The 68788-nt window shown below is 39.4% G+C and overlaps 7 protein-coding genes across 7 annotated transcripts; 5 read left to right on the forward strand and 2 right to left on the reverse strand.

Moving 5' to 3' along the window:
* Positions 1–6610: 6610 nt before the first annotated feature.
* Positions 6611–12069, reverse strand: LOC311503729 (sialic acid-binding Ig-like lectin 14; the record flags this gene model as incomplete). Its single annotated transcript, XM_084566603.1, has 9 exons — positions 6611–6856; positions 7036–7075; positions 7242–7317; positions 7560–7820; positions 7926–8240; positions 8491–8868; positions 11211–11333; positions 11419–11488; positions 12061–12069. The coding sequence occupies 9 exons, from the start codon at positions 12067–12069 to the stop codon at positions 6611–6613; spliced, it is 1518 nt and encodes a 505-aa protein (XP_084422729.1).
* A 1722-nt stretch (positions 12070–13791) lies between these two features.
* On the reverse strand, positions 13792–15330 carry LOC311503730 (sialoadhesin-like; the record flags this gene model as incomplete). The annotated part of the gene is made up of 4 exons (XM_084566604.1): positions 13792–14264; positions 14370–14684; positions 14854–15207; positions 15312–15330. 4 exons carry the CDS (start codon positions 15328–15330, stop codon positions 13891–13893), a joined length of 1062 nt encoding a protein of 353 aa, XP_084422730.1. The 3' UTR covers positions 13792–13890.
* A 12418-nt stretch (positions 15331–27748) lies between these two features.
* Positions 27749–29477, forward strand: LOC311503832 (sialic acid-binding Ig-like lectin 10). Its single transcript, XM_084566723.1, has 4 exons — positions 27749–27782; positions 27977–28357; positions 28623–28928; positions 29034–29477. The coding sequence occupies exons 1-4, from the start codon at positions 27755–27757 to the stop codon at positions 29309–29311; spliced, it is 993 nt and encodes a 330-aa protein (XP_084422849.1). The 5' UTR covers positions 27749–27754; the 3' UTR covers positions 29312–29477.
* Positions 29478–31210: 1733 nt separating this feature from the next.
* On the forward strand, positions 31211–40182 carry LOC311503731 (sialic acid-binding Ig-like lectin 13; the record flags this gene model as incomplete). The annotated part of the gene is made up of 7 exons (XM_084566605.1): positions 31211–31218; positions 31264–31444; positions 38122–38518; positions 38688–39002; positions 39108–39368; positions 39476–39522; positions 39937–40182. The coding sequence occupies 7 exons, from the start codon at positions 31211–31213 to the stop codon at positions 40180–40182; spliced, it is 1455 nt and encodes a 484-aa protein (XP_084422731.1).
* A 2210-nt stretch (positions 40183–42392) lies between these two features.
* On the forward strand, positions 42393–44575 carry LOC311503732 (cell adhesion molecule 3-like; the record flags this gene model as incomplete). Its single annotated transcript, XM_084566606.1, has 6 exons — positions 42393–42756; positions 42928–43242; positions 43348–43608; positions 43869–43944; positions 44111–44150; positions 44330–44575. 6 exons carry the CDS (start codon positions 42393–42395, stop codon positions 44573–44575), a joined length of 1302 nt encoding a protein of 433 aa, XP_084422732.1.
* Positions 44576–49433: 4858 nt separating this feature from the next.
* LOC311503733 (sialic acid-binding Ig-like lectin 10) lies at positions 49434–51689 on the forward strand (the record flags this gene model as incomplete). Its single annotated transcript, XM_084566607.1, has 7 exons — positions 49434–49466; positions 49688–50087; positions 50353–50658; positions 50764–51024; positions 51281–51359; positions 51471–51507; positions 51636–51689. The coding sequence occupies 7 exons, from the start codon at positions 49434–49436 to the stop codon at positions 51687–51689; spliced, it is 1170 nt and encodes a 389-aa protein (XP_084422733.1).
* Positions 51690–55837: 4148 nt separating this feature from the next.
* LOC311503734 (cell adhesion molecule 3-like) lies at positions 55838–59257 on the forward strand (the record flags this gene model as incomplete). The annotated part of the gene is made up of 7 exons (XM_084566608.1): positions 55838–55853; positions 56909–57265; positions 57531–57836; positions 57942–58202; positions 58551–58626; positions 58793–58832; positions 59012–59257. The coding sequence occupies 7 exons, from the start codon at positions 55838–55840 to the stop codon at positions 59255–59257; spliced, it is 1302 nt and encodes a 433-aa protein (XP_084422734.1).
* Positions 59258–68788: the final 9531 nt, after the last annotated feature.

Here is a 68788-nt window from a genome sequence, read left to right on the forward strand (position 1 = left end):
TGCGGCGATCCTGTGTTCAGGACCAGTGTTGATGATGTGCCGTCCCCAATTCTCACCACCGAGTAGAGATTGATGCTTTAGAGGAAGTTTTCTGTTCTATAAAACACAGTCTGTCAAATGTAAATGTTCACATACGAATCTGTCAGTACATGTGGACGCAGCTCATCTGAGGTCAACAGGTGAAACGTTTTAAGGACATAAACCTGAGGAAAAAGCAAAAGATTTTTAGTGAAATAATGTCAAATAATATTGTTTCTGCAGGTTGTGTGTTCTTTGGACTGCACAGAAGGTTACATACCTGAAATAGCTGGTTATTTTTACATGATCAGGTTTTGTCTGTTTTAGAATAGGTGTGTGTGCAAGGGTTTAATGTTAGATCCTCAGATTAAACCAAACATGCAGTCATTTCTGAATATCAGTTGATCAGCAGCAGATCAAATAACCAACTTCTCTCTGTCTAGTCGTTTTCTTAAGAAGTCTTCATCCTTCCTGCTTTAATCCTGAGAAAGAGAAAGAAAATCTTTCGTGGCACCTTGACCTTATCAGGGTGTGAATGACTCATTTGTTCAAGTGAATCAATCCCATGCACCACTCAAAGACACCTGCACTGTCACTGCAAGACCAGTGGGGGTGCATCTATTCTCTGTAAGCAGAGCATGACACCAATTTATGCAACTATTTTAAATTTTTGCCAAATGTTTCCCGTAAACAAGATAAGTAAACAGACACACTTAATTCTTCCCTTCATCCTGGTTCAGGTTGATCTGATCACCTCAAATTAAAACTGAGAATCTCCACTTTAAGCCTGTATTCATTATACAACTGTACTGTGAATATGTTTTGATAAAATGCTAAAATAAAGACTTTATGATGAACATATGAACACCAGAAGTGCAACCAAATCTGATCAAGCATCCGTTCAATCCATTAAAGAACCCTCCATACAACTTCTCAGGATCTGCTGCTAATGTCTCAGGGCCTATAATTTCATAGGTCACCTTCAGATGAGTTCATTTCACACGTCTGATATATAAATAACAGTGAAACTGCAAACACGAGGTTAGCACATAAATGGAAACATGCTGTTGACCTGACGACCCAGAGTATCTCTATTCTGCAGCAAAGATTTGTTGTGTTTGTTTGTGTAAAGGCTCCGATGACATGTGTGTAAGAGTCACAATAAATATTCTAACAAAAAAAGAGAAGCTTGGACAGGAAAATATCACTTCACTTCAATATCACTATCTTATACTTTTACATCTTAGAGTTCAGTGAAGAAAAACTCAAAGGCTCCTCCTGCAACTTTAACATTTCAGTTGTTACCACTGGAAACATCTCAGGATCTGATGCCAACGTCTTGGGGCCTAATTTCACAGGACAAATTCAGTGCATAAATATGAACATGCTGAAAACTGTGTGATATATCGATTTGTTTTGCTGTTTCCTCCAAAGACAAGGTCAAAATTTGTTCCCACAGTGTCACACACACTGTGGGAACGCCCCCGTTACAGGCCTCGGTTTCCCCCTCTGCTGGTCAAGGGCCGTAAAGACTGGTTAAACGTGATGTCTTGTGTTCTCTCCCTGAGGTGAAGCCGATCTGCGGTAATCTGAAGGATCTGATCAATAGGGGGAGGAACCATGTCTCTTTCTCTTTCTCACACCTTCTTCTTCCGTATGCTTGTACCAGAAGCTGACTTTAGTCCTCAGTTTAGGCCTGACTTCAACAACAGTGTCACCATCTTTGATTCATTTCCTCCTCTGAGTGTTGAACATTGCGTTGTAGATTTCTATGTGGCAAAGATTCACTTGAAGCCTTTGACACAGAGATCCTCAACCATGTCTGCTTCTGATAATTTAATACACAGTCATGGCATTTGGCATATGTCATAGCACTAGTACCAACATCTAACATGGAAAAAAGGTACTGTCTGGTGAGTCTAACTCTGAGGCCTATTTTATGTCTTGGAACCAAGTCAATGAATTAAAATGTCATGATTCATCCATTTATTTTCAACAAGTATCCCAAACTAATAAAACAGCAGTGGGACTTTATATTCCATTTGAAATAGGTGACAGAAAATGAGCAGAGCAATGTGACTGAGAGAGGTGAAATAAAAGTGAAATATGAAGGAAAGCAGAGATAATCCATCAGTAAGTCTTGTCTGAGCTGCAGGTGGATTCAAGATGGAGTCTAAAGGAGTTATGTCGCCCTCTGGTGGTGGTTTACGTTCAAAGCCCAGTGAGAGAATGAGAGTAGATGTCCACAGTGAAGTTTAATGTTACTGTTTCAGTGTTTATAATACTTTGAGTGAATCAATCTGAATATGAATCGATATGATTCCAGGTGATGTTTACACACAATATGTGAAATGTCGGACACAGTGCAATATGAATATAAATACTAGACAATTCCCCTGCGGGAAATCGCGAGAGTGATGCAGTGGCCGCAGCAGTCTGCGATACCATGCTATATTGCTGTGATAGTACGATGCTACGATGCTATGATGATGCTACTATGCCAAGATGCTACAATGCTATGATGCTAAGATACTAAGATGCTATGATACTAAGATGCTACAAAGCTAAGATACTATGTTGCTACGATGCTAAGATGCTACAATGCAATTATACTAAGATGCTATGATGCTAAGATACTACAATGCATCACAGCATTGTAGCATCATTAAAGCATCATAGCATGGTAGCATCATTAAAGCATCTTAGCATCATAGCATTCAAATAGTCATTTAAGGCCTGGTTCCTACTGACTGGATGGGTGTGAGTTTGATGTCATGCAGGGTACAACAAACCAAACAGGATGAGGAGGATGCAGTAGGCCTGGCTGAGAGAGAGAGACACTGAGAAGGGTCGTCCTTTATGCTTCGCCTTCTACAAACTGAAGGGCAGGTACAGGCAGCAGACCCCTCCCAGCTCCACCTGAAAGCCAGCATCAAATAAGGAAGAGAGTGGGTGAGAGGGGTTGACCCAGACAAAGAACGAGCAAATCGTAACAATTGATTGTTAATCATAATAATTTTAACAATAAAACTCATTACTCCTACCTGAGCAATAGTTTAACAGTTTACGGCACAGTCTTACAGTTAGAAAAACATCAATATTAAACTTAACACATCCAGGCTGTAACAAGGAATCAGCGATGAAGTGAAGACCTTCAAATTGTCCTGCGAGTCCAGCTCTTCGTCTCATGTTGGACGTCACTGCAGTCTGTCTGGATCAGCTGGAGGAAAACTATAGGCAGACAAATAGACATGTCAAATAATGTTATGTAACATACTTAATATAACTCTTATGAGTGTTCAACAGCTCATTATTTATTTAATTAAAAACATCATATTATATTAAATTACTCCAATTATATATATACTGTCATTAATGTTGTTGCAAGCCATAAATGTTTCCTACTTTATGTGGTGGAATAATATATTTTTCAGTTTGACACAGTTTTAGTGGCTAACCCCACTAGCCTCCGCGTTAGCTCGCGGCTAACTCCCGCGGCTAACTCGCGGTTAAGTCCCGCGGGTCCGCGGTTAAATCCCGGTTAGCTCGCGGTTAAGTCCCGGTTAGCTCGTGGTTAAATCTCGGTTAGCTTGCGGTTAGCTCGAGGCTAGCTCGCGGTTAGCTCGAGGCTAACTCCGCGGTTTAGTCCGCGGCGGTTAGCTAGCTGCTAGCTCCGCTAGCTCGCTAACATACATGAGCTATGTTGGAAGGCTAGCCTAAGGCTAAAACATTGGGCGGCGAGTAGTTAACTTCTATTAACAGTTCAGCTATGTTGGGCACAAACACTTAACATATTAATAATTCTAGAAATTCACTTACCTAATAAAGTGATAGCACCAACAGAGGAGGGAGGGAGAGAGAGAGGGAAGGAGGGACAGAGAGGGGGGGGGGGGGTCATGGAGTATTCTGTCTCCCCATTGTAACAGTCTGAGAGTCCCTAATGTTTTGTCAGTCTGTGTCTGTAATGCTATAGTGGGAGGGGAGGTGGGGGGGTTGGAGTGGGGGGGTCATAGTGTCAGGTTCTGGCTCCCTACTATAGTCCTGTAATGGGTTAAGTGGTCATAATGTTTTGGCAGTCTCTTACTGTAATGGTTAAATGGAGTGGGGGGGGGGGGGGGGGTCATAGTGTCAGATTCTGCCACCCTACTATAGTCCTGTAATGGGTTGAGGGGTCATAATGTTTTGGCAGTCTGTGTCTGTAATGCTATAGTGGGAGGGGGGGTGGGGGGGGGTTGGAGTGGGGGGGGTCATAATGTCAGGTTCTGGCCCCCTACAGTACTGCAGTAATGGTTTGAGGGGTTTTAATGTTTTGGCAGATACTGTTATCCACTGAGAACTGTTTTCCCGCCTCTGGTCTGGTTGTCATGGCTACCAGGGTCAACTGCTGCTCCTTCTCCTTCTCCCTCTCACCTCTGCCTGAGTCAGAGGGAAAGTGCAAACTAGGATTTGCCCTCCGAACAAATGCTTGTATCTCAAAAACTACAAGTGCTATCGAGAAAACAAACACATCGTGAGCGTCAGCCAAGGGTTTTCTACAATTTAGTGTTGTCGCCACGCGCGTACTGCCAAAATTGTGGCCGTAGTCGTTTTGGAAAGAAAGTATGCGACACGAAAATCGTCGAGAAATCCCTCTCGATTTCCACATACACACACATGGGGAAAAATTCGAAAAGCTGGCGCCGCACTCCTCGCTCAGAGGAGCCTCCAGTCCAAACCGTACGTCCCACACAAATCAAACCAACACCATCTTAAAGCCAACAAAAATCCCTACGTTTTTATGTATTTTTTATCTCTGTACCTCAAAAACTGTGGCCACCAGATGAGATTGAACCTTTTTTTTTCAGAATATCACCGAAACTCTGAAGTTAGAGTGAGGCTCAGAGGGAGGGATTTTTAATTTTTTTCCCCAAATTTCACCAAACGTAAACTGCGACCCTGACCAAACCGTAAAAGGTATCGAAACGCCGTTTTCAGGAAGAGAAAGCTACACTTCCCGTGCCTCGTACAAACTTCCAAGCAAGTTTCTACTACAAAGCATGGCCGAGTAATCGCTCGACAAAGCCAAGCTGTAAATTTTGGAATGTTGCCGCTTTTTTCGGGCTTCTCCATTCATTTCAATGGGAAATTTATCGCGTTTTTTTCGCGACTACGTCGCGAAAAAAACTTCTTTGAAAGAACTGTATAGAAGCACACCGAGTCCGATCGAGACGCACGTTTTGATGTATTTTGTGTCTGTGTGCGACGAACGGTATTTGAGTTGAAAAGTTTCGAAAATCCGTAGGAAAAAGTTTAATAATAAGAAGAAAAAACGTAGTGAAGAACAATAGTTTGCAGTGCGAAGCACTTTTTTTTTTAAATTTTTTTCCCCAAATTTCACCAAACATAAACTGCGACCCTGACCAAACCGTAAAAGGTATCGAAACGCCGTTTTCAGGAAGAGAAAGCTACACTTCCCGTGCCTCGTACAAACTTCCAAGCAAGTTTCTACTACAAAGCATGGCCGAGTAATCGCTCGACAAAGCCAAGCTGTAAATTTTGGAATGTTGCCGCTTTTTTCGGGCTTCTCCATTCATTTCAATGGGAAATGTATCGCGTTTTTTTCGCGACTATGTCGCGAAAAAAACTTGTTTGAAAGAACTGTATAGAAGCACACCGAGTCCGATCGAGACGCACGTTTTGATGTATTTTGTGTCTGTGTGCGACGAACGGTATTTGAGTTGAAAAGTTTCGAAAATCCGTAGGAAAAAGTTTAATAATAAGAAGAAAAAACAGATTCATTCAGCCCTCCTCCACCTCACTGATGTCTCAGCATCCACACCTCCTCGTTCTTCACTCCTCCTCCACTACTACCAGGGTCTACACTCTATCAGTTAAGTTTATGTTTCTGTACAGCTTGTTGAATGAACTTTAACTACATCAGCTGATCTTAGCTCTGTTCCTGCTCCATGTTTTATTATTTATTATGGTTTAGGTTAGTTGGTTAGTCAGAGCTCTCACACAGGAAGTAGATGCATTCACACAGAAATGAACCAGACATAATCTCAACACTATTTTAATGAATGCAGACATGCTGGTTAACACAGTAAGAGGCTGTATTCATCTGTATGTGCAGAAATGGACTACAGAGGACTTGTAGTTCAACTTGGAAATACCTCAACTTCCCTTTTTTTTGTTACTGCTGGTTCACACACTTTGCACTTTGCAGGACGTTACCTCTAATATGAAAAAAAAAGTACAAAATATGTCCATGAAGATTAGAGTTAAATGCATCACAGAATAAAACTGAGCAATAGGAAGAAAAGATGAATCCTAACATGTTATCAGAAACAGGAGTGAATTAAAGCGAGAAGCTGGAAATATATGAACAACAATCAGGAAGGCAAAATAAAATAAGACACAATGTTTTATGTTATCAATCACAAAACAACATCTGCTGTATGTGAGGTCAGCACATAGATATGGACGTGGTGATAACTGAAACAGAAATGAATAATGACATCAACCTGTCTGTTTCGTTTTTTGTTAAATGAGTTGCATGGATAAAACTTGCAGCACATTAAATCTGAGTCTCCACACAAACAAAACACACTTCTCATTTTTTCTTGACTTCCGCATAGAGATAATCTGTGTCGTTAGCAGTCTGTGTTAATCTCTTTGCTGGTTTGTTGATGTTGACCTGTGCGTACGCCGTGTCCTGCTGCTGTCCACTGTCCTGCACTGAGACAAAGGACCTGTCACGTCTCTGCTTGGAGAAGTTGATCTCTCCATAATGGATGTTTTCTTCTTCTTCTGTTTCACCTGCAGGTTCTTCAACAACCAGATCTTCACCTCTTTGACTCTATAAGAAATGAACCACATGTGATGTTTAGTGAGGAAGATCTTCACCTGAATCCTTCCTGATTAAATCATTACTTTTACTTTTTGAATACGTTGAGTAGACTGCTCTGATAGAGGTAATATATAAAGTAACTAAACACTGAGTCAGGTAGACTACAGAGAAGTTTAGTCATTACAAACCTGAGTCTGTTGTTGAGTTTGATGCCTTGACTTTAACCACCTGGAAAACATCAGAGGCTGTTAGATTAACTATACTGTGTTTTAGGGTCAATATATTTGACAGTAAAATGTTAAGACTGATGGGAAACAGATGTTTTTGGATGTGCAGCTAAAATGTCAGCGACAGTAACTGAGTCATGTTTGCTGCTTTGATATGTGATAATTACCAAACAAAGATGATCAAGCAGATGAGTACGATGATCCCAATGATTCCTCCAAGAACTGGTTCCCAGTGTGAGGAGCCTAAAACAAGACATGATTTAATGTGGACGTATTGATATAATGAAACCAGATATAACTCTTACTGTGTTTGAGTAGATTCAGAAAAATTACCTTCAACATTCAGATGAATCTCAGGAACTGAAGTCTGATAGCTCTCTGTTCATAGAAAATTAAACCAAGTGAAACTAAAGTAGACAGAGAACATCAAAAAACGAAACAAGAGAAATAAGACGAGAGCAGACTCAGTTCACTTCTGCATTTACCTTCAACATTCAGATGAATCCATGGTGACGTCTGGTTACCAAGTTGATTTGAGGCCACACAGTAATAAACTCCTCCATCAGTCACATTGAAGCTGTAGAAGTGTACTTCAGATACGATCATGGGTCCATCTTTGCTGTTCTTGAACCAGGTGAAGCGTCTGACGGGAGGCTTGGCTCTGCTGGAGCAGGTCAGGTTCACCCAGCTACCTGCTGACACCAAACCTGATGGACTGATGGATGCTGAGGTGTCTTTAGGAGCATCTGAGGAAAATGTGACAGAGATTGACTTTATTCATCACAAACAGCTGACATCCCATGAATCATCATGTGCTGACAGGATCCAACAACAAACTCTGGTTGTCTCACATGAAACATTGAGAGTCTCTTGTGTCTCTCCTGTCTTAACGTCTTTTCCTTCATTCACAGGATATCTGACAGAACAGATGATGTTGTATCCATCATGTGTGTCTGACAGAGTGATGGTCTCCTGGATTTTAGTTGTAAAGGTCCCATCTGTGTTTTCCTCTATTTTGTTGTAAGGGTCTTGTTGAAGATTCCAGGTGAGTTGAGGAGGGGAGTGTGGACAGGGAGTGAAAGCTGAGCAGGTTATAGTGACAGACTCCTTGTCCTTCACATCACCTGAGATAGTAATACTGGGTCTCGAAGGTCTCAGAGGAGAATCTGTGGTTTAACATGAAACACACATTATTGTATTGAATAATTGTTGTGACAAAATTGATTGTTAGTACAGCTCAGTTTTTTACTGTTTTATTGAATCTTTCCACTTTTATGTCATGTAGATTACATGTTTTACAGAGGTTAGGGTTGCAGAGTTGGTTTACTGAAGCAGAAACAGACTTCACATCATATTTTAAATAATCTTAAAAAATTTAATTGAATTAAAAATAAGAAATAACAAAACCTGTCTTACCTTTGACTGTTATTTGAAGAGGATCACAAACAGCTGTTGCCTTGAACGGCCCGTTCTCTATTCTGAAGTAGTATGTGTCTGAATGACTTGTCTTTAAATTAGAAAACAGAGTGGTGCAGTTTTTCTGATTCAAGTCTCCAGTAATATTCATTGGATAGATGTTTACTGACTTACTACTGTTGAAGACTATATTATTTGCATTAGGAACAAAATATGAGTAACTTTTAATCCACACTCCAAAGGTTTTTCTTCTGCTGTCAAAGCCTTTTTCTGTTCTCTCACTATAGTTACATGGGATTTTCAAACAAGATCCACTCAGTGCTTCCATCTTCTTTGGTGTAGTAATCAACAACTGTGAACCGCATTGAGTCCAAGCACCTGTAAGACACCCTAAGACTAATGATGAACATCATGTGGATCATAATTGCCTGAATAGAAAGTTAATGAGACACAAACTCCAGTTCATCTGCAGCATGTTACATGTGGACCCTTTGAACAAAGTCAGTAGAAAATATTTCAGACTAGAAATGATTCAAGTAATGTCTCCAAATAAAAGAGACTGAACAAACAGCTGACCTGAAAGAAAGAAGACACTCAGTAACATGTTGACTGTCACCACGTTCACACACAGGGCTGCCATGACACTCATCTCCTAGACTGGAAACAAAGACAAAAACTACCGTATGTTGGTTTTACATATTTGAATGAAAACAGACTTTTGAGCAAAGTATACTTTTTTAAAACCACTTTAAATTCATACAGTCAACCCAGGAATTCTATAATACCAACCATATTTAATAAAATAGAGAAGCACTTTGAATGCATGTTGAAGGTAAAATCTAAATAATCCAACATGACTTCATGTTCAAAATGTTGCTGAAGCAACTTCTCATTTCTTTGTGACTGGTTCCATCAAAACCAACTAATAAAACATGTCATGTGTTTTCTCTCTGGTTAAAAAGTTAAAAAGTTAAAATATATAAAAGAACAAACATTGATCTTACCAAATTAATCTGCAACAGAGAAAAAATATATTTTTTAAATCCAGTAAATTGTGATTTTCAGTTGATCATCAGCAGATCAAATAACCAGCGTCTCTGTTCAGTAGCTGTTTTAAAAAGACTTCATCCTTCCTGCTTTGACCTGCGAAAGAGGAATAAAGTCTTAGCAGCTTAACCTCATGAGGGCGTGACTCCGTTGAGCAGTAGTTTGAATATTTACACGTTTTATAAGTCGAGAATATTTTAATAAGAGTGGCTGTGTGAGAACTTTTGTTCGCGACTATTCTGAACATCTCAATAAATGTCAGTCATCAAACAGATAACAGACTTTCACATAAATAAAATAAATAGACTCAACATCACAGGTTATGTGGAGCTACAGTCGTCACATTATTCAACTTCCTCTATTTAAAGTTCTCAGTCTTTCCTCAGCACATCTTTTGAGATCACACCACTACTCTCTGTTCTCACTCCATCAGACACAAACATATATTAAAATTAAAACCATATTAAAATTACTGATAGAGCAAAGTGGACAGTATTGATTATATTATCGGTGCCTGTCCAAGGTTGGGACGGTACGTTTTTTAATCAGAAGTGAGCAAGTCCCACCTCTGATCTGGTGCCAGTGTCTTGGTGCTTAGTGAAAACCTGAGGATTCATGTTTACAGCAAATACTGAAACAGCACATGCTGCAAAACAGCATTAGTGTTAATAATGGTTAAGTTGTATGCAGAGGTTTTTATTTCACTGCACATGTTTGTATGAAGTGAGTAAAAGTATAAACTACCATTAAATCAAACTCAAATTTAATACAACATTAGTTCTACGCTGGTAATGTGGATGTAGATTTGTTTAATTTAAACTATAGTTCTCTCTTTACAGCGTTGGGGTCTTTATTTACTGTACATTGTTATATGCAGATAATATACCACACCTAAACAGAGGGACAGATATGAAGCCAGACCACAAATAGGAACTATGATTTTAGCAGAGCAAACTATGAGAGCTGCAGGCAGTTTCCTGTCAGTAAACACCACATACAATATTTTTGTCCAGGCCTCTGTGTCTTTTAACATGAACTTTCATGTTGTATGAGCACACAGTGAAGGTGTGAACTCATTGTTTCTTCACTTTAGTGTCCTGTCAGCAGTCTGTGTGAAGCTGTTTTCTGGCTAAGACTCTTTGACCTGTGACTAAACCATTTCTCTCTGCTGTCTGCAATGACACTATCAGGACTTTTAGACAACATTACAACACCTCAACAGCAACAATTCAGGTCAGACATATCAAGTGCGTTTCGTTAGGGATTGTAGAAATTCAACTTTCAACAATCTCTCTTCTAAGATGAGTCCACTTTTTAATAGCTTGGTGGTAATCACCGCTGGGGAAATCAGACCACAATCTGATCCTGCTAAAACTTCACTACAAGCTATTGGTTGCACGGTAACCCACCACAAAATGCTCCTTCAGGAAATGGTCGCAGAGACTGCTTCCAGTCCACGGACTCGGGAGTCTTAGAAAGGATCACTGGATGCACCACCGACTACATCAATTTCTGTATGGATGTTGTTGTTCCCACCAGAACTGTCCACTGCTTCCCCAACAATAAGCCATGGATCATCAGGAACATCAAGGTCCTTCTTAACTAGAAGAAGAGGGCTTTTAAGGACGGTGACCTGGAGGAGCTGAAGCACGTGCAGTAGGAACTCAAGGTACAGCTGAGAGAGGTGAAGGAGAAATACAGATCTAAGGTGGAGCAGAAGTTGAAGGATGACTGCACTAAAGAGGTGTGGGACAGCATGAAGACCATCACCGGCTGTAGCTCCAAGAAGAAGAGCACTGTGGAGGGGGATAAGGAGAGGGTGAACCAGTTCAATTACTTTTTTGCACTGCCCCCTTCGCTGCTCTTATAGGCGGTTTAGACGTCTGATGTCCAGGCAGATGACAACGATGACAACGATCACTGCAGTACCCGAAGTCCACAGCTGACAGCTCTGTGTTCACAGAAAATAAAATCAAGAATCAAGTGAGAAAAAAGACGAGAGCAGACTCAGTTCACTTCTGCATTTACCTTCAACATTCAGATGACATCAAATTTGTAGAATAATCAAAGAAATAAAAAGAAGACATGTGAGGTAAAACCCTCTGAGGAACATAAATACATGACTGTAGGATGTTTGAGCAGCACCTTAGCACTGTCTGTCTGTGCTGCACCTTCTCTCACCACAAGGGGGAGCTCACCGTCCTGAAATATACATCACACTATTTACATGTACAGTATGGTGTTCCTTCCTCACTTTAACCAATCACAACCTCTGTCTGTGGGCCAATCATTTTGTCTGCTGTCATTTTAAAAACTCCTCCTTTCTCTGCTGCTCTCAGTTCTCATTTCACTGTCAGATCCTTTCAGCCCTCCTCCACCTCACTGATGTCTCAGCATCCACACCTCCTCGTTCTTCACTCCTCCTCCACTACTACCAGGGTCTACACTCTATCAGTTAAGTTTATGTTTCTGTACAGCTTGTTGAATGAACTTTAACTACATCAGCTGATCTAAGCTCTGTACCTGCTCCATGTTTTATTATTTATTATGGTTTAGGTTAGTTGGTTAGTCAGAGCTCTCACACAGGAAGTAGATGCATTCACACAGAAATGAACCAGACATAATCTCAACACTATTTTAATGAATGCAGACATGCTGGTTAACACAGTAAGAGGCTGTATTCATCTGTATGTGTAGAAATGGACTACAGAGGACTTGTAGTCAAACTTGGAAATACCTCAACTTCCTTTTATTTATTGACTGCAGGTTCACACACTTTGAACTTTCCAAGATGTTACCTCCATAATGAAAAAAACTCAAACAACAAAATATGTCCATGAAGATTAGAGCCAAATGCATCAAAGAATAAAACTGAGCAATAAGAAGAGAAGATGAATCCTAACATGTTATCAGAAACAGGAGTGAATTAAAGCGAGAAGCTGGAAATATATGAACAACAATCAGCAAGGAAAAGGACATTTTCCTGTCTTTTTTTCTTTGTTAAATGAGTTGCATGAACAAAACTTGCAGCACATTAAATCTGAGTCTCTACACAAACAAAACACACTTCTCATTTCTTCTTGACTTCGGCATAGAGATAATCTGTATCGTTAGCAGTCTGTGTTAATCTCTTTGCTGGTTTCTTGATGTTGACCTGTGCGTACACCGTGTCCTGTTGCTGTCCACTGTCCTGCACTGAGACAGAGGACGGGTCACGTCTCTGCTTGGAGAAGTTGATCTCTCCATAATGGATGTTTTCTCCTTCTTGTGTTTCACCTGCAGGTTCTTCAACAACCAGATCTTCACCTCTTTGACTCTATAAGAAATGAACCACATGTGATGTTTAGTGAGGAAGATCTTCACCTGAATCCTTCCTGATTAAATCATTACTTTTACTTTTTGAATAAGTTGAGTAGACTGCTCTGATAGAGGTAATATATAAAGTAACTAAACACTGAGTCAGGTAGACTACAGAGAAGTTTAGTCATTACAAACCTGAGTCTGTTGTTGAGTTTGATGCCTTGACTTTAACCACCTGGAAAACATCAGAGGCTGTTAGATGAACTATACTGTGTTTTAGGGTCAATATATTTGACAGTAAAATGTTAAGACTGATGGGAAAGCGATGTTTTTGGATGTGCAGCTAAAATGTCAGCGACAGTAACTGAGTCATGTTTGCTGCTTTGATATGTGATACTTACCAAACAAAGATGATCAAGCAGATGAGTACGATGATCCCAATGATTCCTCCAAGAACTGGTTCCCAGTGTGAGGAGCCTAAAACAAGACGTGATTTAATGTGGACGTACTGATATAATGAAACCAGATATAACTCTTACTGTGTGTTACGGCCCTAGTGCCTCTATGGTTGTTTTGGTGTGTTTGTGCCTCTCTCTCTCCCACTCTCCTCCTCCTCCAGGTGATCGCCCCTCCTCCGACCAGCAGCAGTTTCCACTCAGGTAATCAGCTGATCCTGGTTAAAGAGTGGAGGAGAGGTGCGGCCCGGAGAGAGAGAGAGATGGTGGACCACAGTGGTGGAAGCGTGAGGTTGACTTTGCTTGTTGGAACTCTGAATGGTGAAGTACTGACTAATCTTTTCTGTGGAAAAGACAGTAATCTTTCTTGGTCTTTTGCCTGTGTTCTTTTTTCCCCCCAGGTGTGGTGGCGCTTTTGGTTCGTTTTGTCTTTTTTCCCCCCCAGGTGTGGTGGTGCCTTTAGTTTGTTTGTGGCTGTCAGTTCTGGTCTGTTGTGTTTAGTTTCGTGACCAGCTTTCTTAGTTATCATTGGTATTTTGTTTTTGAATAAAGAACCATTCTTTTACACACAGTTATCGGTCTCTGTGTCGCTTTCCTTTTACCCGGAAACAATTTTCTTTTGTTTTCCTCCCTTCATCCCCCGGCTACATACTCGGGAGGTAACACTGTGTTTGAGTGGATTCAGAAAAATAAATACTGAATGATATTTACCTTCAACATTCAGATGAATCCATGGTGACGTCTGGTTACCAAGTTGATTTGAGGCCACACAGTAATAACCTCCTCCATCAGTCACGTTGAAGCTGTAGAAGTGTCCTTCAGATACGTTCATGGGTCCATCTGTGCTCTTCTTGAACCAGGTGAAGTGTCTGATGGGAGGCTTGGCTCTGCTGGAGCAGGTCAGGTTCACCCAGCTACCTGCTGACACCAAACCTGATGGACTGATGGATGCTGAGGTGTCTTTAGGAGCATCTGAGGAAAATGTGACAGAGATTGACTTTATTCATCACAAACAGCTGACATCCCATGAATCATCATGTGCTGACAGGATCCAACAACAAACTCTGGTTGTCTCACATGAAACATTGAGAGTCTCTAGTGTCTCTGCTGTCTTGACGTCTTTTCCTTCATTCACAGGATATCTGACAGAACAGATGATGTTGTTTCCATCATGTGTGTCTGACAGAGTGATGGTCTCCTGGATTTTAGTTGTAAAGGTCCCATCTGTGTTTTCCTCTATTTTGTTGTGAGGGTCTTGTTGGAGATTCCAGGTGAGTTGAGGAGGGGAGTGTGGACAGGGAGTGAAAACCGAGCAGGTTATATTGACAGACTCCTTCTCCTTCACATCACCTGAGATATTAATATTGGGTCCTGGAGGTCTCCAAGGAGAATCTGTGGTTTTGTGCAAAATTTCACATCAGTTTTAGTTGTTTTCGTTTTTCCTCCTACATACTGAGCATAACAAATTTACTGAGAATGTTTAGCATTAGAGTTTAAGGAACAAGGTAGAACTGCTTTCACATTTCATTCAAGGAAAGTGAAATTATAAAACCTGTCTTACCTTTAACTGTTATTTGAAGAGGATCACAATCAGCTGTTGCCTTGAACGGTCCGTTCTCAATTCTGAAGTAGTATGTGTCTGAATGACTTGTGTTTAAATTAAAAAACAGAGTGGTGCAGTTCTTCTGTCTCAGGTCTCCAGTAATATTCATTGGATAGATGTTAACTGACCCACTACTGTTGAAGATTACATTATTTGGATTTAGGCCAAATCTCGAGTCATTTTTAATCCACACTCCGAAGGTTTTTCTGCCGCTGTTAAACCCTTTATCTGCTTTCTCACTATAGTTACATGGGATTTTCAAACAAGATCCACTCAGTGCTTCCATCTTCTTTGGTGCAGTAATGAAGAGGGCTGAATTTTCACGACAATCAGCCCAAACACCTGTAAAACCAGACTAATGATGAACATCATGTGGATGAAAATCTGCCTGAAGAGAGAGTTGACGAGACACAAACTCCAGTTCATCTGCAGCATGTTAGATGTAGACCCTTTGAACAATGTCAGTAGAAAATATTTCAGACTAGAAATGATTCAAGTAATGTCTCCAAATAAAAGAGACTGAACAAACAGCTGACCTGAAAGAAAGAAGACACTCAGTAACATGTTGACTGTCACCATGTTCACACACAGGGCTGCCATGACACTCATCTCCTAGACTGGAAACAAAGACAAAAAACAAAATATATCATGTGATTCCTCTCATGTTAAAATATTTAAATTTAAAAAACAGTAACATTTTTTTTTTTTTTACCAAATAAATCTGCAGTTAAAAGAAAGAAACAATATGGTTTTAATATTCAGTAATTTGTGAATTTCAGTTGATCAGCAGCAGATCAAATAACCAACTTCTCTGTTTAGTTGTCGTGGTGTAAAAGGAAACACCCAGACTTGACTTATTTTTTTCATTACCTCTGCTAGTTATCACTGAATAAATGCAAAAATACAAGAAGTCTTCATCCTTCCTGCTTCATCACTGTGAATGAGGAAGTCACCTTTTATGGTCATTTTGAGCTGATCAGGGTGTGAATGGTTTATTAATTTCCGATTACGTTCACTGTCGCATAACTGTCACTTACTGTCGATCACAGCTTTTCAATATTTATATCTACTGTAGAAGCAATGATATACTGATAAGGCAGAACACAAAGAAGAACTTTGATAACATCATGGCTGAGAAAAAACATATGAGCTGCAGGATGTGGAGAATTAAGTTTCCTGTCATTGAACTGTGACCAGTAAAAGCAACATATTCTCGTCCAGGCCTCTGTGTCTTTTAACATGAACTAACATCTTGTATGAGCTCACAGTAAAGGTGTGAAAAGTGTTTCTTTACTTGAGTGTAGGACCATCAACAGTCTGTGTGAAGCTGTTTTCTGTCCTGCACTGAGACAGGGCAAGGTTCAGGTCTCTGTTGAGAGAAGTGGACGTCTTCATGCAGGACGTCTTCGTCTGATAATTCAAGATCTCTTCGCCTGTTTGACTCTGTGAACAGACCTGTAGTTATTTGTAGTTTCTTGAAATTGCACAATACATTAACAACAGCAATTATGGCAAGTTACACTGTTGTTTGTTTTTTTGATATATGTTGAGGGGAGGGACCTCTGTGGATCATCCCAGATACTTGATCAGTATGGAATCTAGTGAATTTGGAGGCCAGGTTGACATCTTGTGTTGTTCTTCGTATTTTTTTTTTTTTTAGTTGTTCCTAAACTGTTTTTGTGTGTGTGTCTGTGTCAGGCTGCATCCTGCTGGGGATGGCTGCTGCCATCAAGGAGTGTCATTGCTATGGGTTTGGGGTGCCTGGTCTGGTCTAGGTGGGTGCTACATGTCTAAGTAACATCCACACATTTGAATACCAAGTCCAAATGTTTCCCAGCAGAATATTCCATTCTCACAACATCCACACATTTGAATACCTGTCATAATATTTTGGCTGATCGGTACATGTTCTATTATTTTAATTTTTATTTGTATTATCCTTATGCTTTTACAAAGCATTATATCTATTTGCCAGTCCATCATAACATTTTAGTTTCCTGTATATTTAGCTGAAGTCATGTTGGAACAGCAGCGACTGAGGGCAGCTATATGTGGAGAAGTAAACTGTGTTCAACTTCCCTTCAGTCAGTGTCGTCACACACGGAGACATTTTCTGTAAATTATTCTTGGATTTCCTCTTTTGATTGGCGCCTTTCAGTCTCATCCTGCCACCACCACAGTCTCCCTTTCACTGGCAGACACACATGTGGAGATTATTATTGTCTTAGTCAGAGTTTATGGACACAGGAGTTCCCTCATGAAGGTATGCTTTAACGCTGACCTTATTTTAAAGATGAGGAGGAGGATTTTAAAGATATTTATTGGGTTGTAAGAAACAGATTGTTCAGGAAACATGACTTGCACTATTTATTGTAAAGAAGTTGTGCAAACTGTTCACCACAGGGTGGCTTACAGATGGGTAGCTTCTTCTTCCTGCAGCTGTTGATGGTCAGAAAGTGTTCTGCAGAGGAGATAATGAGCAGCACCAAGCTCCTAACCATTTTAATTAAATCTCTCACTCATAGATGTTTATAAATTTAGTGACTTTTTCTGTTTTCTTTGCAGTGCCAGCCGAGACTTAAAGATGACACTTGCGCCTAAATACAACAAAATACTTTTCTTATCTGTGTTTTCAGAGGTGATTCTGGAGTTAATTGGTTCATTTCTCCTCCAGACTTGATCAACGGACAACAGAGCTGGACTCACTGCTCTGCTAGCAAACATAAACTAATGTGATTCTAGTGGAAGTTATTTTACGTAATAGTTGTAGGAGACCCCCCAGGGGACCCCCACCTGTCACTGAAAACATATCAAAGCAAAGCCAACATATATAAGACTATCCTCTTGTCAGCTTTGTCAGCCTCAGACTAAAAGTGTGTGTACATGTATCTCAATCAGGGACAAAAGGCTAAAATGGATAAAGACGCTTCCATAAAGGCATCATTTAGGGGCTTTCATTTAAGTTGAAAGGTTGTTTAATGTTGTTTAAAAAGAACAAAGAGGTTCCAGAAATTTGCATGTTCAACTCTTCATGAACAACCAGACTGTCCTACATCATTAATTGTATCTGACAACATCAGCAGAGTTGCAGTTAAATAGAAATTGACATAATTACGTGATGATTTACACTATATTTGAAATAAAATGTTGGCTTACGCAATCTGAACCAACCACAGCACACGTTTACAAGAGTTGCAGAAAAGCGTTAAAATAACAAACCTGTAGGTTAAAACATTAAAATATAAAAAGCAGTGACATGTTTCTTACCAGATGAGTCTGCAGGTGAAACAAAGACTGTAGAACGTTTTGATATCAGTGGTTTTGAGCTTGAGCAGATCAGAAAGAGACCAAGTAACAACTTCCCTGTTAAACCTACTTTGAAAGAAGGCGGACGTTATATATTAGGACTGTGAGAACAGTTGGTTTGGTTGTACAGCGACAACATCTCACATGACTTCCTGCTTATCTTGTGTTAATCAGGACATGTGAATTTGTGGTTTCTTAAGCTCATGAGGTGTCAATGACTAATTCAAACTTTTAGACCTGGCATTCATTCGTGTGGATGTTACTTAGACATGTAGCACCCACCTAGACCAGACCAGGCACCCCCACCCCATAGCAATGACACTCCTTGATGGCAGCAGCCATCCCCAGCAGGATGCAGCCTGACACAGACACACACACAAAAACGCTTTAGGAAATAAAATAAAAATGATTGATTTCCGCGACCTTTCACAGGACAAGCGGCGACAGAAGATAAATGAATGAATGAATGATTTCACAGCTCTGTGGAGGAAGCTGTCTCTCAGTCTGTTCTGATGTTTCTGTACCTTTTCCTTGAAGGAAGAGGTACAAACAGTCCATGGCCCAAATCTGGGAGAGGATCCCCACAATCCCCTGTGCAGTTCTTAACACCCAATCTAAGTCCCTCCTGTCCTGTGCTGTGCAGCTCCCATACCACACGGTCACACCGAGACAGAGGATGGGTTCTATTGTGGTCCTGTAGAAGTTTGTCAGTAGTCGACAGGAGAGTCCAGCCCTCTTCAGCTTCCTGGGGAAGAAAAGCCTCTGTTGGGCCTTCTTCACTATGTGTGGAGTGTTCACAGACCAGACCAGGTCAGGTATAGTCAAATGTGATGTGGTTGCCCAGGAATTTGCTTCCACTTATATGAGGAGAGGAGCGTGCTCTGTCCTTGACCACCTGTAGTCCATAGTGACCTCCTTGGTCTTTCTGGTGTTCAGAACAAGGTTGTTGTCTGAGCTGGGATGGATGGCAGAACAGTCATGTGTGAAGAGTGTGAAGAGAGCTGGGCTGAGCACACAGCCTTGCAGCGTTCCTGTGTTCAGGACCAGTGTGGATGATGTGCAGTCTCCAATTCTCACCACCGAGTAGAGATTGTTGCTTTAGAGGAAGTTTTCTGTTCTATAAAACACAGTCTGGCAAATGTAAATGTTCACATATGACTCTGTCAGTACATGTAGACCCAGCTCCTCTGAGGTCAACAGGATCTATAGCACATCAGGTGTTGATGTCGATGTCTAAACACGGTCTGTTAAATATATGAGTGACCCATGTATTTAAAGTGGAGCAGCTGGAGGACAGTTGATCCTGACATCAGACTGAGCGGTCAGGTGATGATGTTGTGTAGATGTACTTTACGTCACTGAAATCGTCTTCAGATGACGTGATGCCTGAGGTCAACAGGTGAAATGTTTTAAGGACATAAACTTGAGGAAAAAGCAAAAGATTTTAAGTGAAATAATGTGAAATAATATTGTTTCTGCAGGTTGTGTTCTTTGGACTGCACAGAAGGTTACATACCTGAAATAGCTGGTTATTTTTTACGTGATCAGGTTTTGTCTGATTTAGAATAGGTGTGTGTGCAAGGGTTCAATGTTAGATCCTCAGATTAAACCAAACATGCAGCCATTTCTGAATATCAGTTGATCAGCAGCAGATCAAATAACCAACTTCTCTCTGTTTAGTCATTCTCTTAAGAAGTCTTCATCCTTCCTGCTTTAATCCTGAGAAAGAGAAAGAAAATCTTTCGTGGCACCTTGACCTCATCAGGGTGTGAATGACTCATTTGTTCAAGCGAATCAATCCTATGCACCACTCAAAGACACCTGCACTGTCACTGCAAGACCAGTGGGGGTGGATCTGTTCTCTGTATGCAGTGCATGACACCAATTTATGCAATTATTTCAATTTTTTGCCAAATGTTTCCCGTAAATAAGATAAGTAAACAGACACACTTAAGCCTGTATTCATTATCCAACTGTACTGTGAATATGTTTTGATAAAATGCTAAAATAAAGACTTTATGATGAACATGTGAGCACCAGAAGTGGAACCAAATCTGATCAAGCATCTGTTCAATCCTTGGAAGAACCCTCCATACAACTTCTCAGGATCTGCTGCAAACCTCTTGGGGCCTATAATTTCACAGAACACCTTCAGATGAGTTCATTTCACACGTCTGATATATAAATAACAGCGAAACTACAAACACGAGGTTAGCACATAAATGGAAACATCCTGATGAGCTGACGACCCAGAGTATCTCTGTTCTGCAGCAAAGATTTATTGTGTTTGTGTAAAGGCTCCGATTACATATGTAAGATTCACAATAAATATTCTAACAAAAAAAGAAGCTTGGACAGGAAAATATCACTTCACTTCAATATCACTTATACTTTTACATCTTAGATTTCAGTGAAGAAAAACTCAAAGGCTCCTCCTGCAACTTTAATATTTCAGTTGTTACCACTAGAAACATCTCAGGATCTGCTGCCAACGTCTTGGGGCCTAATTTCACAGGAAAACTTCACATGAGTTCATTTCACACGTCTGATGTATAAATAAATATAAATAACAATCACCATGACATCATGACAGACACCATGTGAGGTCAGTGCATAAATATGAACATGCTGAAAACTCTGTGATATTTCGATTTGTTTTGCTGTTTCCTCCAAAGACAAGGTAAAAATTTGTTCCCACAGTGTCACACACACTGTGGGAACGCCCCCGTTACAGGCCTCGGTTTCCCCCTCTGCTGGTCAAGGGCCGTAAAGACTGGTTAAACGTGATGTCTTGTGTTCTCTCCCTTAGGTGAAGCCAATCTGCGGTAATCTGATGGATCTGATCAATAGGGGGAGGAACCATGTCTCTCTCTCTTTCTGACACCTTCTTCTTCTGTATGCTTATACCAGAAGCTGACTTTAGACCTCAGTTTAGCCCCGACTTCAACAACAGTGTCACCATCTTTGATTCATTTCCTCCTCTGAGTGTTGAAGATTGCACTGTAGCTTTCTATGTGGCAAAGATTCACTTGAAGCCTTTGACACAGAGATCCTCAACCATGTCTGCTTCTGTTAATTTAATACACAGTCATGGCATTTGGCACATGTCATAGCACTTGTACCAAAATCTAATGTGGAACAAAGGTACTGTCTGCTGAGTCTAACTCTGAGGCCTATTTCATGTCTTGGAACCAACCAGTCAATGAATTAAAATGTCATGATTCATCCATTTATTTTCAACAAGTATCCCAAACTAATAAAACAGCAGTGGTTCTTTATATTTCATTTGAAATAGGTGACAGAAAATGAGCAGAGCAATGTGATTGAGAGAGGTGAAATAAAAGTGTTATATGAAGGAAAGCAGAAATAATACATCAGTAACTCTTGTCTGAGCTGCAGGTGGATTCAAGATGGAGTCTAAAGGAGTTATGTCTCCCTCTGGTGGTGGTTTACATTCAAAACCCAGTGAGAGAATGAGTGTCGATGTCCACAGTGAAGTTTAATGTTACTGTTTCAGTGTTTATAATACTTTGAGTGAATCAATCTGAATATGAATCGATATGATTCCAGGTGATGTTTACACACAATATGTGAAATGTCGGACACAGTGTAATATAAATATAAATCCACAAACTGGGATTCTTTCATTTTTCGCAGTAACTTGTAAGAAAATAATGGACACACAGTAGAACAGTAGCAAATGGAAAGAAACAAATGAACTAAAAATCACAGATGGGTGCAGATAAGTGTCCTTTATAATTAGCAGTGTGTGATATGTCGACAACTTTTGACATAACAAAGAACACATGAAGAGGAACTATGATAAGTGACAAAATCATTTTCCGGTCTTGAACTGTTGTCAGTAAACAACATATTCTCGTCCAGGCCTCTGTGTCTTTTAGCATGAACTAACACCTTGAATGAGCTCACAGTGAAGGTGTGAACTCAGTGTTTTTTTACTTGAGTGTAGAGATCCTCTGGACCATCAGCAGTCTGTATGAAGCTGTTTTCTGTCTGAAACACTTTGACCTGTGTGTACACCGTGTCCTGCTGCTGTCCACTGTCCTGCACTGAGATAGAGGAAGGTTCAGGTCTCTGCTGGGCGAAGTGGACATCTTCATAATGGATGTCAAGCTCTTCACTGGTTTGAAAAAAATGAGAGAAAAAAGACAAGACCAGACTCACTTCTGCATTTACCTTCAACATTCAGATGACGTGAAATTTGTAGAATAATCAAAGAAATAAAAAGAAGACATGTGAGGTAAAACCCTCTGAGGAACATAAATACATGACTGTAGGATGTTTGAGCAGCACCTTAGCACTGTCTGTCTGTGCTGCACCTTCTCTCACCACAAGTGGGAGCTCACCGTCCTGAAATATACATCACACTATTTACATGTACAGTATGGTGTTCCTTCCTCACTTTAACCAATCACAACCTCTGTCTGTGGGCCAATCATTTTGTCTGCTGTCATTTTAAAAACTCCTCCTTTCTCTGCTGCTCTCAGTTCTCATTTCGCTGTCAGATCCATTCAGCCCTCCTCCACCTCACTGATGTCTCAGCATCCACACCTCCTCGTTCTTCACTCCTCCTCCACTACTACCAGGGTCTACACTCTATCAGTTAAGTTTATGTTTCTGTACAGCTTGTTGAATGAACTTTAACTACATCAGCTGATCTAAGCTCTGTTCCTGCTCCATGTTTTATTATTTATTATGGTTTAGGTTAGTTGGTTAGTCAGAGCTCTCACACAGGAAGTAGATGCATTCACACAGAAATGAACCAGACATAATCTCGACAGTGGACAGCAACAGGACACGATGTACGCACAGGTCAACATCAAGAAACCAGCAAAGAGATTAACACAGACTGCTAACGATACAGATTATCTCTATGCCGAAGTCAAGAAGAAATGAGAAGTGTGTTTTGTTTGTGTAGAGACTCAGATTTAATGTGCTGCAAGTTTTGTTCATGCAACTCATTTAACAAAGAAAAAAAGACAGGAAAATGTCCTTTTCCTTGCTGATTGTTGTTCATATATTTCCAGCTTCTCGCTTTAATTCACTCCTGTTTCTGATAACATGTTAGGATTCATCTTCTCTTCTTATTGCTCAGTTTTATTCTTTGATGCATTTGGCTCTAATCTTCATGGACATATTTTGTTGTTTGAGTTTTTTTCATTATGGAGGTAACATCTTGGAAAGTTCAAAGTGTGTGAACCTGCAGTCAATAAATAAAAGGAAGTTGAGGTATTTCCAAGTTTGACTACAAGTCCTCTGTAGTCCATTTCTACACATACAGATGAATACAGCCTCTTACTGTGTTAACCAGCATGTCTGCATTCATTAAAATAGTGTTGAGATTATGTCTGGTTCATTTCTGTGTGAATGCATCTACTTACTGTGTGAGAGTTCTGACTAACCAACTAACCTAAACCATAATAAATAATAAAACATGGAGCAGGAACAGAGCTTAGATCAGATGATGTAGTTAAAGTTCATTCAACAAGCTGTACAGAAATATAAACTTAACTGATAGAGAGTAGACCCTGGTAGTAGTGGAGGAGGAGTGAAGAACGAGGAGGTGTGGATGCTGAGACATCAGTGAGGTGGAGGAGGGCTGAATGGATCTGACAGTGAAATGAAAACTGAGAGCAGCAGAGAAAGGAGGAGTTTTTAAAATGACAGCAGACAAAATGATTGGCCCACAGACAGAGGTTGTGATTGGTTAAAGTGAGGAAGGAACACCATACTGTACATGTAAATAGTGTGATGTATATTTCAGGACGGTGAGCTCCCCCTTGTGGTGAGAGAAGGTGCAGCACAGACAGACAGTGCTAAGGTGCTGCTCAAACATCCTACAGTCATGTATTTATGTTCCTCAGAGGGTTTTACCTCACATGTCTTCTTTTTATTTCTTTGCTTTTCTACAAATCACACTGATTCAGAAAAGAAGGAATTTCAGTCTCCACACACTTAATCAATTTGAATCAAATTTTTCCAGGAAGCTTAATAATAATAGTCGATCAGTTATAAACAACTACTCAACATGAGTGTGGCAGAAAAGCCACAGTGAAGTTTCCAGAAAGCAGTGGTGTGAGGTGAACGGAGAAAATGAAGTAAACTTTGTTCAAACAACAGAGAAAGAGGGAAGGACGTCAAACAAGTGACAGACTTCCTTTATGTTTTCAGTTAGTTTGAGTCAGTCTGGTGTCAGGATGATCTCAAATCATCCTTCTCTGTCTCGTTACTTTTAATAATTGAGGTGGACAAAAATAAAACATAATATGTGCAAAACATGAAACATGTGCATTCTGAGGGTGTCCTGTAATGTCTGGCAACAGAATATTGTTAGTGGGGGCGTTTGAGGGGAGGGTCCTCTGTGGATCATCCCACAGATACTTGATCAGTTTGGGATCTTGTGAATTTGGAGGCCAGGTCAACACCTTGTGCTGTTCTTCATGATTTTTTAGTTGTTCCTAAACTGTATTTGTGTGTGTGTGTCAGGCTGCATCCTGCTGGGGATGGCTGCTGCCATCAAGGAGTGTCATTGCTATGGGGTGGGGGTGCCTGGTCTGGTCTAGGTGGGTGCTACATGTCTAAGTAACATCCACATGAATGAATGCCAGGTCCAAAAGTTTGAATTCGTCATTAACGCCTGATGAGCTTAAGTGTCCACAAATTAATATGTCCTGAATAACACAAGATAAGCAGGAAGTCATGTGATATGTTGTGGCTGTACAACCAAACCAACTGTGCTCACAGTCTTAATGTATAACGTCCGCCTTCTTTCAAAGTAGGTTTAACAGGGAAGTTGTTACTTGGTCTCTTTCTGATCTGCTCAAGTTCAAAACCACTGATATCAAAACGTTCTACAGTCTTTGTTTCACCTGCAGACTCATCTGGTAAGAAACATGTCACTACTTTTTATATTTTAATGTTTTAACCAACATGTTTGTTATTTTACTGCTTTTCTGCAACTCTTGGAAACGCGTGTTGTGGTTGGTTCGGATTGCGTAAGCCAACGCTTTATTTCAAATACAGTGTAAATCATCACGTAATTATGTCAATTTCATATTTAAATTCAACTCTACTGATGTTGTCAGATACTATTAATGATGTAGGACAGTCTGGTTGTTCATGAAGAGTTGAACATGTGAATTTAAGGAACCTCTTTGTTCTTTTAAAACGATATTAAACATCCTTTCAACTTAAATGAAAGCTCTAAATGATGCCTTTATGGAAAATGTAAAAATAAAAAAAGCTTCTTTATCTAGTTTAGCCTTTTAAACCTCTGTTCCTTATAGAGATACATGTACACACACATTTAGTCTGAGGCAGACAAAGTCAACAAGAGGATAGTCATAGATATGTTGGATTTGCTTTGATATGTTTTCAGTGACAGGTGGGGGTCCCCTGTGGGGTCTCCTACAACTATTAACTAAAGTAAATTCCACTAGAATCACATTAATTTATGTTTGCTAGCAGAGCAGTGAGTCCAGCTCTGTTGTCTGCTGATCAAGTTTAGAGGAGAAATGAACCAATTAACTCCAGAATCACCTCTGAAAACACAGATAAGAAAAGTATTTTGTTGTATTTAGGCGTGAGTGTCATCTTTAAGTCTCGGCTGGCACTGCAAAGAAAACAGAAAAAGTCACTAAATTAATAAACATCTATGAGTGAGAGATTTAATTAAAATGGTTAGGAGCTTGGTGCTACTCAGTCTCTCCTCTGCAGAACACTTTCTGACCATCAACAGCTGCAGGAAGAAGAAGCTACCCATCTGTAAGCCACCCTGTGGTGAACAGTTTGCACAAGTTCTTTACAATAAATAGTGCAAGTCATGTTTCCTGAACATTCTGTTAGTTACAATCCAATAAATATCTTTAAAATCCTCCTCATCATGTTTAAAATAAGGTCAGTGTTAAAGCGTACCTTCATGAGGGAACTCCTGTGTCCATAAACTCTGACTAAGACAATAATAATCTCCACATGTGTGTCTGCCAGTGAGAGGGAGACTGTGGTGGTGGCATGATGAAACTGAAAGGCTGCCAGTCAAAAGAGGAAATCCAAAAATTATTTACAGAAAATGTCTCCGTGTGTGACGACACTGACTGAAGGGAAGCTGAACACAGTTTACATCTCCACATATAGCTGCCCTCAGTCGCTTCTGTTCCAACATGACTTCAGCTAAATATACAGGAAACTAAAATGTTATGATGGACTGGCAAATAGATATAATGCTTTGTAAAAGCATAAGGATCAGAGATAATACAAATAAAAATTAAAATAATAGAACATGTACCGATCAGCCAAAATATTATGACAGGTATTCAAATGTGTGGATGTTGTGAGAATGGAATATTCTGCTGGGAAACATTTGGACTTGGTATTCAAATGTGTGGATGTTACTTAGACATGTAGCACCCACCTAGACCAGACCAGGCACCCCAAGCCCATAGCAATGACACTCCTTGAAGGCAGCAGCCATCCCCAGCAGGATGCAGCCTGACACAGGCACACACACAAAAACGCTTTAGGAACAACTAAAAAAAAAAAAAACCATGAAGAACAGCACAAGCTGTTGACCTGGCCTCCAAATTCACTAGATCCCAAACTGATCAAGTATCTGGGATGATCCACAGAGGACTCTCCCCTCAACATATATCAATATAACAAACAACAGTGTAACTTGCCATAATTGTTGTTGTTCATGTTGACGGTCCAGAGGATCTCTACACTCAAGTAAAGAAACACTGAGTTCACACCTTCACTGTGAGCTCATACAAGATGTTAGTTCATGTTAAAGGACACAGAGGCCTGGACGAGAATATGTTGCATTTACTGATCACAGTTCAAAACAGGAAACTTAATTCTCCACAGCCTGCAGCTCATATGTTTTTTCTCAGCCATGATGTTATCAAAGTTCCTCTTTGTGTTCTGCCTTATAAGTATATCATTGCATCTACAGTAGATATAAATATTGAAAAGCTGTGATCGACAGTAAGTGACAGTTGTGAGACAGTGAACGTAACTGGAAATTAATAAACCATTCACACCCTGATCAGCTCAACATGACCATGAATTGCTTATTGTTTATTGTTTATTTGGATCCCCATTAGCTGCAGCAGAACTGCAGCTATTCTTCCTGGGGTACTATTGGTGACTTCCTCGTTCACAGAGATGAAGCAGCAAGGATGAAGACTTCTTGTATTTTTGCATTTATTCAGTGATAACTTGCAGAAGTAATAATAAAAAAAAAAATAAGTCAAGTCTGGATGTTTCCCTTTACACCACGACAACTAAACAGAGAAGTTGGTTATTTGATCTGCTGCTGATCAACTGAAATTCACAAATAACTGGATATTAAAACCATATTGTTTGTTTCTTTTTAACTGAAGATTTATTTGGTAAGAAAACTATTACTATTCTTTTAAATGTAATTTTTTTAACCTGAGAGAAAACAAATGATATTTTTTAATTTTTGTCTTTGTTTCCAGTTTAGGAGATGAGTGTGATGGCAGCCCTGTGTGTGAACGTGGTGACAGTCAACATGTTACTGAGTGTCTTCTTTCTTTCAGGTCAGCTGTTTGTTCAGTCTCTTTTATTTGGAGACATTACTTGAATCATTTCTAGTTTGAAATATTTTCTACTGACTTTGTTCAAAGGGTCTACATGTAACATGCTGCAGATGAACTGGAGTTTGTGTCTCATCAACTTTCTGTTCAGGCACATTTTGATCCACATGATGTTCATCATTAGTCTGGTTTTACAGGTGTTTGGGCTGATTGTGATTCAGGCCTCTTCATTACTGCACCAAAGAAGATGAAAGCACTGAGTGGATCTTGTTTGAAAATCCCATGTAACTTTAGTGAGAAACCAGGAAAAGAGGAATTTAACAGCAGGAGAGAAACCTTCGGAGTGTGGATTAAAAATAACTCAAATTTTTGGAGTTATCCACATAATGTAGTCTTCAACAGTAGTGGGTCAGTTAACATCTCTCCGATGAATATTACTGGAGACCTGAGTAAGAAAAACTGCGCCACTCTGTTTTCTAATATAAACACAAGTCATTCAGACACATACTACTTCAGGATTGAGAACTGGCCGTTCAGGTCAACAGCTGTTTGTGATCCTCTTCAAATAACAGTTAAAGGTAAGGCAGGTTTTATTAATTTCAATTGATTTTTAACATAATGTGAAATATGTTTCATCTTCAGTCAATACATTCTGTAACCCTTAGATATCAACAGTAAAAATAAGTGGAATGATTAAAAAAAATTAAAAGGTGAGCTTTACTAACAATAAAATAAATTTTTTCACAACTCAAAATAAAATAATGAAATTTAGGGAAAATACTGGTACAACTCTAATTAATAAATAGTTCAATACAATAATACGTGTTTGATGTGAAACCACAGATTCTCCTTGGAGACCCACAATTAATATCTCAGGTGATGTGAAGGAGAAGGAGTCTGTCACTATAACCTGCTCAGCTTTCACTCCCTGTCCACACTCCCCTCCTCAACTCACCTGGAATCTCCAACAAGACCCTCACTACAAAATAGAGGAAAACACAGATGGGACCTTTACAACTAAAATCCAGGAGACCATCACTCTGTCAGACACACATGATGGATACAACATCAACTGTTCTGTCAGATATCCTGTGAATGAAGGAAAAGACGTCAAGACAGCAGAGACACAAGAGACTCTCAGTGTTTCATGTAAGACAACCAGAGTTTGTTGTTGGATCCTGTCAGCACATGATGATTCATGTGATGTCAGCTGTTTGTGATGAATAAAGTCAATCTCTGTCACATTTTCCTCAGATGCTCCTAAAGACACCTCAGCATCCATCAGTCCATCAGGTTTGGTGTCAGCAGGTAGCTGGGTGAAGCTGACCTGCTCCAGCAGAGCCAAGCCTCCCGTCAGACGCTTCACCTGGTTCAAGAACAGCAAAGATGGACCCATGATCGTATCTGAAGTACACTTCTACAACTTCAGTGTGACTGAGGGAGGAGGTTATTACTGTGTGGCCTCAAATCAACTTGGTAACCAGACGTCACCATGGATTCATCTGAATGTTGAAGGTAAATATCATTGCTGAAAACATTTCAACTGACTCAGTTTGACTCTTGATGTTCCTTGTTTCACATTTCATTTTGGTTTGAGCAGATTTACTGAAGTGCTTAAGACTGTGGTTCATAATATACAAGTTTCATCAGGAGATCAGTTTAAATTTGTCAAGTCTGCAAAGAGCTGGAATGAAAGTTGATGATGATTTAGAGTCAAATAATCTTCTACTAAGGAGAAGGTAACCATGCTGTGTTATTTCTGATGATCCAGGGTTTGGGGTTGATGTCCATGTTCCAGTTACAATCCTGGGAATTGTAATTCTCTACAGTACAATCATCATCTTTGAGTGGTGAGACAAACTTTTCTCTGATATGATTCTGGAGATCGTTTGTTTTTAAATGTTCAGTGTTTAACATCTGTTAATATTTATTCATCTTCTCTTTTTCTTTCAGCTGGTTTAGATCAAGATTCTCCAACAAACCAGAGAAGGTAAGATAGCTGAGATTGTTGTTGTTATTATTATAATAATTATCTAAACAACTGTACTACCTGTGAAGTTAAGCCATAAATCATCATCACATATTGAACTGACCTCTCCCTCTGTTGTTCCTTTACCACAGGACACAGAAGAAGAAGACGATGTCAACAGAGTGATTGAGATTCAATCTTCATGAGCCACAAGGAGAGGAGCAAGATATCAAGTTCATTGTCAGTGGAATGATTTATTATTTCTGATTCCTTGTTTATACCTGCACATGTGTTACTTATTTAGTGAAATGTGGGGTTTTGTTTAGTGGATCACAGCATCATCCAGGTCTGTACATGTGAAATAATGTTGTTTTGTAGAAGATCAAGAACTGAATATGAAATTGTATTCAGATGATCTTCAGTGTTGATGATTTTTTTTTTCTTTTATGGAGAAAACGCTGAATCAAATACAGCTTCATCAATAATCTCTATAAGATGAATGTACAGTAATTTTATTTTGCCTTCCTGATTGTTGTTCATATGTTTCCAGCTTCTCGCTTTAATTCACTCCTGTTTCTGATAACATGTTAGGATTCATCTTTTCTTCATATTGCTCAGTTTTATTCTGTGATGCATTTCGCTCTAATCTTCATGGACATAATTTGTTGTTTGAGCTTTTTTCATAATAGAGGTAATGTCCTGCAAAGTGCAAAGTGTGTGAACCTGCAGCAAAGAAAAGGGAAGTTGAGGTATTTCCAAGTTTAACTACAAGTCCTCTGTAGTCCATTTCTGCACATACAGATGAATACAGCCTCTTACTGTGTTAACCAGCATGTCTGCATTCATTAAAATAGTGTTGAGATTATGTCTGGTTCATTTCTGTGTGAATGCATCTACTTCCTGTGTGAGAGCTCTGACTGACCAACTAACCTAAACCATAATAAATAATAAAACATGGAGCAGGAACAGAGCTTAGATCAGATGATGTAGTTAAAGTTCATTCAACAAGCTGTACAGAAACATAAACTTAACTGATACAGTGTAGACCCTGGTAGTAGTGGAGGAGGAGTGAAGAACGAGGAGGTGTGGATGCTGAGACATCAGTGAGGTGGAGGAGGGCTGAATGGATCTGACAGTGAAATGAGAACTGAGAGCAGCAGAGAAAGGAGGAGGTTTTAAAATGACAGCAGACAAAATGATTGTCCCACAGACAGTGGTTGTGATTGGTTAAAGTGAGGAAGGAACACCATACTGTACATGTAAATAGTGTGATGTATATTTCAGGACGGTGAGCTCCCCCTTGTGGTGAGAGAAGGTGCAGCACAGACAGACAGTGCTAAGGTGCTGCTCAAACATCCTACAGTCATGTATTTATGTTCCTCAGAGGGTTTTACCTCACATGTCTTCTTTTTATTTCTTTGATTATTCTACAAATTTCACGTCATCTGAATGTTGAAGGTAAATGCAGAAGTGAGTCTGGTCTTGTCTTTTTTCTCTCATTTCTTTTCAAACCAGTGAAGAGCTTGACATCCATTATGAAGATGTCCACTTCGCCCAGCAGAGACCTGAACCTTCCTCTATCTCAGTGCCGGACAGTGGACAGCAGCAGGACACGGTGTACACACAGGTCAAAGTGTTTCAGACAGAAAACAGCTTCATACAGACTGCTGATGGTCCAGAGGATCTCTACACTCAAGTAAAAAAACACTGAGTTCACACCTTCACTGTGAGCTCATACAAGATGTTAGGTCATGCTAAAAGACACAGAGGCCTGGACGAGAATATTTTGTTGACTGACAACAGTTCAAGACCGGAAAATGATTTTGTCACTTATCATAGTTCCTCTTCATGTGTTCTTTGTTATGTCAAAAGTTGTCGACATATCACACACTGCTAATTATAAAGGACACTTATCTGCACCCATCTGTGATTTTTAGTTCATTTGTTTCTTTCCATTTGCTACTGTTCTACTGTGTGTCCATTATTTTCTTACAAGTTACTGCGAAAAATGAAAGAATCCCTGTTTGTGGATTTATATTTATATTACACTGTGTCCGACATTTCACATATTGTGTGTAAACATCACCTGGAATCATATCGATTCATATTCAGATTGATTCACTCAAAGTATTATAAACACTGAAACAGTAACATTAAACTTCACTGTGGACATCGACACTCATTCTCTCACTGGGCTTTGAATGTAAACCACCACCAGAGTGCGACATAACTCCTTTAGACTCCATCTTGAATCCACCTGCAGCTCAGACAAGAGTTACTGATGTATTATCTCTGCTTTCCTTCATATTTCACCTCTCTCAATCACATTGCTCTGCTCATTTTCTGTCACCTATTTCAAATGAAATATAAAGTCCCACTGCTGTTTTATTAGTTTGGGATACTTGTTGAAAATAAATGGATGAATCATGACATTTTAATTCATTGACTTGGTTCCAAGACATAAAATAGGCCTCAGAGTTAGACTCACCAGACAGTACCTTTTTTCCATGTTAGATGTTGGTACAAGTTCTATGACATATGCCAAATGCCATGACTGTGTGTTAAATTAACAGAAGAAGACATGGTTGAGGATCTCTGTGTCAAAGGCTTCAAGTGAATCTTTGCCACATAGAAAGTTGCAGTGCAATGCTCAACACTCAGAGGAGGAAATGAATCAAAGATGGTGACACTGTTGTTGAAGTCGGGGCTAAACTGAGGTCTAAAGTCAGCTTCTGGTATAAGCATATGGAAGAAGAAGGTGTGAGAAAGAAAGAGAGACATGGTTCCTCCCCCTACTGATCAGATCCTTCCGATTACCGCAGATCAGCTTCACCTAAGGGAGAGAACACAAGACATCACGTTTAACCAGTCTTTACAGCCCTTGACCAGCAGAGGGGAAAACCGAGGCCTGTAACGGGGGCGTTCCCACAGTGTGTGTGATGCTGTGGGAACAAGTTTTGACCTTGTCTTTGGAGGAAACAGCAAAACAAATCGAGATATCACACAGTTTTCAGCATGTTCATATTTATGCACTGACATCACATGGTGTCTGTCATGATGTCATGGTGATTGTTCAGATGTGTGAAATGAACTCATCTGAAGTTGTCCTGTGAAATTATGCCCCAAGACGTTGGCAGCAGATCCTGAGATGTTTCTAGTGGTAACAACTGAAATATTAAAATTTTAGGAGGATCCTTTGAGTTTTTCTTCGCTGAACTCTAAGATGTAAAAGTATAAGATAGTGATATTGAAGTGAAGTGATATTTTTCTATCCAAGTTCTTGTTACAATATTTATTGTGAATCTTACATATGTAATCGGAGCATTTACACAAACACAATAAATCTTTGCTGCAGAACAGAGATACAGAGATACTCTGGGTTGCCAGGTCATCAGCATGTTTTCATTTATGTGCTAACCTCGTGTTTGTAGTTTCGCTGTTATTTATATATCAGACGTGTGAAATGAACTCATCTGAACGTGTTCTGTGAAATTAGGCCCCAAGACGTTAGCAGCAGATCCTGAGAAGTTGTATGGAGGGTTCTTCCATGGATTGAACGGATGCTTGATCAGATTTGGTTCCACTTCTGGTGCTCATATGTTCATCATAAAGTCTTTATTTTAGCATTTTATCAAAACATATTCACAGTACAGTTGGATAATGAATACAGGCTTAAAGTGGAGATTCTCAGTTGTAATTTGAGGTGATCAGATCAACCTGAACCAGAATGAAGGGAAGAATTAAGTGTGTCTGTCCATTTATCTTATTTACAGGAAACATTTGGCAAAAAATTAAAAATAATTGCATACATTGGTGTCATGCACTGCATACAGAGAATAGATGCACACCCACTGGTCTTGCAGTGACAGTGCAGGTGTCTTTGAGTGGTGCATGGGATTGATTCACTTCAATAAATGAGTCATTCACACCCTGATGAGGTCAAGGTGCCACAAAAGATTTTCTTTCTCTTTCTCAGGATTGAAGCAGGAAGGATGAAGACTTCTATTATTTGATCTGCTGCTGATCAACTGATATTCAGAAATGACTGCATGTTTGGTTTAATCTGAGGATCTATCACGTAAAAAATAACCAGCTATTTCAGGTATGTAACCTTCTGTGCAGTCCAAAGAACACACAACCTGCAGAAACAATATTATTTCACATTATTTCACTTAAAATCTTTTGCTTTTTCCTCAGGTTTATGTCCTTAAAACATTTCACCTGTTGACCTCAGATGAGCCTACATGTACTGACAGATTCGTATGTGAACATTTACATTTGACAGACTGTGTTTTATAGAACAGAAAACTTCCTCTAAAGCAACAAACTCTACTCGGTGGTGAGAATTGGAGACTGCACATCATCCACACTGGTCCTGAACACAGGAACGCTGCAAGGCTGTGTGCTCAGCCCAGCTCTCTTCACACTCTTCACACATGACTGTTCTACCATCCATCCCAGCTCAGACAACAACCTTGTTCTGAACACCAGAAAGACCAAGGAGGTCACTATGGACTACAGGTGGTCAAGGACAGAGCATGCTCCTCTCCTCATATAAGGGGAGGTGGTCGAGCGGGTCAATGACATCAAATTCCTGGGCAATCACATCACATCTGACCTGACCTGACCTCGTCTGTGAACACTCCACACATAGTGAAGAAGGCCCAACAGAGGCTTTTCTTCCCCAGGAAGCTGAAGAGGGCTGGACTCTCCTGTCGACTACTGACAAACTTCTACAGGACCACAATAGAACCCATCCTCTGTCTCGGTGTGACCGTGTGGTATGGGAGCTGCACAGCACAGGACAGGAGGGACTTAGATTGGGTGTTAAGAACTGCACAGGGGATTGTGGGGGTCCTCTCCCAGATTTGGGCCATGGACTGTTTGTACCTCTTCCTTCAAGGAAAAGGTACAGAAACATCAGAACAGACTGAGAGACAGCTTCCTCCACAGAGCTGTGAAATCATTCATTCATTCATTTATCTTCTGTCACTGCTTGTCCTGTGAAGGGTCGCGGAAATCATTCACTTTTATTTTATTTCCTAAAGCGTTTTTGTGTGTGTGTCTGTGTCAGGCTGCATCCTGCTGGGGATGGCTGCTGCCATCAAGGAGTGTCATTGCTATGGGGTGGGGGTGCCTGGTCTGGTCTCGGTGGGTGCTACATGTCTAAGTAACATCCACATGAATGAATGCCAGGTCTAAAAGTTTGAATTAGTCATTGACACCTCATGAGCTTAAGAAACCACAAATTCACATGTCCTGATTAACACAAGATAAGCAGGAAGTCATGTGAGATGTTGTCGCTGTACAACCAAACCAACTGTTCTCACAGTCTTAATATATAACGTCCGCCTTCTTTCAAAGTAGGTTTAACAGGGAAGTTGTTACTTGGTCTCTTTCCGATCTGCTCAAGCTCAAAACCACTGATATCAAAACGTTCTACAGTCTTTGTTTCACCTGCAGACTCATCTGGTAAGAAACATGTCACTGCTTTTTATATTTTAATGTTTAAACCTACAGGTTTGTTATTTTAACGCTTTTCTGCAACTATTGTAAACGTGCGCTGTTGTTGGTTCAGATTGCGTAAGCCAACATTTTATTTCAAATATAGTGTAAATCATCACGTAATTATGTCAATTTCTATTTAACTGCAACTCTGCTGATGTTGTCAGATACAATTAATGATGTAGGACAGTCTGGTTGTTCATGAAGAGTTGAACATGCAAATTTCTGGAACCTCTTTGTTCTTTTTAAACAACATTAAACAACCGTTCAACTTAAATGAAAGCCCCTAAATGATGCCTTTATGGAAGCGTCTTTATCCATTTTAGCCTTTTGTCCCTGATTGAGATACATGTACACACACTTTTAGTCTGAGGCTGACAAAGCTGACAAGAGGATAGTCTTATATATGTTGGCTTTGCTTTGATATGTTTTCAGTGACAGGTGGGGGTCCCCTGGGGGGTCTCCTACAACTATTACGTAAAATAGCTTCCACTAGAATCACATTAGTTTATGTTTGCTAGCAGAGCAGTGAGCCCAGCTCTGTTGTCCGTTGATCAAGTCTGGAGGAGAAATGAACCAATTAACTCCAGAATCACCTCTGAAAACACAGTTAAGAAAAGTATTTTGTTGTATTTAGGCGCAAGTGTCATCTTTAAGTCTCGGCTGGCACTGCAAAGAAAACAGAAAAAGTCACTAAATTAATAAACATCTATGAGTGAGAGATTTAATTAAAATGGTTAGGAGCTTGGTGCTGCTCATTATCTCCTCTGCAGAACACTTTCTGACCATCAACAGCTGCAGGAAGAAGAAGCTACCCATCTGTAAGCCACCCTGTGGTGAACAGTTTGCACAACTTCTTTACAATAAATAGTGCAAGTCATGTTTCCTGAACAATCTGTTTCTTACAACCCAATAAATATCTTTAAAATCCTCCTCCTCATCTTTAAAATAAGGTCAGTGTTAAAGCGTACCTTCATGAGGGAACTCCTGTGTCCATAAACTCTGACTAAGACAATAATAATCTCCACATGTGTCTGCCAGTGAAAGGGAGACTGTGGTGGTGGCAGGATGAGACTGAAAGGCGCCAATCAAAAGAGGAAATCCAAAAATTATTTACAGAAAATGTCTCTATGTGTGACGACACTGACTGAAGGGAAGTTGAACACAGTTTACATCTCCACATATAGCTGCCCTCAGTCGCTGCTGTTCCAACATGACTTCAGCTAAATATACAGGAAACTAAAATGTTATGATGGACTGGCAAATAGATATAATGCTTTGTAAAAGCATAAGGATAATACAAATAAAAATTAAAATAATAGAACATGTACCGATCAGCCAAAATATTATGACAGGTATTCAAATGTGTGGATGTTGTGAGAATGGAATATTCTGCTGGGAAACATTTGGACTTGGTATTCAAATGTGTGGATGTTACTTAGACATGTAGCACCCACCTAGACCAGACCAGGCACCCCAAGCCCATAGCAATGACACTCCTTGATGGCAGCAGCCATCCCCAGCAGGATGCAGCCTGACACAGACACACACACAAAAACATTTTAGGAACAACTAAAAAAAAAAAAATACGAAGAACAACACAAGATGTCAACCTGGCCTCCAAATTCACTAGATTCCATACTGATCAAGTATCTGGGATGATGGACAGAGGCCCCTCCCCTCAACATATATCAAAAAAACAAACAACAGTGTAACTTGCCATAATTGCTGTTGTTAATGTATTGTGCAATTTCAAGAAACTACAAATAACTACAGGTCTGTTCACAGAGTCAAACAGGTGAAGAGATCTTGAATTATCAGACGAAGACGTCCTGCATGAAGACGTCCACTTCTCTCAACAGAGACCTGAACCTTGCCCTGTCTCAGTGCAGGACAGAAAACAGCTTCACACAGACTGTTGATGGTCCTACACTCAAGTAAAGAAACACTTTTCACACCTTTAGTGTGAGCTCATACAAGATGTTAGTTCATGTTAAAAGACACAGAGGCCTGGACGAGAATATGTTGCTTTTACTGATCACAGTTCAATGACAGGAAACTTAATTCTCCACATCCTGCAGCTCATATGTTTGTTCTCAGCCATGATGTTATCAAAGTTCTTCTTTGTGTTCTGCCTTATCAGTATATCATTGCTTCTACAGTAGATATAAATATTGAAAAGCTGTGATCGACAGTAAGTGACAGTTATGCGACAGTGAACGTAATCGGAAATTAATAAACCATTCACACCCTCATCAGCTCAAAATGACCATAAAAGGTGACTTCCTCATTCACAGTGATGAAGCAGGAAGGATGAAGACTTCTTGTATCTTTGCATTTATTCAGTGATAACTAGCAGAAGTACAAAAAACTAAGTCAAGTCTGGGTGTTTCCTTTTACACCACGACAACTAAACAGAGAAGTTGGTTATTTGATCTGCTGCTGATCAACTGAAATTCACAAATTACTGAATATTAAAACCATATTGTTTCTTTCTTTTAACTGCAGATTTGGTAAAAAAAAAAAATGTTACTGTTTTTTAAATTTAAATATTTTAATATGAAAGGAAGCACATGATATATTTTAATAATCGTCTTTGCTTCCAGTCCAGGAGATGAGTGTCATGGCAGCTCTGTGTGTGAACGTGGTGACAGTCAACATGTTACTGAGTGTCTTCTTTCTTTCAGGTCAGCTGTTTGTTCAGTCTCTTTTATTTGGAGACATTACTTGAATCATTTCTTGTCTGAAATATTTTCTACTGACATTGTTCAAAGGGTCTACATGTAACATGCTGCAGATGAACTGGAGTTTGTGTCTCGTCAACTTTCTCTTCAGGCAGATTTTCATCCACATGATGTTCATCATTAGTCTGGTTTTACAGGTGTTTGGGCTGATTGTCGTGAAAATTCAGCCCTCTTCATTACTGCACCAAAGAAGATGGAAGCACTGAGTGGATCTTGTTTGAAAATCCCATGTAACTATAGTGAGAAACCAGATAAAGGGTTTAACAGCAGCAGAGAAACCTTCGGAGTGTGGATTAAACATGACTCGAGATTTGGCCTAAATCCAAATAATGTAATCTTCAACAGTAGTGGGTCAGTTAACATCTATCCAATGAATATTACTGGAGACCTGAGACAGAAAAACTGCACCACTCTGTTTTTTAATTTAAACACAAGTCATTCAGACACATACTACTTCAGAATTGAGAACGGGCCGTTCCGGGCGACAGCTGATTGTGATCCTCTTCAAATAACAGTTAAAGGTAAGACAAGTTTTATAATTTCACTTTCCTTGAATGAAATGTGAAAGCAGTTCTACCTTGTTCCTTAAACTCTAATGCTCAACATTCTCAGTAAATTTGTTATGCTCAGTATGTAGGAGGAAAAACGAAAACAACTAAAACTGATGTGAAATTTTGCACAAAACCACAGATTCTCCTTGGAGACCTCCAGGACCCTATATTAATATCTCAGGTGATGTGAAGGAGAAGGAGTCTGTCACTATAACCTGCTCGGTTTTCACTCCCTGTCCACACTCCCCTCCTCAACTCACCTGGAATCTCCAACAAGACCCTCACAACAAAATAGAGGAAAACACAGATGGGACCTTTACAACTAAAATCCAGGAGACCATCACTCTGTCAGACACACATGATGGATACAACATCAACTGTTCTGTCAGATATCCTGTGAATGAAGGAAAAGACGTCAAGACAGCAGAGACACTAGAGACTCTCAATGTTTCATGTGAGACAACCAGAGTTTGTTGTTGGATCCTGTCAGCACATGATGATTCATGGGATGTCAGCTGTTTGTAATGAATAAAGTCAATCTCTGTCACATTTTCCTCAGATGCTCCTAAAGACACCTCAGCATCCATCAGTCCATCAGGTTTGGTGTCAGCAGGTAGCTGGGTGAACCTGACCTGCTCCAGCAGAGCCAAGCCTCCCGTCAGACGCTTCACCTGGTTCAAGAACAGCACAGATGGACCCATGAACGTATCTGAAGGACACTTCTACAGCTTCAATGTGACTGATAGAGGAGTTTATTACTGTGTGGCCTCAAATCAACTTGGTAACCAGACGTCACCATGGATTTATCTGAATGTTGAAGGTAAATATCATTCAGTATTCATTTTTCTGAACCCACTCAAACACAGTAAGAGTTATATCTGGTTTCATTATATCAATACGTCCACATTAAATCATGTCTTGTTTTAGGCTTCTCACACTGGGAACCAGTTCTTGGAGGAATCATTGGGATCATCGTACTCATCTGCTTGATCATCTTTGTTTGGTCAGTATCACATATCAAAGCAGCAAACATGACTCAGTTACTGTCGCTGACATTTTAGCTGCACATCCAAAAACATCTCTTTCCCATCAGTCTTAACATTTTACTGTCAAATATATTGACCCTAAAACACAGTATAGTTCATCTAACAGCCTCTGATGTTTTCCAGGTGGTTAAAGTCAAGGCATCAAACTCAACAACAGACTCAGGTTTGTAATGACTAAACTTCTCTGTAGTCTACCTGACTCAGTGTTTAGTTACTTTATATATTATCTCTATCAGAGCAGTCTACTCAACGTATTCAAAAAGTAAAAGTAATTACTTAATAAGGAAGGATTCAGGTGAAGATCTTCCTCACTAAACATCACATGTGGTTCATTTCTTATAGAGTCAAAGAGGTGAAGATCTGGTTATTGAAGAACCTGCAGGTGAAACAGAAGAAGAAGAAAACATCCATTATGGAGAGATCAACTTCTCCCAGCAGAGACGTGACCCGTCCTCTGTCTCAGTGCAGGACAGTGGACAGCAGCAGGACACGTTGTACGCACAGGTCAACATCAACAAACCAGCAAAGAGATTAACACAGACTGGTAACGACGCAGATTATCTCTATGCTGAAGTCAAGAAGAAATGACAAGTGTGTTTTGTTTGCGTAGAGACTCAGATTTAATGTGCTGCAAGTTTTATTCATGCAACTCATTTACAAAGAAAAAAACAGACAGGAAAATGTCTTTTGCCTTCCTGATTGTTGTTCATATATTTCCAGCTTCTCTCTTTAATTCAATCCTGTTTCTGATAACATGTTAAGACTCATCTTTTCTTCTTATTGCTCAGTTTTTTTCTTTGATGCGTTTGGCTCTAATCTTCATGGACATATTTTGTTGTTTTTATTTTGTTTTTTTCATAATACAGGTAATATCTTGCAAAGTTCAAAGTGCGTGAACCTGCAGTCAATAAAAAAAAGGAAGATGAGGTATTTCTAAGTTGAACTACAATTCCTCTGTCGTCCATTTCTGCACATACAGATGAATACAGCCTCTTACTGTGTTAACCAGCATGTCTGCATTCATTAAAATAGTGTTGAGATTATGTCTGGTTCATTTCTATGTGAATGCATCTACTTCCTCTGTGAGAGCTCTGACTAACCAACTAACCTAAACCATAATAAATAATAAAACATGGAGCAGGAACAGAGCTTAGATCAACTGATGTAGTTAACGTTCATTCAACAAGCTGTACAGAAACATAAACTGAACTGATAGAGTGTAGACCCTGGTAGTAGTGGAGGAGGAGTGAAGAAGGAGGAGGTGTGGATGCTGAGACATCAGTGAGGTGGAGGAGGGCTGAATGGATCTGACAGTGAAATGAGAACTGAGAGCAGCAGAGAAAGGAGGAGTTTTTAACATGACAGCAGACAAAATGATTGGCCCACAGACAGAGGTTGTGATTGGTTAAAGTGAGGAAGGAAGACCATACTGTACATGTAAATAGTGTGATGTATATTTCAGGATGGTGAGCTCCCCCTTGTGGTGAGAGAAGGTGCAGCACAGACAGATGTTTCACCAATAACTCCGAAAAGGGATTTAGACAACACTTGCACCCTTAACCAGTTTGAATCAGATGTTTCCGGGAAGCTTAATATACGAATAATAGTTGATCAGTAGATTGATGACCACTGATTTCAGATCTAAACTTTCTTGTAGAGTCCAAAGAACACGACCTACATTTGCTTTATCTTCAGGTTTATGTCCAAGATAAGCAGGAAGTCATGTGATATGTTGTGGCTGTACAACCAAACCAACTGTGCTCTCAGTCTTAATATATAACGTCCGCCTTCTTTCAAAGTAGGTTTAACAGGGAAGTTGTTACTTGGTCTCTTTCTGATCTGCTCAAGTTCAAAACCACTGATATCAAAATACTCTACAGTCTTGGTTTCACCTGCAGACTCATCTGGTAAGAAACATGTCACTGCTTTTTATATTTTAATGTTTTAACCTACAGGTTTGTCATTTAACTTCTGTTCTGCAACTTTTGGAAATGTGTGTTGTTGTTGGTTCGGACTGCGACAGTCAGCATTTTATTTCCAATAAGGTGTAACCCATCACATAATTATGTCAATTTCATATTTAAATACAACTCTGCTGATGTTGTCAGATACTATTTATGATGTAGGACAGTCGTTCATGAAGAGTTGAACATGTGAATTTAAGGAACAACTGTTCTTTTAAAACAACATTAAGCATCCTTTCAACTTAAATGAAAGCTCTAAATGACGGCTTTATGGAAAAGGTAAAAACGAAAGCTTCTTTATCCATTTTAGCCTTTTAAACCTCTGTCCCCTATAGAGATGCATGTACACACACGTTTAGTGTGAGGCTGACAAAGCTGACAAGAGGATAGTCATAGATATGTTGGCTTTGCTTTGATATGTCTAGAGGAGAAAAGAAACAATTAACTCCAGAATCATCTCTGAAAACACAGATAAAGATCTTTAAAGCAAAGATTTGATTAAAATATGTTACTGTCACATAGTTTTTGTCTTTGTTTCCAGTCTAGGATGAGTGTCATGGCAGCCCCGTGTGTGAACGTGGTGACAGTCAACATGTTACTGACTGTCTTCTTTCTTTCAGGTCAGCTGTTTGTTCAGTATCTTTTATTTGGAGACATTACTTGAATCATTTCCAGTCTGAAATATTTTCTACTGACATTGTTCAAAGGGTCTACATGTAACATGCTGCAGATGAACTGGAGTTTGTGTCTCATCAACTTTCTCTTCAGGCAGATTTTGATGCACATGATGTTCGTCATTAGTCTGGTTTTACAGGTGTTTGGGCTCAATGTGATATGGATTCAGCCCTCTTCATTACTGCACCAAAGAAGATGGAAGCAATGAGTGGATCTTGTTTGAAAATCCCATGTAACTATAGAGAGAAACCAGGAAAAGAGTTTGACAGCAGCAGAGAAACCTTCGGAGTGTGGATTAAAAATAACCCATATTTCGGCCCAAATCCAAATAATGTAGTCTTTAACAATAGTAAGTCAGTTAACATCTATCAAATGAATATTACTGGAGACCTGAGTCAGAAAAACTGCACCACTCTGTTTTCTAATTTAAAGACAAGTCATTCAGACACATACTACTTCAGAATTGAGAACTGGCCGTTCAAGGCAACAGCTGTTTGTGATCCTCTTCAAATAACAGTTAAAGGTGAGACAGGTTTTATAATTTCACTTTACTTGAATAAAATGTAAAAGCAGTTCTACCTTAGTCCATAAACTCTGTAATGCTAAACCATCTCAACAGTTTTTCTTATGGTCAGTACAAAGGAGGAAAAATGAAAACAACTAAACCTGATGTTAAATTTGCTCAAAGCCCCAGATTCTCCTTGGAGACCTTCAAAACCCAGCATTAATATCTCAGGTGATGTGAAAGAGAAGGAGTCTGTCACTATAACCTGCTCAGCTTTCACTCCCTGTCCACACTCCCCTCCTCAACTCACCTGGAATCTCCAACAAGACCCTCACTACAAAATAGAGGAAAACACAGATGGGACCTTTACAACTAAAATCCAGGAGACCATCACTCTGTCAGACACACATGATGGATACAACATCATCTGTTCTGTCAGATATCCTGAGAATGAAGGAAAAGACGTCAAGACAGCAGAGACACTAGAGACTCTCAGTGTTTCATGTAAGACAAATAGAGTTTGTTGTTGGATCCTGTCAGCACATGATGATTCATGGGATGTCAGCTGTTTGTGATGAATAAAGTGAATCTCTGTCACATTTTCCTCAGATGCTCCTAAAGACACCTCAGCATCCATCAGTCCATCAGGTTTGGTGTCAGCAGGTAGCTGGGTGAACCTGACCTGCTCCAGCAGAGCCAAGCCTCCCGTCAGACGCTTCACCTGGTTCAAGAACAGCAAAGATGGACCCATGAATGTATCTGAAGGACACTTCTACAGCTTCAATGTGACTGATGGAGGAGGTTATTACTGTGTGGCCTCAAATCAACTTGGTAACCAGACGTCACCATGGATTCATCTGAATGTTGAAGGTAAATGAAGAAATGAAGTCAGTCTGCTGTCGTCTTTTTTCCCTCTTGTTTCTTTTCTGATGTTCTATGTCTACTTTAGTTTCACTTGGTTTTATTTTCTATGAACAGAGAGCTCGCAGACTTCAGTTACTGGGATTAATCTGACTGTTGAAGGTAAATATCATTCAGTATTTATTTTTCTGAATCCACTCAAACACAGTAAGAGTTATTTCTGGTTTCATTATATCAATACGTCCACATCAAATCATGTCTTGTTTTAGGCTCCTCACACTGGAAACCAGTTCTTGGAGGAATCATTGGGATCATCGTACTCATCTGCTTGATCATCTTTGTTTGGTAAGTATCACATATCAAAGCAGCAAACATGACTCAGTTACTGTCGCTGACATTTTAGCTGCACATCCAAAAATATCTGTTTCCCATCAGTCTCAACATTTTACTGTCAAATATATTGACCCTAAAACACAGTATAGTTCATCTAACAGCCTCTGATGTTTTCCAGGTGGTTAAAGTCAAGGCATCAAACTCAACAACAGACTCAGGTTTGTAATGACTAAACTTCTCTGTAGTCTACCTGACTCAGTGTTTAGTTACTTTATATATTACCTCTATCAGAGCAGTCTACTCAACGTATTCAAAAAGTAAAAGTAATGATTTAATAAGGAAGGATTCAGGTGAAGATCTTCCTCACGAAACATCACATGTGGTTCATTTCTTGTAGAGTCAAAGAGGTGAAGATCTGGTTGTTGAAGAACCTGCAGGTGAAACAGAAGAAGAAGAAAACATCCATTATGGAGAGATCAACTTCTCCAAGCAGAGACGTGACCCGTCCTCTGTCTCAGTGCAGGACAGTGGACAGCAGCAGGACACGGTGTACGCACAGGTCAACATCAACAAACCAGCAAAGAGATTAACACAGACTGCTAACGACACAGAATGTCTCTATGCTGAAGTCAAGAAAAAATGAAAAGTGTGTTTTGTTTGTGTAGAGACTCAGATTTAATGTGCTGCAAGTTTTATTCATGCAATTCATTTAACAAAGAAAAAAACAGACTGGATGATGTCATTATTCATTTGTGTTTCATTTATCACCATGTCCATATCTATGTGCTGACCTCACATACAGCAGATGTTGTTGTGTGATTTATAACATAAAACATTGTGTCTTATTTTCTTTTTCCTTCCTGATTGTTGTTCATATATTTCCAGCTTCTCGCTTTAATTCACTCCTGTTTCTGATAACATGTGAGGATTCATCTTTTCTTATTATTACTCAGTTTTATTCTGTGATGCATTTCACTCTAATCTTCATGGACATATTTTGTACTTTTTTTTTTCACAATAGGTAACGTCCTGCAAAGTACAAAGTGTGTGAACCTACAGAAAAAAAAAAAAGGAAGTTGAGGTATTTCCAAGTTTAACTACAAGTCCTCTGTAGTCCATTTCTGCACATACAGATGAATACAGCCTCTTACTGTGTTAACCAGCATGTCTGCATTCATTAAAATAGTGTTGAGATTATGTCTGGTTCATTTCTGTGTGAATGCATTTACTTCCTGTGTGAGAGCTCTGACTAACCAACTAACCTAAACCATAATAAATAATAAAACATGGAGCAGGAACAGAGCTTAGATCAGATGATGTAGTTAAAGTTCATTCAACAAGCTGTACAGAAACATAAACTTAACTGATAGAGTGTAGACCCTGGTAGTAGTGGAGGAGGAGTGAAGAACGAGGAGGTGTGGATGCTGAGACATCAGTGAGGTGGAGGAGGGCTGAATGGATCTGACAGTGAAATGAGAACTGAGAGCAGCAGAGAAAGGAGGAGTTTTAAAATGACAGCAGACAAAATGATTGGCCCACAGACAGAGGTTGTGATTGGTTAAAGTGTGGAAGGAACACCATACTGTACATGTAAATAGTGTGATGTATATTTCAGGACGGTGAGCTCCCCCTTGTGGTGAGAGAAGGTGCAGCACAGACAGACAGTGCAAAGGTGCTGCTCAAACATCCTACAGTCATGTATTTATGTTCCTCAGAGGGTTTTACCTCACATGTCTTCTTTTTATTTCTTTGCTTTTCTACAAATCACACTGATTCAGAAAAGAAGGGATTTCAGTCTCTACACACTGAATCAATTTGAATTAGATGTTTCCAGGAAGCTTAATAATAATAGTTGATCAGTTATAAACAACTACTCAACATGAGTGTGGCAGAAAAGCCACAGTGAAGTTTCCAGAAAGCAGTGGTGTGAGGTGAACGGAGAAAATGAAGTAAACTTTGTTCAAACAACAGAGAAAGAGGGAAGGACGTCAAACAAGTGACAGACTTCCTTTATGTTTTCAGTTAGTTTGAGTCAGTCTGGTGTCAGGATGATCTCAAATCATCCTTCACTGTCTCGTTACTTTTAATAATTGAGGTGGACAAAAATAAAACATAATATGTGCAAAACATGAAACATGGGCCTTCTGAGGGTGTCCTGTGGTGTCTGGCAACAGAATATTGTTAGTGGGGGCCTTTGAGGGGAGGGTCCTCTGTGGATCATCCCACAGATACTTGATCAGTTTGGGATCTTGTGAATTTGGAGGCCAGGTCAACACCTTGTGCTGTTCTTCATGATTTTTTAGTTGTTCCTAAACTGTTTTTGTGTGTGTGTGTGTGTCAGGCTGCATCCTGCTGGGGATGGCTGCTGCCATCAAGGAGTGTCATTGCTATGGGGTGGGGGTGTCTGGTCTGGTCTAGGTGGGTGCTACATGTCTAAGTAACATCCACATGAATGAATGCCAGGTCCAAAAGTTTGAATTAGTCATTAACGCCTGATGAACTTAAGTGTCCACAAATTAATATGTCCTGAATAACACAAGATAAGCAGGAAGTCATGTGATATGTTGTGGCTGTACAACCAAACCAACTGTGCTCACAGTCTTAATGTATAACGTCCGCCTTCTTTCAAAGTAGGTTTAACAGGGAAGTTGTTACTTGGTCTCTTTCTGATCTGCTCAAGTTCAAAACCACTGATATCAAAACGTTCTACAGTCTTTGTTTCACCTGCAGACTCATCTGGTAAGAAACATGTCACTGCTTTTTATATTTTAATGTTTTAACCTACAAGTTTGTTATTTTACTGCTTTTCTGCAACTCTTGGAAACGCGTGTTGTGGTTGGTTCGGATTGCGTAAGCCAACGCTTTATTTCAAATATAGTGTAAATCATCACGTTTTATGTCAATTTCATATTTAAATTCAACTCTACTGATGTTGTCAGATACTATTAATGATGTATGACAGTCTGGTTGTTCATGAAGAGTTGAACATGTGAATTTAAGGAACCTCTTTGTTCTTTTAAAACAATATTAAACATCCTTTCAACTTAAATGAAAGCTCTAAATGATGCCTTTATGGAAAATGTAAAAATAAAAAAAGCTTCTTTATCTATTTTAGCCTTTTAAACCTCTGTTCCCTATAGAGATACATGTACACACACATTTAGTCTGAGGCTGACAAAGTCAACAAGAGGATAGTCATAGATATGTTGGATTTGCTTTGATATGTTTTCAGTGACAGGTGGGGGTCCCCTGTGGGGTCTCCTACAACTATTAACTAAAGTAACTTCCACTAGAATCACATTAGTTTATGTTTGCTAGCAGAGCAGTGAGTCCAGCTCTGTTGTCCGTTGATCAAGTCTAGAGGAGAAATGAACCAATTTACTCCAGAATCACTTCTGAAAACACAGATAAGAAAAGTATTTTGTTGTATTTAGGCGCAAGTGTCATCTTTAAGTCTCGGCTGGCACTGCAAAGAAAACAGAAAAAGTCACTAAATTAATAAACATCTATGAGTGAGAGATTTAATTAAAATGGTTAGGAGCTTGGTGCTGCTCAATCTCTCCTCTGCAGAACACTTTCTGACCATCAACAGCTGCAGGAAGAAGAAGCTAGCCATCTGTAAGCCACCCTGTGGTGAACAGTTTGCACAAGTTCTTTACAATAAATAGTGCAAGTCATGTTTCCTGAACATTCTGTTAGTTACAATCCAATAAATATCTTTCAAATCCTCCTCATGATGTTTAAAATAAGGTCAGTGTTAAAGCATACCTTCATGAGGGAACTATGTATCCATAAACTCTTAATAAGACAATAATAATCTCCACGTGTGTCTGCCAGTGAGAGGGAGACTGTGGTGGTGGCATGATGAAACTGAAAGGCTGCCAATCAAAAGAGGAAATCCAAAAATTATTTACAGAAAATGTCTCCGTGTGTGACGACACTGACTGAAAGGAAGTTGAACACAGTTTACATCTCCACATATAGCTGCCCTCAGTCGCTTCTGTTCCAACATGACTTCAGCTAAATATACAGGAAACTAAAATGTTATGATGGACTGGCAAATAGATATAATGCTTTGTAAAAGCATAAGGATCAGAGATAATACAAATAAAAATTAAAATAATAGAACATGTACCGATCAGCCAAAATATTATGACAGGTATTCAAATGTGTGGATCTTGTGAGAATGGAATATTCTGCTGGGAAACATTTGGACTTGGAATTCAAATGTGTGGATGTTACTTAGACATGTAGCACCCACCTAGACCAGACCAGGCACCCCAAGCCCATAGCAATGACACTCCTTGAAGGCAGCAGCCATCCCCAGCAGGATGCAGCCTGACACAGGCACACACACAAAAACGCTTTAGGAACAACTAAAAAAAAAAAACATGAAGAACAGCACAAGCTGTTGATCTGGCCTCCAAATTCACTAGATCCCAAACTGATCAAGTATCTGTGGGATGATCCACAGAGGACCCTAGCCTCAACATATATCAATATAACAAACAACAGTGTAACTTGCCATAATTGTTGTTGTTCATGAATTGTGCAATTTCAACAAACTATAAATAACTACAGGTCTGTTCACAGAGTCAAACAGGTGAAGAGATCTTCAAATACCAGAGGAAGACGTCCACTTCTCTCATCAGAGATCTGAACCTTCCTCTGTCTCAGTGCAGGACAGAAAACAGCTTCACACAGACTGTTGACGGTCCAGAGGATCTCTACACTCAAGTAAAGAAACACTGAGTTCACACCTTCACTGTGAGCTCATACAAGACGTTAGTTCATGTTAAAAGACACAGAGGCCTGGCCGAGAATATGTTGCATTTACTGATCACAGTTCAAAACAGGAAACTTAATTCTCCACATCCTGCAGCTCATATGTTTTTTCTCAGCCATGATGTTATCAAAGTTCCTCTTTGTGTTCTGCCTTATAAGTATATCATTGCATCTGCAGTAGATGTAAATATTGAAAAGCTGTGATCGACTGTAAGTGACAGTTGTGAGACAGTGAACGTATCTGGAAATTAATAAACCATTCACACCCTGATCAGCTCAAAATGACCATGAATTGTTTATTGTTTATTGTTTATTTGGATCCCCATTAGCTGCAGCAGAACTGCAGCTATTCTTCCTGGGGTCCTATTGGTGACTTCCTCGTTCACAGAGATGAAGCAGGAAGGATGAAGACTTCTTGTATTTTTGCATTTATTCAGTGATAACTAGCAGAAGTAATAATAATAAAAAAAAATAAGTCAAGTCTGGATGTTTCCTTTTACACAACGACAACTAAACAGACAAGTTGGTTATTTGATCTGCTGCTGATCAACTGAAATTCACAAATAACTGGATATTAAAACCATATTGTTTGTTTCTTTTTAACTGAAGATTTATTTGGTAAGAAAACTATTACTATTCTTTTAAATGTATTTTTTTTAACCTGAGAGAAAACAAATGATATTTTTTAATTTTTGTCTTTGTTTCCAGTCTAGGAGATGAGTGTCATGGCAGCCCTGTGTGTGAACGTGGTGACAGTCAACATGTTACTGAGTGTCTTCTTTCTTTCAGGTCAGCTGTTTGTTCAGTCTCTTTTATTTGGAGACATTACTTGAATCATTTCTAGTCTGAAATATTTTCTACTGACATTGTTCAAAGGGTCTACATGTAACATGCTGCAGATGAACTGGAGTTTGTGTCTCATCAACTTTCTCTTTAGGCAGATTTTCATCCACATGATGTTTATCATTAGTCTGGTTTTACAGGTGTTTGGGCTGATTGTAAACTAACACCAGACCTCTTCATTACTGCACCAAAGAAGATGGAAGCACTGAGTGGATCTTGTTTGAAAATCCCATGTAACTTTAGTGAGAAACCAGGAAAAGAGGAATTTAACAGCAGGAGAGAAACCTTCGGAGTGTGGATTAAAAATAACTCAAATTTTTGGAGTTATCCACATAATGTAGTCTTCAACAGTAGTGGGTCAGTTAACATCTCTCCGATGAATATTACTGGAGACCTGAGTCATAAAAACTGCACCACTCTGTTTTCTAATATAAACACAAGTCATTCAGACACATACTACTTCAGAATTGAGAACTGGCCATTCAGAGCAACAGCTGTTTGTGATCCTCTTCAAATAACAGTTAAAGGTAAGGCAGGTTTTATTAATTACAATTGATTTTTAACATAATGTGAAATATGTTTCATCTTCAGTCAATACACTCTGTAACCTTTCGATATCAACAGTAAAAATAAGTGGAATGATAAAAAAAAATTAAAAGCTGAGCTTTACTAACAATAAAATACATTTTTTCACAACTCAAAATAAAATAATGAAATTTAGGGAAAATACTGGTACAACTCTAATTAATAAATAGTTCAATACAATAATATGTGTTTGATGTGAAACCACAGATTCTCCTTGGAGACCCAGAATTAATATCTCAGGTGATGTGAAGGAGAAGGAGTCTGTCACTGTAACCTGCTCAGCTTTCACTCCCTGTCCACACTCCCCTCCTCAACTCACCTGGAATCTCCAACAAGACCCTCGCAACAAAATAGAGGAAAACACAGATGGGACCTTTACAACTAAAATCCACGAGACCATCACTCTGTCAGACACACATGATGGAAACAACATCACCTGTTCTGTCAGATATCCTGTGAATGAAGGAAAAGTCTTCAAGACAGCAGAGACACAAGAGACTCTCAATGTTTCATGTAAGACAACCAGAGTTTGTTGTTGGATCCTGTCAGCACATGATGATTCATGGGATGTCAGCTGTTTGTGATGAATAAAGTGAATCTCTGTCACATTTTCCTCAGATGCTCCTAAAAACACCTCAGCATCCATCAGTCCATCAGGTTTGGTGTCAGCAGGTAGCTGGGTGAAACTGACCTGCTCCAGCAGAGCCAAGCCTCCCGTCAGACGCTTCACCTGGTTCAAGAACAGCAAAGATGGACCCATGATCGTATCTGAAGGACACTTCTACAGCTTCAATGTGACTGATGGAAGAGTTTATTACTGTGTGGCCTCAAATCAACTTGGTAACCAGACGTCACCATGGATTCATCTGAATGTTGAAGGTAAATATCATTGCTGAAAACATTTCAACTTAGTCAGTTTGACTCTTGATATTCCTTGTTTCACATTTCATTTTGGTTTGAGCAGATTTACTGAAGTGCTTAAGATTGTGGTTCATAATATACAAGTTTCATCAGGAGATCAGTTTAAATTTGTCAAGTCTGCAAAGAGCTGGAATGAAAGTTGATGATGATTTAGAGTCAAATAATCTTCTACTAAGGAGAAGGTAACCATGCTGTGTTATTTCTGATGATCCAGGGTTTGGGGTTGATGTCCACGTTCCAGTTACAATCCTGGGAATTGTAATTCTCTACAGTACAATCATCATCTTTGAGTGGTGAGACAAACTTTTCTCTGATATGATTCTTTGCAGCTGGAGATCGTTTGTTTTTAAATGTTCAGTGTTTAACATCTGTTAATATTTATTCATCTTCTCTTTTTCTTTCAGCTGGTTTCGATCAAGATTCTCCAACAAACCAGAGAAGGTGAGATAGCTGAGATTGTTGTTGTTATTATAATAATTATCTAAACAACTGTACTACCTGTGAAGTTAAGCCATAAATCGTCATCACATATTGAGCTGACCTCTCCCTCTGTTGTTCCTTTTAAACAGGACACAGAAGAAGAAGACGATGTCAACAGAGTGATTGAGATTCAATCTTCATGAGCCACAAGGAGAGGAGCAAGATATCAAGTTCATTGTCAGTGGAATGATTTCTTATTTCTGATTCCTTGTTTATACCTGCACATGTGTTACTTATTTAGTGAAATGTGGGTTTTTTTTTAGTGGATCACAGCATCATCCAGGTCTGTACATGTGAAATAATGTTGTTTTGTATAAGATCAAGAATTGAATATGAAATTGTATTCAGATGATCTTCAGTGTTGATGATTTTTTTTTCTTTTATGGAGAAAACGCTGAATCAAATACAGCTTCATCAATAATCTCTATAAGATGAATGTACAGTAATTTTATTTTGCCTTCCTGATTATTGTTCATATATTTCCAGCTTCTCGCTTTAATTCACTCCTGTTTCTGATAACATGTTAGGATTCATATTTTCTTCATATTGCTCAGTTTTATTCTGTGATGCATTTGGCTCTAATCTTCATGGACATAATTTGTTGTTTGAGCTTTTTTCATAATAGAGGTAATGTCCTGCAAAGTGCGAAGTGTGTGAACCTGCAGTAAAGAAAAGGGAAGTTGAGGTATTACCAAGTGTAACTACAAGTCCTCTGTCATCCATTTCTACACATACAGATGAATACAACCTCTAACTGTGTTAACCAGCATGTCTGCATATATTAAAATAGTGTTGAGATTATGTCTGGGTCATTTCTGTGTGAATGCATCTACTTCCTGTGTGAGAGCTATGACTAACCAACTAACCTAAACCATAATAAATAATAAAACATGGAGCAGGAACAGAGCTAAGATCAGCTAATGTAGGTAAAGTTCATTCAACAAGCTGTACAGAAACATAAACTTAACTGATAGAGTGTAGACCCTGGTAGTAGTGGAGGAGGAGTGAAGAACGAGGAGGTGTGGATGCTGAGACATCAGTGAGGTGGAGGAGGGCTGAATGGATCTGACAGTGAAATGAGAACTGAGAGCAGCAGAGAAAGGAGGAGTTTTAAAAATGACAGCAGACAAAATGATTGGCCCACAGACAGAGGTTGTGATTGGTTAAAGTGAGGAAGGAACACCATACTGTACATTTAAATAGTGTGATGTATATTTCAGGACGGTGAGCTCCCCCTTGTGGTGAGAGAAGGTGCAGCACAGACAGACAGTGCTAAGGTGCTGCTCAAACATCCTACAGTCATGTATTTATGTTCCTCAGAGGGTTTTACCTCACATGTCTTCTTTTTATTTCTTTGCTTTTCTACAAATCACACTGATTCAGAAAAGAAGGAATTTCAGTCTCTACACACTTAATCAATTTGAATTAGATGTTTCCAGGAAGCTTAATAATAATAGTTGATCAGTTATAAACAACTACTCAACATGAGTGTGGCAGAAAAACCATAGTGAAGTTTCCAGAGAGCAGTGGTGTGAGGTGAACGGAGAAAATGAAGTAAACTTTGTTCAAACAACAGAGAGAGAGGGAAGGACGTCAAACAAGTGACAGACTTCCTTTATGTTTTCAGTTAGTTTGAGTCAGTCTGGTGTCAGGATGATCTCAAATCATCCTTCACTGTCTCGTTACTTTTAATAATTGAGGTGGACAAAAATAAAACATAATATGTGCAAAACATGAAACATGGGCCTTCTGAGGGTGTCCTGTAGTGTCTGGCAACAGAATATTGTTAGTGGGGGCGTTTGAGGGGAGGAGCCTCTGTGGATCATCCCACAGATACTTGATCAGTTTGGGATCTTGTTAATTTGGAGGCCAGGTCAACACCTTGTGCTGTTCTTCATGATTTTTTAGTTGTTCCTAAACTGTTTTTGTGTGTGTGTCTGTGTCAGGCTGCATCCTGCTCGAGATGGCTGCTGCCATCAAGGAGTGTCATTGCTATGGGGTGGGAGTGCCTGGTCTGGTCTAGGTGGGTGCTCCATGTCTAAGTAACATCCACATGAATGAATGCCAGGTCTAAAAGTTTGAATTAGTCATTAACGCCTGATGAACTTAAGTGTCCACAAATTAATATGTCCTGAATAACACAAGATAAGCAGGAAGTCATGTGATATGTTGTGGCTGTACAACCAAACCAACTGTGCTCTCAGTCTTAATATATAACGTCCACCTTCTTTCAAAGTAGGTTTAACAGGGAAGTTGTTACTTGATCTCTTTCTGATCTGCTCAAGTTCAAAACCACTGATATCAAAACGTTCTACAGTCTTTGTTTCACCTGCAGACTCATCTGGTAAGAAACATGTCACTGCTTTTTATATTTTAATGTTTAAACCTACAGGTTTGTTATTTTAACGCTTTTCTGCAACTATTGTAAACGTGTGCTGTTGTTGGTTCAGATTGCGACAGCCAACGTTTTATTTCAAATATAGTGTAAATCATCACGTAATTATGTCAATTTCTATTTAACTGCAACTCTGCTGATGTTGTCAGATACTATTTATGATGTAGGACAGTCTGGTTGTTCATGAAGAGTTGAACATGCGAATTTCTGGAACCTCTTTGTTCTTTTTAAACAACATTAAGCATCCTTTCAACTTAAATGAAAGCTCTAAATGATGCCTTTATGGAAGCTTCTTTATCCATTTTAGCCTTTTGTCCCTGATTGAGATACATGTACACACACTTTTAGTCTGAGGCTGACAAAGCCGACAAGAGGATAGTCTTAGATATGTTGGCTTTGCTTTGATATGTTTTCAGTGACAGGTGGGGGTCCCCTGTGGTGTCTCCTACAACTATTACGTAAAATAACTTCCAGTAGAATCACATTAGTTTATGTTTGCTAGCAGAGCAGTGAGTCCAGCTCTGTTGTCCGTTGATCAAGTCTAGAGGAGAAATGAACCAATTAACTCCAGAATCACCTCTGAAAACACAGATAAGAAAAGTATTTTGTTGTATTTAGGCGCAAGTGTCATCTTTAAGTCTCGGCTGGCACTGCAAAGAAAACAGAAAAAGTCACTAAATTAATAAACATCTATGAGTGACAGATTTAATTAAAATGGTTAGGAGCTTGGTGCTGCTCAATCTCTCCTCTGCAGAACACTTTCTGACCATCAACAGCTGCAGGAAGAAGAACCTACCCATCTGTAAGCCACCCTGTGGTGAACAGTTTGCACAACTTCTTTACAATAAATAGTGTAAGTCATGTTTCCTGAACATTCTGTTAGTTACAACCCAATAAATATCTTTAAAATCCTCCTCATCATGTTTAAAATAAGGTCAGTGTTAAAGCATACCTTCATGAGGGAACTCCTGTGTCCATAAACTCTGACTAAGACAATAATAATCTCCACATGTGTGTCTGCCAGTGAGAGGGAGACTGTGGTGGTGGCATGATGAAACTGAAAGGCTGCCAGTCAAAAGAGGAAATCCAAAAGTTATTTACAAATAATGTCTCCCTGTGTGACGACACTGACTGAAGGGAAGTTGAACACAGTTTACATCTCCACATATAGCTGCCCTCAGTCGCTGCTGTTCCAACATGACTTCAGCTAAATATACAGGAAACTAAAATGTTATGATGGACTGGCAATAGATATAATGCTTTGTAAAAGCATAAGGATCAGAGATAATACAAATAAAAATTAAAATAATAGAACATGTACCGATCAGCCAAAATATTATGACAGGTATTCAAATGTGTGGATCTTGTGAGAATGGAATATTCTGCTGGGAAACATTTGGACTTGGTATTCAAATGTGTGAATGTTACTTAGACATGTAGCACCCACCTAGACCAGACCAGGCACCCCAAGCCCATAGCAATGACACTTCTTGATGGCAGCAGCCATCCCCAGCAGGATGCAGCCTGACACAGGCACACACACAAAAACGGTTTAGGAACAACTAAAAAAAAAAAAACATGAAGAACAGCACAAGCTGTTGATCTGGCCTCCAAATTCACTAGATCCCAAACTGATCAAGTATCTGGGATGATCCACAGAGGACCCTAGCCTCAACATATATCAATATAACAAACAACAGTGTAACTTGCCATAATTGTTGTTTTTCATGAATTGTGCAATTTCAACAAACTATAAATAACTACAGGTCTGTTCACAGAGTCAAACAGGTGAAGAGAACTTCAAGTACCAGAGGAAGACGTCCACTTCTCTCAGCAGAGATCTGAACCTTCCTCCGTCTCAGTGCAGGACAGAAAACAGCTTCACACAGACTGTTGATGGTCCTACACTCAAGTAAAGAAACACTGAGTTCACACCTTCACTGTGAGCTCATACAAGATGTTAGTTCATGTTAAAAGACACAGAGGCCTGGACGAGAATGTCTTGCATTTACTGATCACAGTTCAAGACAGGAAACTTAATTCTCCACAGCCTGCAGCTCATATGTTTTTTCTCAGCCATGATGTTATCAAAGTTCCTCTTTGTGCTCTGCCTTATAAGTATATCATTGCTTCTGCAGTAGATATAAATATTGAAAAGCTGTGATCGACAGTAAGTGACAGTTGTGAGACAGTGAACGTAACTGGAAATTAATAAACCATTCACACCCTGATCAGCTCAAAATGACCATGAATTGTTCATTGTTTATTGTTTATTTGGATCCCCATTAGCTGCAGCAGAACTGCAGCTATTCTTCCTGGGGTCCTATTGGTGACTTCCTCGTTCACAGAGATGAAGCAGGAAGGATGAAGACTTCTTGTATTTTTGCATTTATTCAGTGATAACTAGCAGAAGTAATAATAATAAAAAAAAATAAGTCAAGTCTGGATGTTTCCTTTTACACCACGACAACTAAACAGAGAAGTTGGTTATTTGATCTGCTGCTGATCAACTGAAATTCACAAATAACTGGATATTAAAACCATATTGTTTGTTTCTTTTTAACTGAAGATTTATTTGGTAAGAAAACTATTACTATTCTTTTAAATGTAATTTTTTTAACCTGAGAGAAAACAAATGATATTTTTTAATTTTTGTCTTTGTTTCCAGTTTAGGAGATGAGTGTCATGGCAGCCCTGTGTGTGAACGTGGTGACAGTCAACATGTTACTGAGTGTCTTCTTTCTTTCAGGTCAGCTGTTTGTTCAGTCTCTTTTATTAGGAGACATTACTTGAATCATTTCTCGTCTGAAATATTTTCTACTCACATTGTTCAAAGGGTCTACATGTAACATGCTGCAGATGAACTGGAGTTTGTGTCTCATCAACTTTCTGTTCAGGCACATTTTGATCCACATGATGTTCATCATTAGTCTGGTTTTACAGGTGTTTGGGCTGATTGTGATTCAGCCCTCTTCATTACTGCACCAAAGAAGATGGAAGCACTGAGTGGATCTTGTTTGAAAATCCCATGTAACTTTAGTGAGAAACCAGGAAAAGAGGAATTTAACAGCAGGAGAGAAACCTTCGGAGTGTGGATTAAAAATAACTCAAATTTTTGGAGTTATCCACATAATGTAGTCTTCAACAGTAGTGGGTCAGTTAACATCTCTCCGATGAATATTACTGGAGACCTGAGTCATAAAAACTGCACCACTCTGTTTCCTAATATAAACACAAGTCATTCAGACACATACTACTTCAGAATTGAGAACTGGCCGTTCAGAGCAACAGCTGTTTGTGATCCTCTTCAAATAACAGTTAAAGGTAAGACAGGTTTTATTAATTACAATTGATTTTTAACATAATGTGAAATATGTTTCATCTTCAGTCAATACACTCTGTAACCCTTCGATATCAACAGTAAAAATAAGTGGAATGATTAAAAAAATTTAAAAGCTGAGCTTTACTGACAATAAAATACATTTTTTCACAACTCAAAATAAAATAATGAAATTTAGGGAAAATACTGGTACAACTCTAATTAATAAATAGTTCAATACAATAATACGTGTTTGATGTGAAACCACAGATTCTCCTTGGAGACCCAGAATTAATATCTCAGGTGATGTGAAGGAGAAGGAGTCTGTCACTATAACCTGCTCAGCTTTCACTCCCTGTCCACACTCCCCTCCTCAACTCACCTGGAATCTAAAACAAGACCCTCACAACAAAATAGAGGAAAACACAGATGGGACCTTTACAACTAAAATCCAGGAGACCATCACTCTGTCAGACACACATGATGGATACAACATCATCTGTTCTGTCAGATATCCTGTGAATGAAGGAAAAGACGTCAAGACAGCAGAGACACAAGAGACTCTCAATGTTTCATGTAAGACAACCAGAGTTTGTTGTTGGATCCTGTCAGAACATGATGATTCATGGGATGTCAGCTGTTTGTGATGAATAAAGTGAATCTCTGTCACATTTTCCTCAGATGCTCCTAAAGACACCTCAGCATCCATCAGTCCATCAGGTTTGGTGTCAGCAGGTAGCTGGGTGAAACTGACCTGCTCCAGCAGAGCCAAGCCTCCCGTCAGACGCTTCACCTGGTTCAAGAACAGCACAGATGGACCCATGATCGTATCTGAAGGACACTTCTACAGCTTCAACGTGACTGATGGAGGAGGTTATTACTGTGTGGCCTCAAATCAACTTGGTAACCAGACATCACCATGGATTTATCTGAATGTTGAAGGTAAATGCAGAAGTGAATTCAGTCAGCTCTCATTTTTTTTTCTCTTGTTTCTTTTCTGATGTTAGACTTAGACCAACTTTATTTGTCTTTTAGATTTTCATCAAAACGAAATTTCAGTGCAATGGCCCAAAGCACAGCAGGAATATTCCTTATCTACTTTAGTTTTACTTGGTTTTATTTTCTATGAACAGAGAGCTCTCACACTTCTGTGGGATTTCTGGGATTTCTCCAAATGTTGAATGTAAATAACGTTCAGTATTTATTTTTCTGAATCCACTCAGACACAGTAAGAGTTATATCTGATTTCATTATATCAATACGTCCACATTAAATCATGTCTTGTTTTAGGCTCCTCACACTGGGAACCAGTTCTTGGAGGAATCATTGGGCTCATCGTACTCATCTGCTTGATCATCTTTGTTTGGTAAGTATCACATATCAAAGCAGCAAACATGACTCAGTTACTGTCGCTGACATTTTAGCTGCACATCCAAAAACATCTGTTTCCCATCAGTCTGAACATTTTACTGTCAAATATATTGACCCTAAAACACAGTATAGTTCATCTAACAGCCTCTGATGTTTTCCAGGTGGTTAAAGTCAAGGCATCAAACTCAACAACAGACTCAGGTTTGTAATGACTAAACTTCTCTGTAGTCTACCTGACTCAGTGTTTAGTTACTTTATATATTACCTCTATCAGAGCAGTCTACTCAACGTATTCAAAAAGTAAAAGTAATGATTTAATAAGGAAGGATTCAGGTGAAGATCTTCCTCACTAAACATCACATGTGGTTCATTTCTTATAGAGTCAAAGAGGTGAAGATCTGGTTGTTGAAGAACCTGCAGGTGAAACAGAAGAAGAAGAAAACATCCATTATGGAGAGATCAACTTCTCCAAGCAGAGACGTGACCCGTCCTCTGTCTCAGTGCAGGACAGTGGACAGCAGCAGGACACGGTGTACGCACAGGTCAACATCAAGAAACCAGCAAAGAGATTAACACAGACTGCTAACGACACAGATTATCTCTATGCTGAAGTCAAGAAAAAATGAGAAGTGTGTTTTGTTTGTGTAGAGACTCAGATTTAATGTGTTGCAAGTTTTTATTCATGCAACTCATTTAACAAAGAAAAAAAGACAGGAAAATGTATTTTTCCTTCCTGATTGTTGTTCATATATTTCCAGCTTCTCGCTTTAATTCATTCCTGTTTCTGATAACATGTTAGGATTCATCTTTTCTTCTTATTGCTCAGTTTTATTCTGTGATGCATTTCACTCTAATCTTCATGGACATATTTTGTTGTTTGAGTTTTTTTCACAATAGAGGTAATGTCCTGCAAAGTGCAAAGTGTGTGAACCTGCAGTAAAAAAATGGGAAGTTGAGGTATTTCTAAATTGAACTACAAGTCCTCTGTTGTCCATTTCTGCACATACAGATGAATACAGCCTCTTACTGTGTTAACCAGCATGTCTGCATTCATTAAAATAGTGTTGAGATTATGTCTAGTTAATTTCTGTGTGAATGCATCTACTTCCTGTGTGAGAGCTCTGACTAACCAACTAACCTAAACCATAATAAATAATAAAACATGGAGCAGGAACAGAGCTTAGATCAGCTGACGTAGTTAAAGTTCATTCAACAAGCTGTACACAAACATAAACTTAACTGATAGAGTGTAGATCGTGGTAGTAGTGGAGGAGGAGTGAAGAACGAGGAGGTGTGGATGCTGAGACATCAGTGAGGTGGAGGAGGGCTGAATGGATCTGACAGTGAAATGAGAACTGAACATGTAAATAGTGTGATGTATATTTCAGGACGGTGAGCCCCCCCCCCCCCCCCCCCTTGTGGTGAGAGAAGGTGCAGCGCAGACAGACAGTGCTAAGGTGCTGCTCAAACATCCTGCAGTCATGTATTTATGTTCCTCAGAGGGTTTTTACCTCACATGTCTTCTTTTTATTTCTGTGATTATTCTACAAATTTGAAGTCATCTCAATGTTGAAGGTAAATGCAGAAGTGAACTGAGTCTGCTATTGTCTTTTTTCTCCCATTTCTTTTCAAACCAGTGAAGACATCCATTACATCCATTACATCCATTATGAGGATGTCCACTTCTCCCAGCAGAGACCTGAACCTTCCTCTGTCTCAGTGCAGGACAGCAGACATCAGCAGGACACGGTGTACACACAAAGTGTTTCAGACAGAAAACAGCTTCACACACACTGCTGATGGTCCAGAGGATCTCTACACTCAAGTAAAATAACACTGAGTTCACACCTTCACTGTGAGCTCATACAAGATGTTAGTTCCCATTACAAGACACAGAGGCCTGGATGAGAATATGTTGTGTTTACTGACCACAATTCAATGACAGGAAAATTGTTTTGTCACTTATCATATTTCCTCTTCATGTGTTCTTTGTTGTCATAAGTTATCTACATATCACACACTGCTAATTATAAAGGCCACAAATCTGCACCCATTTGTGATTTTCAGTTCATTTGCTTCTTTCCATTTGCTACTGTTCTACTGTGTGTCCATTATTTTATTGCAAGTTACTGTGAAAAATGAAAGAATCCCTGTTTGTGGATTTATATTTATATTTATATTTATATTTATATTCATATTGCACTGTGTCCGACATTTCACATATTGTGTGTAAACATCACCTGGAATCATATCGATTCATATTCAGATTGATTAACTCAAAGTATTATAAACACTGAAACAGTAACATTAAACTTCACTGTGGACATCTACACTCATTCTCTCACTGGGCTTTGAATGTAAACCACCACCAGAGGGAGACATAACTCCTTTAGACTCCATCTTGAATCCACCTGCAGCTCAGACAAGAGTTACTGATGTATTATTTCTGCTTTCCTTCATATAACACTTTTATTTCAACTCTCTCAATCACATTACTCTGCTCATTTTCTGTCACCTATTTCAAATGAAATATAAAGAACCACTGCTGTTTTATACATTTTAGATACTTGTTGAAAATAAATGGATGAATCATGACATTTTAATTCATTGACTGGTTGGTTCCAAGACATGAAATAGGCCTCAGAGTTAGACTCACCAGACAGCACTTTTTTTCCATGTTAGATGTTGGTACTAGTGCTATGACATATGCCAAATGCCATGACTGTGTATTAAATTAACAGAAGCAGACATGGTTGAGGATCTCTGTGTCAAAGGCTTCAAGTGAATCTTTGCCACATAGAAAGCTACAGTGCAATGTTCAACACTCAGAGGAGGAAATGAATCAAAGATGGTGACACTGTTGTTGAAGTCGGGCCTAAACTGAGGTCTAAAGTCAGCTTCTGGTATAAGCATACGGAAGAAGAAGGTGTCAGAAAGAGAGAGAGACATGGTTCCTCACCCTATTGATCAGATCCATCAGATTACCGCAGATCGGCTTCACCTAAGGGAGAGAACACAAGACATCACGTTTAACCAGTCTTTACGGCCCTTGACCAGCAGAGGGGGAAACCGAGGCCTGTAACGGGGGCGTTCCCACAGTGTGTGTGACACTGTGGGAACAAATTTTGACCTTGTCTTTGTAGGAAACAGGAAAACAAATCGAAATATCACAGAGTTTTCAGCATGTTCACATGGTGTCTGTCATGATGTCATGGTGATTGTTATTTATATTTATTTATACATCAGACGTGTGAAATGAACTCATGTGAAGTTTTCCTGTGAAATTAGGCCCCAAGACGTTGGCAGCAGATCCTGAGATGTTTCTAGTGGTAACAACTGAAATATTAAAGTTGCAGGAGGAGCCTTTGAGTTTTTCTTCACTGAAATCTAAGATGTAAAAGTATAAGTGATATTGAAGTGAAGTGATATTTTCCTGTCCAAGCTTCTTTTTTTGTTAGAATATTTATTGTGAATCTTACATATGTAATCGGAGCCTTTACATAAACACAATAAATCTTTGCTGCAGAACAGAGATACTCTGGGTCGTCAGCTCATCAGGATGTTTCCATTTATGTGCTAACCTCGTGTTTGTAGTTTCGCTGTTATTTATATATCAGACGTGTGAAATGAACTCATCTGAAGGTGACCTGTGAAATTATAGGCCCCAAGACGTTGGCAGCAGATCCTGAGAAGTTGTATGGAGGGTTCTTCCAAGGATTGAACAGATGCTTGATCAGATTTGGTTCCACTTCTGGTGCTCACATGTTCATCATAAAGTCTTTATTTTAGCATTTTATCAAAACATATTCACAGTACAATTGGATAATGAATACAGGCTTAAGTGTGTCTGTTTACTTATCTTATTTACGGGAAACATTTGGCAAAAAATTAAAATAATTGCATACATTGGTGTCATGCACTGCATACAGAGAACAGATCCAGCCCCACTGGTCTTGCAGTGACAGTGCAGGTGTCTTTGAGTGGTGCATGGGATTGATTCGCTTGAACAAATGAGTCATTCACACCCTGATGAGGTCAAGGTGCCACGAAAGATTTTCTTTCTCTTTCTCAGGATTAAAGCAGGAAGGATGAAGACTTCTTAAGAGAATGACTAAACAGAGAGAAGTTGGTTATTTGATCTGCTGCTGATCAACTGATATTCAGAAATGGCTGCATGTTTGGTTTAATCTGAGGATCTAACATTAAACCCTTGCACACACACCTATTCTAAATCAGACAAAACCTGATCACGTAAAAAATAACCAGCTATTTCAGGTATGTAACCTTCTGTGCAGTCCAAAGAACACACAACCTGCAGAAACAATATTATTTCACATTATTTCGCTTAAAATCTTTTGCTTTTTCCTCAGGTTTGTGTCCTTAAAACATTTCACCTGTTGACCTCAGGCATCACGTCATCTGAAGACGATTTCAGTGACGTAAAGTACATCTACACAACATCATCACCTGACTGCTCAGTCTGATGTCAGGATCAACTGTCCTCCAGCTGCTCCACCTTAAATACATGGGTCACTCATATATTTAACAGACCGTGTTTAGACATCGACATCAACACCTGATGTGCTATAGATCCTGTTGACCTCAGAGGAGCTGGGTCTGCATGTACTGACAGAGTCGTATGTGAATATTTACATTTGACAGACTGTGTTTTATAGAACAGAAAACTTCCTCTAAAGCAACAAACTCTACTCGGTGGTGAGAATTGGAGACTGCACATCATCCACACTGGTCCTGAACACAGGAACGCTGCAAGGCTGTGTGCTCAGCCCAGCTCTCTTCACACTCTTCACACATGACTGTTCTGCCATCCATCCCAGCTCAGACAACAACCTTGTTCTGAACACCAGAAAGACCAAGGAGGTCACTATGGACTACAGGTGGTCAAGGACAGAGCACGCTCCTCTCCTCATATAAGTGGAAGCAAATTCCTGGGCAACCACATCACATTTGACTATACCTGACCTGGTCTGGTCTGTGAACACTCCACACATAGTGAAGAAGGCCCAACAGAGGCTTTTCTTCCCCAGGAAGCTGAAGAGGGCTGGACTCTCCTGTCGACTACTGACAAACTTCTACAGGACCACAATAGAACCCATCCTCTGTCTCGGTGTGACCGTGTGGTATGGGAGCTGCACAGCACAGGACAGGAGGGACTTAGATTGGGTGTTAAGAACTGCACAGGGGATTGTGGGGATCTTCTCCCAGATTTGGGCCATGGACTGTTTGTACCTCTTTCTTCAAGGAAAAGGTACAGAAACATCAGAACAGACTGAGAGACAGCTTCCTCCACAGAGCTGTGAAATCATTCAGTCATTCATTTATCTTCTGTCGCCGCTTGTCCTGTGAAAGGTCGCGGAAATCAATCATTTTTATTTTATTTCCTAAAGCGTTTTTGTGTGTGTGTCTGTGTCAGGCTGCATCCTGCTGAGGATGGCTGCTGCCATCAAGGAGTGTCATTGCTATGGGGTGGGGGTGCCTGGTCTGGTCTAGGTGGGTGCTACATGTCTAAGTAACATCCACACGAATGAATGCCAGGTCTAAAAGTCTGAATTAGTCATTGACACCTCATGAGCTTAAGAAACCACAAATTCACATGTCCTGATTAACACAAGATAAGCAGGAAGTCATGTGAGATGTTGTGGCTGTACAACCAAACCAACTGTTCTCACAGTCCTAATATATAACGTCCGCCTTCTTTCAAAGTAGGTTTAACAGGGAAGTTGTTACTTGGTCTCTTTCTGATCTGCTCAAGTTCAAAACCACTGATATCAAAACGTTCTACAGTCTTTGTTTCACCTGCAGACTCATCTGGTAAGAAACATGTCACTGCTTTTTATATTTTAATGTTTTAACCTACAGGTTTGTTATTTTAACGCTTTTCTGCAACTCTTGTAAACGTGTGCTGTGGTTGGTTCAGATTGCGTAAGCCAACATTTTATTTCAAATATAGTGTAAATCATCACGTAATTATGTCAATTTCTATTTAACTGCAACTCTGCTGATGTTGTCAGATACAATTAATGATGTAGGACAGTCTGGTTGTTCATGAAGAGTTGAACATGCAAATTTCTGGAACCTCTTTGTTCTTTTTAAACAACATTAAACAACCTTTCAACTTAAATGAAAGCCCCTAAATGATGCCTTTATGGAAGCGTCTTTATCCATTTTAGCCTTTTGTCCCTGATTGAGATACATGTACACACACTTTTAGTCTGAGGCTGACAAAGCTGACAAGAGGATAGTCTTATATATGTTGGCTTTGCTTTGATATGTTTTCAGTGACAGGTGGGGGTCCCCTGGGGGGTCTCCTACAACTATTACGTAAAATAACTTCCACTAGAATCACATTAGTTTATGTTTGCTAGCAGAGCAGTGAGCCCAGCTCTGTTGTCCGTTGATCAAGTCTGGAGGAGAAATGAACCAATTAACTCCAGAATCACCTCTGAAAACACAGATAAGAAAAGTATTTTGTTGTATTTAGGCGCAAGTGTCATCTTTAAGTCTCGGCTGGCACTGCAAAGAAAACAGAAAAAGTCACTAAATTAATAAACATCTACGAGTGAGAGATTCATCTAAAATGGTTAGGAGCTTGGTGCTGCTCATTATCTCCTCTGCAGAACACTTTCTGACCATCAACAGCTGCAGGAAGAAGAAGCTACCCATCTGTAAGCCACCCTGTGGTGAACAGTTTGCACAACTTCTTTACAATAAATAGTGCAAGTCATGTTTCCTGAACAATCTGTTTCTTACAACCCAATAAATATCTTTAAAATCCTCCTCATCATGTTTAAAATAAGGTCAGTGTTAATGCATACCTTCATGAGGGAACTCCTGTGTCCATAAACTCTGACTAAGACAATAATAATCTCCACATGTGTGTCTGCCAGTGAGAGGGAGACTGTGGTGGTGGCATGATGAGACTGAAAGGCTGCCAATCAAAAGAGGAAATCCAAGAATAATTTACAGAAAATGTCTCTGTGTGTGACAACACTGACTGAAGGGAAGTTGAACACAGTTTACATCTCCACATATAGCTGCCCTCAGTCGCTGCTGTTCCAACATGACTTCAGCTAAATATAAAGGAAACTAAAATGTTATGATGGACTGGCAAATAGATATAATGCTTTGTAAAAGCATAAGGATAATACAAATAAAAATTAAAATAATAGAACATGTACCGATCAGCCAAAATATTATGACAGGTATTCAAATGTGTGGATGTTGTGAGAATGGAATATTCTGCTGGGAAACATTTGGACTTGGTATTCAAAAGTGTGGATGTTACTTAGACATGTAGCACCCACCTAGACCAGACCAGGCACCCCAAACCCATAGCAATGACACTCCTTGATGGCAGCAGCCATCCCCAGCAGGATGCAGCCTGACACAGACACACACACAAAAACAGTTTAGGAACAACTAAAAAAAAAAAAATACGAAGAACAACACAAGATGTCAACCTGGCCTCCAAATTCACTAGATTCCATACTGATCAAGTATCTGGGATGATCCACAGAGGTCCCTCCCCTCAACATATATCAATAAAACAAACAACAGTGAAACTTGCCATAATTGCTGTTGTTAATGTATTGTGCAATTTCAAGAAACTATAAATAACTACAGGTCTGTTCACAGAGTCAAACAGGTGAAGAGATCTTGAATTATCAGAGGAAGACGTCCTGCATGAAGACGTCCACTTCTCTCAACAGAGACCTGAACCTTGCCCTGTCTCAGTGCAGGACAGAAAACAGCTTCACACAGACTGTTGATGGTCCTACACTCAAGTAAAGAAACACTTTTCACACCTTTACTGTGAGCTCATACAAGATGTTAGTTCATGTTAAAAGACACAGAGGCCTGGACAAAAATATGTTGCTTTTACTGAACACAGTTCAATGACAGGAAACTTAATTCTCCACATCCTGCAGCTCATATGTTTTTTCTCAACCATGATGTTATCAAAGTTCTTCTTTGTGTTCTGCCTTATCAGTATATCATTGCTTCTACAGTAGATATAAATATTGAAAAGCTATGATCGACAGTAAGTGACAGTTATGCGACAGTGAACGTATTCGGAAATTAATAAACCATTCACACCCTCATCAGCTCAAAATGACCATAAAAGGTGACTTCCTCATTCACACTGATGAAGCAGGAAGGATGAAGACTTCTTGTATTTTTGCATTTATTCAGTGATAACTAGCAGAGGTAATGAAAAAAATAAGTCAAGTCTGGGTGTTTCCTTTTACACCACGACAACTAAACAGAGAAGTTGGTTATTTGATCTGCTGCTGATCAACTGAAATTCACAAATTACTGAATATTAAAACCATATTGTTTCTTTCTTTTAACTGCAGATTTATTTGGTAAAAAAAAAAAAATGTTACTGTTTTTTAAATTTAAATATTTTAACATGAGAGGAATCACATGATATATTTTGGTTTTTGTCTTTGTTTCCAGTCTAGGAGATGACATGGCAGCTCTGTGTGTGAACGTGGTGACAGTCAACATGTTACTGAGTGTCTTCTTTCTTTCAGGTCAGCTGTTTGTTCAGTCTCTTTTATTTGGAGACATTACTTGAATCATTTCTGGTCTGAAATATTTTCTACTGACATTGTTCAAAGGGTCTACATGTAACATGCTGCAGATGAACTGGAGTTTGTGTCTCGTCAACTTTCTCTTCAGGCAGATTTTCATCCACATGATGTTCATCATTAGTCTGGTTTTACAGGTGTTTGGGCTGATTGTCGTGAAAATTCAGCCCTCTTCATTACTGCACCAAAGAAGATGGAAGCACTGAGTGGATCTTGTTTGAAAATCCCATGTAACTATAGTGAGAAACCAGGAAAAGGGTTTAACAGCAGCAGAGAAACCTTTGGAGTGTGGATTAAAAATAACTCGAGATTTGGCCTAAATCCAAATAATGTAGTCTTCAACAGTAGTGGGTCAGTTAACATCTATCCAATGAATATTATTGGAGACCTGAGTAAGAAAAACTGCACCACTCTGTTTTTTAATTTAAACACAAGTCATTCAGACACATACTACTTCAGAATTGAGAACGGGCCATTCAGGGCAACAGCTGATTGCAATCCTCTTCAAATAACAGTTAAAGGTAAGACAGGTTTTATAATTTCACTTTACTTGAATAAAATGTGAAAGCAGTTCTGCCTTGGTCCATGAACTCTGTAATGCTAAACCTTCTCAATAAATTTGTTATGCTCAGTTGTAGCGTAACTAAAGGCCAAAAATATGTACGGATATAAATTTAATTGGGCGCCAGACAGACAACCAAGTCTGTCATTTAAAATCTCAGGGCAGAGAAAAATAGCTTTAAGGCCTAAAGGAAATAACAATCTCGCTACAAAAATGAATGAAGGCCAAAATCAGTTAGGGATCACTTTTTGTATTTTCGTTAACTAAGTGTCAGGGTAACAACAAAAAGTGATCCCTAACTGATTTTGGCCTTCATTCATTTTTGTAGCGAGATTGTTATTTCCTTTAGGCCTTAAAGCTATTTTTCTCTGCCCTGAGATTTTAAATGACAGACTTGGTTGTCTGTCTGGCGCCCAATTAAATTTATATCCGTACATATTTTTGGCCTTTAGTTACGCTACAGAAATGGCGCCCAATGTGGGGCTCGAAAGTTGTTAATGGTTACTGTGTTGTTGATGAATGAAGGTATTACTTTGTGCATATGATATATTTGTTGTTGCCCATTATGGTAATGTTCTGCTTCAGCTTATAAGTACATCGTATTATACTTAAACTGTTTTGGGGTTTGATGGAGTGTTTTTCAATGAAATGTGTTCTTGCTGCTACAGTCTGAGCTACATATTGAATGAATAATGGCTGATTCTACTCACATAGAGATACCTGATGCACCTGATGTAAGCACTCCAACACAAATTCACACTCCCATAACTTTACCATCCTCAGCCCAAACCTACTTCCACACTCCAGCACAGGCACGATTACCTATTAGAAAGCCTGTTCAGAACGTTCAGTTTTCACCTTTTCCTCAGACTGAGCAACTCAATGCTTCAACTCAAACATTGATTTGGGAGCATGAAATCCTGTTTCCTCAAAATGCACCATATTGGACTTCTCCACCACAGGCTAACAGAGGAACCATC

This window comes from Chelon labrosus (genome assembly GCF_963514085.1).
Source record: "Chelon labrosus genome assembly, chromosome: 18".
Taxonomy (NCBI): domain Eukaryota; kingdom Metazoa; phylum Chordata; class Actinopteri; order Mugiliformes; family Mugilidae; genus Chelon; species Chelon labrosus.

What these genes read in the sequence shown, in the direction of transcription:
- LOC311503832 (XM_084566723.1), top strand. Translation starts at nt 27,755, where the DNA reads ATGTTACTGAGTGTCTTCTTTCTTTCAG. An exon ending in TCTTCAAATAACAGTTAAAG is followed by an intron (nt 28,358 to 28,622) that starts GTAAGGCAGGTT and finishes GTGAAACCACAG; the next exon opens with ATTCTCCTTGGAGACCCACA. An exon ending in AGAGACTCTCAGTGTTTCAT is followed by an intron (nt 28,929 to 29,033) that starts GTAAGACAACCA and finishes CATTTTCCTCAG; the next exon opens with ATGCTCCTAAAGACACCTCA.